Source organism: Diadema antillarum, unplaced genomic scaffold (assembly GCF_040938485.1).
Source record: "Diadema antillarum isolate AM-2024a unplaced genomic scaffold, OU_Dant_1.0 scf00000057, whole genome shotgun sequence".
In the NCBI taxonomy this organism is placed as follows: Eukaryota; Metazoa; Echinodermata; class Echinoidea; order Diadematoida; family Diadematidae; genus Diadema; species Diadema antillarum.
The window spans coordinates 1,817,936-1,875,000 of record NW_027270946.1 but is presented as its reverse complement, the minus strand read 5'-3'; the positions used below and the strand labels follow the sequence as shown (position 1 = coordinate 1,875,000).

The following is a 57,065-nucleotide window of genomic DNA, read 5'->3' as shown; positions in this document are numbered from 1 at the left end:
TTGCCCAGACATTTATTCCATTTTTGCGCAGACACACACACACACACACACACACACTCACGTGTAATTTACTCCTACTACATTTGAATTACTTCGCGTCTGTCCATACTTAACTACCAGTCCTCGAGTTATAGAGAGGTCAGAAAACATGTTTTAAATCAGAAAGTTGCTCGTCATATATAGAATCCACGAATGTGAATTATTAGAAATCTTCGGAATGGATAAGATGTTAGCAACAACTCATCAACCTCTGACAATGCAGACTGTTATCTATAATTTTTTTTTCCGATATTCTGAATCATACTCCCTACTTCACTTCTCACCCGGCGCGATGCACAACTTCCATCTAAAATGAATTCGATCAAGTGTGATGATGATGAAGGGGGGAGGGGAGGGGAGGGGTCAAGGGAGTTTTAGCAAATTCGAAGAGTTTCTAGTCAATATGGCACAGGGCTTTAGATGGCTGAAGATTTGCACAAACATTTTGTAAAACACGACATGATCTATGTAGATCCTCCAGTCTACATGCTTGGTAGCCTATTTCATGTATAGGCCTATTATTTACGATTTTCACAGTAGGACAAAAATGTCTCCCTCATGGTACATAGTACTAGGTGTTTCAAAAAACATTTCCCACTTTTGATCATTAATAGTTCAAATACTATTCATCTGATAAAACTGTCATTGATATGAGTAATACCTGGATAGTGTACAATTTGGTTGGAGATAATTTGCACGTGAAAGCATAAATCAGTTTCATTAAATCTAAGATTGATTTTGAAGTAAGGTTTCACATTTTGGTCAAATTTTAACCCTCTGTACAAAAATTGAACTTCGCACAGGAACCAATGATGTGTATATGAGTGTGTGCTGACAATGGCCCTGAACAATGGACATGCCTGAACCACCTGTTGACTAGGCGCCAGTCTCGCGCTCCCTGGCACATGAATGCTTAATCAATAATTCATGTGAATTGCCCTGGGCACTGCTAGTCTGAATTCATGCACGGCAAAGTGCTTGCAAACACCACATTTCATTCCAGCTGGCAATCATTTTCAAATTTTGCTTAAGTACACATATCACTAAATTTGGGATACAAATAAGCATAAATGATCCTAAGTTCCTCATTTTAATACACCTGTCTACTAAATAGATAGTCTGACAAATTTTTCGCTTTTTCGATAAAAAGAGATCATTTTTGGCAAAGAGTTCAGCAGCATCTATCATTGGGGCGATTTGTTTCACTGTAGATTTATTTATGGCTCCATAATCACAAGTGTATATTATATACTTTAATTGATTTTCTTTGCTTCCTGTCACCACGTTTACGATAGAACAGAAGGTATTCATTGTAATTTTGTTTTTCAGAAGTAGGGAGAGCACTGTCGCGACTCAACAACAGTATCGACAGATGTTTTCTTACACAGATACTGCCAGAGGCTGAATAAAGACTAGTTGTGATAGTGGAATTTCTCATGAATAAATAATGAAGCATTCAAACCCTGGCCATTGTTCAGGACCATTGTCAGGGTGTTAACCACACACTCCCATACACACCCATTGAACCCTGTGCAAAGTGAAATTTTGTACAGAGGGTTGAAAATAGAGCAAAGTCTGGAACCTAACTGTGAAATTAATCATGGATTTCATGAAACTTATTTATGCTTTCATATTCAAACTACCTTCAACCAAATTGTACACTATTCGGCTATCACTCATATCAATGACAGTGTTATTTGATATACAGTTTTTGGATTATTAAGAATCAAAAGTGGGAAATGTTTTTTGAAACACCTAGTACATTGTTAATTATTTTTGTTTGCCTGCTGTAAATCAAAAACAGCGATTTGAATAACAGACTTGTGTTTATGGATCTACTTCTGAACTTATTTGTTGTTGTTTTTTAAAGCAATATTGCAACAAAGTCATGATGTTTATATATAGTATTTAGGATGTAATTTTCTCTTTTCCCGACCACAGTCCGATATGCAAGTAACTTGATGTTATAATGCCAGGGCTTCATCATAATGGTAGATATTTTGTTGATATTCGACATAAATATGATACCTTTTCCGCGGTGTGATTCGTATTAGCACAGCGGCGAGACTTTCGGAGGCAGGACAAAACAAGACACTCAGTTTAAACGGAGTTTCCGGGGGTCTTTGTTTTTGCGGAGCTACAATACAGAGCAAATTCAAATTCTATTTCAAATGAATTTATTAGGAATTTTCTGCATCGAATATATATTACAAATGAAATGGTCATTTCTTTTTGTTTACAAAACAATAGAACATACAGTGTGTACATCCGAATATAAGACTGAGATATATACATGTACAGGTTAAAGAAAAGAATAAGAGAACACGTCAATTGGGAACCACTCGGGATAAAGTGAATCAAATAATCAGACTGATCTATTGTGAGTGTGAATGCAGAAGACTGTCGTCAAATAAGCATATAGCTTGAAGATACGACAGCCTTGAAAGAGAAGGGAGAAAAAGAAAATGGGCAAAACATACATCTTGTATACTTATCGAAAAGAAAAGAAAAAGCAAGAAAAAAAAAACAGTGACAGCAATAACTTTATTGAAGGTGGTAATAATGGACCATATAAATAAGCACGTGTATGTACATGGATGAGGGTAATAGCTTCTCTCAATTTCGTTAATGGAAAACGTGAGGCCATTCAATGAACATGACCGTATTAAAACCCAGGCTCGTTGAAATTAATTGTTATTCTGACGGGTCTAATACTGCGTGGACCTATAGATTACTTTATCCACGTTTAGTATAGACTGATACCCGCATGCTTATATAAAATGTGCACTCAGTGTGCTCTCCCAACGCGCCTTCACACGTTAATTGAAATGGTGTACATATCCCTAATCAAAATGTGAGATTAATGTCCTGTTGCCTATCAAGATTACTGTGTATGAAATTACCCATCTACTGACCTTGAATTGCTGTTGTAATAGACGAGCGTTCATATTGCAACAGGTGACACAACTTGTCAGTTTATGACCCAATGTTGGATTAATCCCTATCCAATGCCAGGTGCTATCATTATCGGACACATTTTGTACATTTCCTCTATCTCCCTCCCCCCCCCCCCCCCCCCCTTATCTCCCTCTCTTCATGATTATAATACAGATAAGGGATGGTCTCAACGATTTGGGAAATATTTCTTAGGCCGAGAAGTTCAACGCTAACTGATAATTGCAGGGAATTTCAGTTCATTTAACAGTACACATTTCGTATATTTCCTCAACCCCCCCCCCTTCTCCCTGTCTTTATGATTATTATAATGCAGATAAGGGATGGTCTCAACAATTTTATCTCAGTAAAAAGAATTCAGAGAATTATTTCTTAGGCCGAGAAGTTCAACGCTAATTAATAATTGCAGGGAATTTCAGTTTATTCAGTACACATTTCGTATATTTCCTCAACCCCCCCCCCCCACTTCTCCCTGTCTTTATGATTATTATAATGCAGATAAGGGATGGTCTCAACAATTTTAGTTTAGTAAAAAGAATTCAGAGAATCATTTCTTAGGTCGAGAAGGTCAACGCTTATTAATAATTGCAGGGAATTTCAGTTTCAGTTTTTGCATAAGCCTATAGTACATATTATGGAACGACATATTAATTTTCTAACGGATAGTGTCTGTTCATTTTGTCAATTGGAATCAGAGACGTATGTACGTTTATTTCTGCATTATGATAGGTTAAACATATATGAAAATTTGTTATTGAGCTTTTTGATAAAGATGAAATAAAGAATATGAATTGGCGGGAAGAATTTTTGGGAATTTCGGGTTATTCTGATAGATCAAGTTGCGCAAATAGTTTGATAATTTTTTTTATTTTCCAATATAGGTCTTAGAATAACCTACCAATCAGAGAAAATTGTTAAAATACTTTTGGAACATATAGAGGAGGAAAAAAGTCTCTCATCAAAAAAAAAAATATATAAAAAAATAAAATGCACTTGCATTTGCGAAAATGGTAAAAACATAGACCTGAAGTGATTCACATCGGGTGTTTCTCTCTATTCGTATATGCTATATCATAATTATTTTCCGTATTTATATACCTTACCTTCTGATATATTTTGCTCAATTGTTTCAGTTCTGTTTTGTTTATGTCATCTGAGCGACTCGCTAATGAGCAACTTGCGTGTAAGCGAATTGCTCTTTCGACTGCAAAGTCAACACGTGGTCAAGAAGGTTTCAATGTTGTTCACAAGCACTGACTTATTCAAGTCGGGAGTATGGACGGAATGGAGAGGGGATACACGAGATGATGTATAGAGCGTTTTGGCCAGACTTTTTGCGTGCTGTGTGCTTTTGTGGATGTGTGTGTTTCTGTCTGTATCCAGTGTATGTAAGGGTGTGTGTGTGTGTGTGTGTGTGTGTGTGTGTGTATGTGTGTTTGAGTAAGGGGATAAAAGGAATATGTAGGACTTGTAGATATTGTGTATATAGCGTTTGTGTATATATAATGTTGTTTATGTATGTTTGTGTATAAATCTACTCAAAACCATTGATTGTATTTTGTTTCATTGTGAAAGGAAGCGTGATATCGAACAAAATTCGCATAAAATAAATATCATTAAAAATGTGTGTTTTGTGTGTGTGTGTGTGTGTGTGTGTGTGTGTGTGCGTGTGTGCGAGCGACCTTGTTTCCCGCAAAAGCACATACAATGCATTTCATTTGATATTTTATGCTATTGATTCCCTCACTTCAATACTCTTTTGCTCAAGTCGAGTTTTGCACTCTCGCATACAATGCCTCCTGCTCATCCAAGCGTGAACTCATACCACACAAAAATGATGCCGAATGATTCAGGATTTAACACTCTTTCAAAACATTTCTGATAACCTTTGGTTCAAGACTGATTTTTAAAACCAATGGCAATTGTTTCTGTGTAAAAAAAAACACACACACACACAAAAAAAAAACACCCCAAAACAATGACTCACCCTCCCTGTACAAAGAACTCCAAATACAACATTAACCCTGATGCAGCTCTTTTTCAAAACGAAACTCTGGATAATTCAGTATTTGTCGTTCTTTAATTCAGTATAACGCGTGATAAAACATACACTAATTGTACAATATAAATATGTAATTGCTATGTGGTATAGTGGTGATATGGGTACCGTTGACTTAAATCGTCTTGACACTTGATGGAGCGTATATATGAAAACTTGTAACATTGTATAAGCCGCCCCAAGACACGCACCGCAGCACACAATACACTCTCTTTCCCAGTACAATAACCTCCACATCTATTATAGTTACAGTCAGCCGCACCACCAATTCACAACACACATACACACACGTCAGTCTGCTCCGAGCAGATATAATTAATTATCCACACTTTATCATAATCACATGTTCATTTATTTCCATTGGCCAGTACTTTTTTTCGTTGTACTATGTTGTATACTTCATTGTCTTCCATCCTTTTATTATCCATTTATTGTCAAGTATATTTCTCAAATATTATTTTGAAATCATGTTCAGATTATCTTGATTCTATGTATACCATGGCATAGCCTAGCATCTCATTTTATGTTTCATATCCTTACTCCGCTTCCGTTTATCTAACTTCTTTGTTATTCCATCAGTTTGTATTGACCAATAAAGTTGTAGAAGATAAAGATTTGTAGATCTGGTGTCCTGCGACATTCTTTGTCATTATTCATCGGACATATAATAATTATTGCACATACATGGGTATATAACACATATCAATAAAAAATGATTTAGGGATATCAATGGTAGTTAGCGGAAGTTCTTTACTTTAAAAGTTTTGACTGATCACTAATTTGTCATTTTTGTTTTCTTTGCTTAATGCCAAGATTACCCGTTATTTTGATTTTCATACAGTTTTGATTTTCATTTCCTTCCCTTCTTTTTTTTTTTTTTGGTTCACTTTTGAAATACGTGTCGTATAAAATACGACATGAGCATTAACAAAACGTTCAGAATAACTGTATGCTTTCAAAATCAGTTGCAATGGATGCATGTTCATTTGTATCACAGAGGTGTGGCTGTCACTTCCTCATAGCGAGCTTTCTCACGAGATGAAGCGTAACAATGGCAACGATGCCAGAGCAGTGGCATGTTCCTCTGTCTAAAATACAACAACGCGAACATTTCTAGCCGAATCAAGTTTGCGCACGCGACATCGGTGGCGCCTCGTGTCGGCAAGCAATCATTTTCCACATGTAGCATTTGGAAACCACTTTCGCGATCCGCTTCTGGTAAAAAGCATCATTGAAGATACCACTCCTGGCTTGTTCAGGTGGGTCACCCGTTTCAAGTAGTTCGTGTTTCTCTTTCCCTATTTCATTTACATGCGCTTCTCTTTTCTCGTTGGGATCATTAATAGTCACGTTAATTCAATCCATTAGAAGAATGCTCACATAAAATGCACAAGTTGCTCTATCGGGTGTAGTTTTGGTTTGTACCAATCACGCGAGTTTCATCCTTGGGGTCGATATATACCACACTGCAAGTATACAAGACCGTGGAATATGGTATGTACATTTATGATATAAGTGACGTTTTATCTTAAAATATATTATACCTTAGTGATGTTTTTAGAATTCATCAACTTGACCTACTAAAATTCACACATTTCTCTATGAAATAGCGGATTGAATGATCAACATTTGTATCATGTAAAGCTTTCAAGTAATGGGTAAGCAGAGCAATACCGGTTCTCAAACATCAAACTAATCTTTCTTACAATCAATTTAATACATACTGCAAACAAAGAGATGAGGGTTATTGTGTGGCTTTCTACAGCCTCCATCTAGCATATCAAAATTGTTTAAAAGGAAAGAAACTTATATTCAACATCCCATATATGCCTCCTATTTCTCTATATTAAACATATAAGTAATCCTTGCACAATATCGTTGTGAATTTAAATCTCATTTTGTTAGTAACTGACGTACCTTCTCGTTCATAAAAATTATCTTCTGTGACATGATATTGTGATTTTGTAATGTTGTCAGCAGGTACTACCTCACAGTGGGCCTGGGCAAAGCCAAGGAGCACCACACAGAATTTGGTGGCTGTCATTTCCCATGGGAATGCTTTTAAAGTGTGTTTTATTCATATCAGGCATGATGTTTTGCCTTTGTTTGCGAATAGAGCACTGAAAGCGACTTTTCCGTTGATTGCAAAATATCCCGCTTTGAGGATACGTTTTAAGTTTCGCATGTGTGTCTTGTTTCTTGTTCTTTTTTAGGATACTTATTGATTTAAATGTTAGACAGATCTCATATATATATGATGTATTTGAGATATAAAGTTGCTATATATGAAAACATGGTATGGTAAAAAAGAGTGTAAATACATTGTGTTCTTGTAGGCATCCTAAATAATGTTTGCATTTGAATCGTTTTCCGCCATAAACTTATGTAGCATAATGTAAAGAGCTTATAGCTTTATGCTGAAACTAAAATTGATATTTTGCGTTGCCCTTTTGGCCATTTCTACAAGAGACGATTTTTTTTTTTGATCGAAATATATTTACAATAAGTACAGTAAATGTATTTGAGCTGTTGTAACGTCCGTTACTAGTTAGGCCGTCCATCACTACTATATAGTTGGCATCATTTCATTATTATTATTATGATTATCATGATTATTATTATCATCACCACTATCAGTTGTGTTCTTTTGTTCAACCTTTGCAGATGCTGAAGAGCAGTTGCTGGAAAGCAGCTTATATTTATTAGCAAGAGAAACGCGTTTGGACTTACAACAACGACAACAGAAGCTTTTGAATTCATGACCAACAGCTATCATGAAAAGGAGTAGTCAACGATACCGCATCAGTCTGCAACATCGGCATCATCGGTGATGCTTGCTCAGAGTTCTGTGAAAAGCCTGCGTAACCTTGGCCTCATGTAGGTCTTTGGATTCATCAGAGTTAAAAGCCAATAGCGGGCTTGCATTTCGATATGGAGTCAAATTGTTAGAATGCAAAGTAATCAGAAAATAATCTGCGCAAGTTCGTTTCACGACCTATTATACTCCAGCAGTTACGGAGGGATAATACATCATATTTCGTATATTTTTTCCCGGTATGATTATATGACGTCTCCATAGCAACGCCACAGACTCCAGGAGTTGCGAAAAGAGTCAGTGGATACAATAACACCTAATGACAAAGGACTAGCAACGACTTCCATTCGACGAGAGTACAGCACACCTGTAATACATACTAGTAACCAATTCTGTCGGAAAAGGCAACACGTAATGGTTCTCTGAATTTTCGCATGAAAATGTCATCAATTCAAATACTCTATAGTAAATACTGATACAAGAGCAAGGTTAAACAAGAAGGTATTGGAAGTCATTTGCTGCTAGATGTCAGGCCGGTTCCGAACGAAAATAGCAACTGCGAATAGAAAAATGAAACAGCAAGTATCGGTCGTCATGGCTGGCGAAAGCGAGATGGGAAACTTCAGCTCTTCGTACGATTACGAGGACGAAATTCTCCATTCGCTGGCGTGGCTCTCCATTGTACCCCTCATAATGTCAATCATAGTCGCTGTCACCATCATCGGGAACCTGATGGTTGTACTGGCCTACATCCGTGACAGACGGATAAAGCAGAATGTGGCGAATGTCCTCATCGTCAACCTGGCTGTGGCAGACCTTCTCGTCGGTGCTCTCATCATGTCGATTAACATCCATTGGGTGTTGGCGGGCTACTGGGCGTTTGGCGAGATCTTCTGCAAGTTTTGGTCCAGCATGGACCACATTCTGAGCATGATGTCTATTCAGTCGATGCTTCTTATCAGCTGGGATAGATACTGCCTTATGACCATGGGAATGAGGTACAAAACCTACCAGACGAAGAGACGCCTTGGATTGTACATTTCCCTCTGTTGGGTCATTTGCCTCTCCGTTTACTTCAGTCTGATATTTGGGTGGACTGCTGTGACCGGAAGGACCGACATTGACTACAGTGAAGAATGTGAGCCCGAGTTTTCCGTTAATCTCACAGCGACATTGATCGTTCTTGTATTAGAGTTTGTCGTACCCGTTACAATCCTTATACTTCTCAACGTGGCGGTTTACGTCAACATTAAACGGAGATCAAAGGGAGTTGTGGGGCAAAGCCCCCCAAATGCAACAACCATTTCGAGGAGGATTGATAGCCAAAGACGCGACCATGTTGATGAATATCCCCATAATGTGCCCACGCAGGAGGAAAGGGCCGCGCCCCGTTTCGTCCAGGAATCAACAGTGGGAGCGAGCACCGGTGGAACCCTTGAGGGGACGGTTCAGGAGTCTTCTGGTGAAGGCCCATCCCGTGATGTCGCCACTGGTAATGCTGACCAGCAGGAGAGGCGCTCGTTTGCGAAACACCGTAAAGCGGCCATGGTGCTAGCTCTGCTCGTGAGCTGTTTTCTCTTGTGTTACCTGCCCTATCACATTGCCAGCATCAGCTTTGCACTCTGTAAGTTTGGTTGCGTCACAGAGCTTACGTGGGACGTGTCGGCAATGCTGGTATGGTGTAACTCCACCTTAAATCCTTTCATCTACGCCGCTACCAATGTTCACTTCCGGCGAAATTTTCGCCGATTTCTGCTCTTGGATCGCTGGTCATGTCACTCAGGAAAATGTAGGATAAAGGGTCGCAATGAAATCATGAGTGTTACAAGTGTGATTCCACAATCAACGCAGTAGTATGTTATGAACAATTATCTTTTTTTTTTTGGTCATTCGTAGAGCTGAAGTAATTGGACAGGTGAAAGATGCGATTCATTTTTTTTTTTTGTCAGAAACTTTCACATAGATATCAGCACATAGATTTCACAAACTAATTCAACGAATGGATTCTGAACAGTATACTAGAGCACTCGGCCGCTTGAGCCGTTCGAACACATGTGTCTACCGAACTACCGGGGAAATGTGGCTGATTGAGCACCATACAAGAAATGGGACCTGGCATCCAAGTCGGAACACTGAGAGTGCCGTCGCCACAAATGTTGTGTCCTACATGTAGAATGACCACCCAAACACGTTCTTACCACATCTGAATAAAATCCGTTAAGCAATAATCAAGTTATTGCATGAATGAGCATTTTAACAAATTTTAACCTGATCAGGGTTAGCTCTGACACTTTAAACGGTGGAACGGTGGGGGCAGCATTGCCAATAGTAATAACGTCTAGATTTGACTCTGATACCTTTACATACCAAATTAGAAAAAAAAAAATCGGTCGAGAAACGTGGCCAGTATCGCGAACACAAGCACACCCCGAAAATTTTAGCTTTTTGTGTGTAAAGACAGAAGAAGCTAGGGTGCCACCACCAAAAACAAAAGCGTCTTTGTTTTACCATAATGCACCTTCTTGCCAAATTTGAAGATGATCCAAGAAGAACTGCAGCCTGGAGAACGCTCAGAAGAAAATCTCTGCGGCGATACAATTACAAGAAATTAATGCTGTAGGCCCTACATGATTTTGAGTTGAACTGATGTTATGTGGTTTTGAGAAATATGCTTTGATATGCGTGAGAAAAGTTGTGACGTTATACGCTGCGATGACTGTGACATAATGATACACGCAGCGACATTATACGTCTTTTTTTTTAAACACTTCCGATCATAACTTTGATGCGGCATTAAAAATATTCCAGAACAATTGAATTTAAAAACTTGTAGGAAGAGCAATTATTATGTCACGCCAAAAGTTTACCCTGAATCTGTTCAAGACAGGAATAAAGATAAAAGACACAAGATGATAGTCATTAGTGATGAAATCACGCACTACATTTTGTGTATGTAGCTTTGTGGCGTGTATCGCCTGAGTGTACTTTTGTAACGTCACGTTTTCCAGCCGCTGCGAGGCCAGGAACAGGTATGGTGATCCCGGGTACTCGGCGACTTAGAGCTGTAAGGGATATCAAACTTTGGAGGGATGGCACCTCTTACTTACTAGAGTGCGCTCTCATTATAACGAACACGCTTACAAAAAAAAAAAAAAAATCATTACAAAGAAGTAAAAAGTCATGTTCCCAAATCATCTTCTATTTATCTGCATATTTGTTCGGCTGTGAAGAAATATCAATGTAGCGAAAGAAAACTGCCGGTCCCGAGGACTTCGTTATAACCGGAGTGGGCTATAACCGAAAAAGGCTGGTTCACACTATTGTACTAGATTATGAGATGTTGTAACCTTTCATCCTCCTTTAAGATACTCTTAAATTGCACATATATTATTATCTATCGTTTTGAATGAGTGAACAAAGGAGAACTTTGACTTGTGTATGTGATAACTGCAAAACTACACAAAATAATTTGTGCACAGAAGTAATGCAAATTTCACAGGAAGCAATGTATACGAGTACACTGTATACCGCAGTTCTGATTTCATGTGATTTTTTCCCAGAAGCATTTTCTTTCGTAGGCATCAAACTGCAGTCTTCAAAATGTCCAGATGCACCATCACAGTATACTTTTACATATACCATGAAATATATGTACGTATACTATTCACATGACTATATATTTGTTATGAGTACTTTTGTTTATGGTTTCACGTGAAAATTGTTGATTTCGTGCACATGTAGAGACATAAAACAAACTGAAACTGAGAACACACTTGAATACTGGAAATCTTAGTATTTCTACGTGTCAACGCTTCAACATAATATTTTCCCCGTGTGCATATTTTCGGTTCCCTCCCAAAAGACAATGCAAGCTATTTGCTTGTATTTCCATGTCAAAATGTTACGAAAAATGAATGACTAACACCGAAACATTAAATATGAGGTGTAGGCGCCTGACTCATACGTGCTGAACCATAATTTACGTTGACATGACAACGCTACAAGTGTGTTTATTCTCCATCAATCCAGGACGGACCGATTTCTAGCAAATAGGTTCGAAGTAAACTTGGTATAGTCAGATAGTCACGCCATTATCTTCTGCACGTTGATTGCAAGCAGACATAATGGATGTATGTTTATGTGTTTGTATTTCAAAGGTGACAATTTCGCGCCTTAAACGAACCAACATTACTTAATTACGGTTCCCATCCAGTTCGAGGAGGCATCCTGAATAGTTCCACAAATAACTCAATTCAGTCAGTACACATACGTTCATATGCGAGATCATTGTGAGAAGTGAGCTATGTAGAGGGATTCAGACGCTCCGTGTAGTTAGAAATATTTCGGTTCAAAGACTAAAAGTAGGCTGCAGCAGCCATGCATTAATCTCTATTTTTTATTGCCATCAATTTTACCATCCACACGTTTTATAGCATATTTGTGAGAAAACTATATGATAGGAGAGTACCGCTCTCCATACGTCTGTTGAAACATTTACAATACCCGTATACACTTAAATATAAATGCAGGTAGAGAGACAGGTGTTTTGCCTGGTGGTGACAAAACAAAAATTTCCTACATGTGAAAGTCGAGACTGTTTTGCGTGTCCTTAACGATGTCTCTTTAATCAGAGTGTTCGAAGCCAACGTTGCTTATACTGAATTGAGGAAACCTGGGCTTCGAATATAGCAGAAAATAAATTGAATGGTCATAATCAACGTCGCACTGAAACTAACAAAAGCAAGCCCCCAAATGTGGACGATATGGATACAATAGAAATTAAACTTAGGATGAAGAATGAAAAAAAAAGAAAAAAGAAATGAAGCCCACCTCTGTTTTTATTTTCTTTACTTGTTCTCTTCATCATGTGTATATAAAAAAGTACATTTATGTAGATAAATGTGTAGGCTAGATATACAATGTATAGATATATCAATATCTATCATATACGATTAGATAGTATATTTCTATACATTCATATATGTGTATATATTACGCATCTTCTGTCTCTTTCTATATACATAATATTATTGTGCACGTGTGTATGTTTATGCTTGTGTTTGTGTATAGAAAGAGCGAGAAAGGGAAAGAGAAAGAGAGAAAGGGGTTTTTAACATTCATTATGTATACTATTTTCTTATTTATATTATAAATTACATTTGGGACATCCGTGTGGTTTATATCATGAAAAACATGGTGTATTGTGCATGAGCACAAACACAAATACATATATCATTGAATGAATGTATGTGCCTTGTTGTTGCTCTTGAGAGAACCACAAATAACACACAGGCCCTACTTTTCAGAAGTCCCCTCCATTTCCAACAACTTTGTTTGCTCAGTTGTAAAAGTCATACAATTGTATTTCCATTCACAGTATTTTTCTTTCTTTAGCGCCGATAAGGAGTTGCATTGACTTTGCAGAACTATACGTATAATATTATGTTAATGTTACACTCTTATTGCATCGTTGTTGTTGCTGTTGTTATATAACATATGAATTCATAATTCATATATGCATATATATATATATATATATATATATATATATATGCATATCATGAAAAACATGGTGCATTGTGCATTAGCACAAACACAAATACATATATCATTGAATGAATGTATGTGCCTTGTTGTTCTTGAGAGAACCACAAATAACATACAGTCCCTACTTTTCAATCGTACAATATATATATATATATATATATATATATATATATATGATATATATATATGCAATGTATATAAGTTTGATACACAAATATAACATATACAATATATGTACAAGCCCTGGGAGTTAAGTTGAATTGTACAGTTTGCAGGAAGAAAGCACGCTTTCCCGTTTCGTGTTTTTTTTTTTAATCTTTGGTGAACAGAAATAGACTTTGTTGGAGTGTATAATGATTAAAAGCTTATTTTCAGCATTTTTTTTTTATTTGAATATGATTCTGTTTTATAAGTTACTTAACCTTTCTTTGGTACGAAAAAAACCACAAAAACAAAGTCGCAACCTTCCGAGCGTTCTAGGTTTTCAGAAGGAATCACGTATTCGATCATAATATGGAAGACATTCTCCAATGCAAATAATATTCGAAATCTACTAGCGTCGCCTGCTGACTGCCTTATCTGGTTTATATAAATATTTTCAATGGCAAATTACACTTCCGGAAGTTTGTAATTTCAACCCTTTTGCCTTAGCTAACACTCTTATCTTAATGACCTCTCGGTATCTCGTGAGTGCTTATGTTTGTTGGCGAACACGCCCATTGCACAAAGGATGTTGAACTGCCCATCCAACATGAATCTTCACGTTGAAACAAAATGTCAAGCCATGCTCTTTCAAGGGATAGTATACGGTTTCGATTGAGGTGGGGCTTCAGGATTCCAACTTTTTTTTTTTCTTTAGATGATTAGAAACTTCTCATGAAATATGAAAGAGCATATAATTCTAAGTGGAATTCAAAGGTTATTTTGATTAAATTGTTTGTTTCACTTTGTTTTTGGATATCTCAGTCATTTCAAAACCGATTTTTGTCAAATAAATTCTGAATTCCTCTTTACAGAATTGCATGCTCTTTAACAATAATCATGGAGTGGTTTCTAAGTATCTCGCTGAAAGTGAAAAGCTGAATCCTCACCGCAACCAGATATACCATATACAATATATACTATTCCTTGAATGTTACAGTTGACTCGAATTTAACACCGAGTGGATGAGATTTCACTGTATAGGATGCAAAAACATCATCACAAAACCAGGAGTTAATGGATACGACAAAGAAACCAAAGACTTGCCAGCAATTAATGACACGGTCATGCTTTGTTTGTTTGTTAGTCTGTTTGTTTGTTTTCATTACAAAGTCACGTCGTCTATCCTCTCTCTAATTAGAATCCATAAAGTTGACAATGCATGAAGCCCACAGGAATTTATCGAGGCAAAACCATCGGATTTTCGTTTTCATCATGGTTTTAGTTGTCCCCTCAACCAATAATTACCATTCTCAACACTTTGCAGTAGGCATTAATTTCTACTCCTTCTTTGGAAGGGGTGAGGGGGTGCGAAGGAGATGCTCGATTGGTTAGGCTTGTAATAGTATTCTATCTTTCATCTTGTCTCTCCTGTCTTCTCCTGTCTATTGCAAATCCCAGTATCTACCATGGCTGACGGTAAGACTTCATGAACATGCCAGCTTTGGGTATTTACGAAAAACAACATTTTGAAACGGACTCGAAGTATAGACGTTAACCGCATGATATCCCTAGAACACCCAACCACAATTTGTGAAATAGTGCATAGAATATCAAAGTAAATACAAAAGTAATACCTGCAAATTACATTTGCCCTCCTTTTCAACCCAGTTTTGTGAAATATTTCGTTTTCCTTTAGATTTATGCGTGCTAAAATGGGTTGTCCCCACCTTGCATATGAGGACTAGACAATGCTCCACAGTACTCTTTATGTAAGACATCCTTGGATCTCTTTGTTATGGTCGTCTTATCCAGTGCAGCCTATTTAGGGCCTTGCTTTTACTCTTACCCTCTATAGCTTTGCCAGATACCCATTTAATACACCTGGGTCTTGATGGTTAAAGATATCTTGTCCCATCACGTAGACACTTGATGGGAATCGAACTCGGGTCCTCGGATTGAACGTCAAGAGTCTTATCCACTATGCTACAGCGCCCCTACTGTGATGGTGACGTAGATGATTACGTTGACATTTTTTAGGAATAGTTCATAAAGTTGCTATGGTGATGACTGATCCCCGGATTCCAATCATTTACCAGAGTACACAATATGCTAAGGAAATGACCACTCGGACAAAATATGTTGCAAAAACAACAAGATAAGTAGAAAAAATGGGTTGAGACAAAGAAGAAGAAAAAAAGAGGTTTGGAAGCCCCTTTTAGTGCGCTTCCACACCTGGTATATTTTGTAACTTTTGTTTTTCATTGTCTTAACCCAATTTTTTTCTACTGTTTTTTTTTTCCCAGTGGAGCCCACACTCTACAAGCATTGTCTTTTCAGTGTGTCCCTCCATTCTTGCATATTGCAAATTGTTTACATCATTTTGATCATTTCAGTATTCATTACAGTGCATAATTACTATAAGGTTGCACTATTGCTGTACACTCTGTTCAGTCCACACTGCCTTGTCTTCTTGTTACAAAAGAAAGTGAAAAGTATGTTTTGTCCAAAATGATGAAAGTAAATTTAAATTGAATTGAATTGAATTAAATTGAATTGAATTGAATTGAATTGGATTGAATTGAATTGAACTGAATTGAATTGAATTGAATTGAATTGAATTGAATTGAATTGAACTGAATTGAATTGAGTAGAAATATCCCAGTCTTTCTAGACTCATAGATGTTGTAATGAAACCATTTTCACCATATAGGCCCTGTCGACAGAATCGTATACGCATTGCAGTCATATGTTTTTGCTACCTTTCATGTTATCATTACATTTCTTTTTCGTCTCCCTCCCCCCCCCCCCAGTCTCATGGTATCAATAATACTAATCATGAGACGAGTGTCGTTTTCTGGCAATCAAGCGGGTTCTCACAGCGTGAGATTGAAAGCTTAAAAACAACAGCCCGCAACCCGAAACTCGCCCGACAGGATTCGAAGGAAACAACATTGATTTCTTCTCCCTCACAGCCTAAATGGAGTCTTGTAAGGCGAGATCTGAATGCCGCTCTTCTATAGTCATGTGAGTTTGGCTGTATTTCAGCGAGGCGTGTTCCCATTGATCATACGACTTCCACCTGTTTCCGTGATTTCCTGGCGTCATATTTTCGTTTTGTATCCCCCCCCCCCCGTATTTCTTTTTATTCTGTAATATTTTGTGAACTCCTTTGGATATCTTGTTTGATGAAGCACCCAGTTGTTATAGGTAAGTCTATACATATGAGGTTTAGTAGAACTTCTTAATTTCGTGATTTGATCTCTGCCCAGAGTGCATGCCAATAGAGAAAGGTGAATCTGGCGGGGAATCGCACATGAAACGTTCTTCTTTTCCTTTGCTATCATACTGTTATCGCTATTGATTTCTACCAGCAGATGACAGTTTAATGTGCCAGGTTTTAATAGTGCGGTTCACATGAGTACTTAACAAATTTTTGGCAATTGCGCCCGGTCCAGAAACCTGATAGATCCCCTTTACTTGTGCTGATGAATCAGTTAAACACCCCTACTTTCCATATGATGTAGCTTTCCACAACTGCAACTGAGTGTCGTGTAAACAAAACTCTGTCTTTGCGCCAAGCGTCATGGAACATCCACGCTGTATGTCCCAAGGTGTTTATTGGCAGCTTCCCACACAACAAGGAAATATACGATTTGGACATCAAAGAATAGAATCCGGTAGAATGCAATTCGAAATGACAGCTCGTTTTGGATATATATATTGTAACATTGGATTTGAAGGGTTGTACTATCAGTTGTTGCTGTTGCCAAGAGTATCGGGTACGATATACGGCGCATTATAAATGCTTTTTATTATTATTTTTATCATTATTATTATTATTATTATTAGTAGTAGTAGTAGTAAGGTAGTAGTAGTAGTAGTAGTAGTAGTGGTAGCAGTAGCAGTAGTAGTATAGTAGTACAATGTAGTAGTAGGTGTTGTTGTAGTATAATCGTAATCTCACCATTAATCTTCCACAGTTTGAAGTTAAATACGATGATTGCTAATCTAATGAACTGACATATAAATTGGTGAAACGCTTTCTCTTGGGTTGTTACGGCCTGGATTCTCCTAAAGTTATGATTTCTCACCTTTCTTCTATTCGTCCTCGGAGTGCCAACACCGCTGACATCGAATAGGGCACATCAGAAAGAATCACGTACGACGTCACCTTGGTATTCCCGACGCCTTTGGCGTGCAGCGCCTCATGATGGATATAAAGAATGACATACTTGGAAATAAATCGTTACCTCGGGAATGATACTGCTTGAGTGGTTTTGATATCTAGCCTCCCGTACAGGCGCATAGTTGAATAATCTTCAAACATTTGTTTTCACCTTCCCTCATGAGCCTTTTTCCTTTTCTTCTGTATTTTTTTTTTTTTGGGGGGGGGGGGTAGAATGGGGTGATGATAATGACGAGGAGAATCGGATTTTTGGGGTGGGGTATAACGCTGTAATGTGACAGGATAAATATGTTTATTGTAGAAGAATAGATTATGTACATAGGTTTGTGTTTTATAGATTGACATTATTTCTTTATACGTCCCGTAAGGGGCTGCAGTCATTGATATATAATCAATTTTTAAAGATGAACACGATGAAGTGAAAACAGTGTGATTGTAAAAATGATAATTGTCTTATCAGTTTACTCTACTCACACGAACCCTTCACGTCTAAATAGATTTAGAGGGAACAATGTCATGAAATGAACGAGGTTAACCATAAATTCAAAGCAATAAAAATGAGTGTGATAATGAGAACAAGTTGACTATTCTATAATCATAGTAGCTTTGATGAGATAGGCAGATGTCCTAGTCGACGTACATTCAGCGGATAAGAACGAAATATCATTGTTACAACCTTGGAAGTAACTCAAGTCTTTATGAAAAAAAAGATGGTTGAAGCTTTCCTTGAAGAGTGCAAATCTAGATTTTTTGAACTTTTTGAACCCTTTGCCTTGGAAAAATACACTCAATTGCATGGAACCCCAGTCATGGATAACCGAACCAGCTTAGCTTCGCATCCATGCTTTTTCAGTGTTTCATCCAGCATCCCCAAACAAAAAATTGGGGTAATTCTCTTGTTCTGGACTTCTAACCTTCCGTCATAATGTCAATATCATGTTACGATTATGAAATAAAGTGTCGCGATAATGTTTCTTTTACCTGCTAGGCAATCCTGCTGATTTACAATGCAGGCATTCTTCCGAATGACCCCCGCTGTGATTTGGGCTTTGAATGAGATTTAAGTTGACTGCTCCATACCATTATCATAGATATTGACATATCGAACATTCAAAGCTTAATATTACTGTAAGATGCTGGCTGAAAAGATGGCGATTTACTGCTTCGGAGAAAGACTCTAACCACAAGAGTACTTCTTGTCACTTTATTCTAAATTGAAATCACGCATCACACAATATAAAAAAATGCTGTTCACTAAGTCTAACTGGTCAGGCGCGTTGTTACAACTCCCTTTCAGGTTGACGAGTTGTACTTTTCGTCTTCACTGTGACGGTCCTGTATGAGGTTTCCTGTTTCTCTTAAACCACCTCCGGGAAGCGCAGAGTCGGTGTGACGTATGCCGTCAAGTCAAAGTGCGAACCTGGTTAGCGCCTGTAGCCCCATCCGGTCCTGGTTGGGAAGAAAAGATCATCGCACGGTGTAGTAACGCACTGTTTCAGCTTGTCCGTCTTCATTGATTCCAGGATCTGCGCTTCCAGAATGTCGGACCAAACGTACAAGTTGCTGGTAGAAGATGTATCAATGGAATGACATTACGGACTTTTTTTTTCCTCTTCAAAGGTAAAGTGAATGAATGGAAAAACGCTTAAAAACCAGCTGAGATACCTAAGACACGGACACTCGGACCACGACAGTTTTTGGTGAAATATCGTCTGCTCAACTTCGCTTCGATTTACGCACGTCTCGCGGGAAATTTTGGAGAAAGTGGCTTGGTCGCTCATATTTCTTTTGGCAGAATTGAGATACTGCACCTCACGGTGTCTTGGATATATTCCTTTCTTGTCTTTGAAGAGTTTGAGTATTCTCTTTCACGATGACTTTTTTTACAGACATGAACCTTGGATGTCTCTCTCATCAAGTTATAAGGTTTTCTTTTGACACATACATGACAAAAATATTGGTATGATTATTGATTGCTATTTTCATTACCGAAATAAAATGTGCGAGTAAGAATACCTAGAGTGAATTCATCATTACAGCTTTGATTAGTGTCACTAAGATTCTGAACCGCCTGTATTTAGGCGTAAAGGATGAAATATTAAAGCCAAAAAAGAGCATAAACAAAAACAAAAAACAAAAAACAAAACCCGACAGCTTAACGTTGGACATCAAAATTACAGAGAACTATAAATTTGAAGCCTGGATGGTTATAAACATTTACGCTGCAATATTTACTTGTGAGCTTTCGTGGATCACGCAATGTGGAAGCATAGGTGAGAATACACCATATCCGGCGCATTCTATTTCTACCCATTTGTATCGCGATGCCGTGGTGTTGTGTGGGTTTTGTTTGTTTTTTTCTCATACAGCTGATGATCATTGGTTCACATCGGCTTATGTAGTCCTATATCCGTGGAATACAGAAGGAAGCAGTGCGGTCAAAAACCATGAGATATAGATATTCATGGACATTTTAAAGCGGAAATAAAACTAAATACTAATGTGGAAAGTGGCGGATAGGCGACTGGATATTTGTGCCGTCTTCTTTTGAAAACCCCACCCGAGATCGACCGCGATAAATGAGATACGCTCATCATACCAGCGAACTAAATGTGCAATGCAAATGCATGCGAAGAAGAATCGCTCTCTAGTGTTTGCTATTGAAACGGTGTCACAGTCACCACCTTGTTTCCAGAGTTTTTAAGTCAACGTAGGAATACTTCGCTTGTGTGGAATTCTGGTATTACATATAGCACCTTTGAGGAGACCGAACATATATCAAAAGAGTTTCATCGGATAAGTTGGAAAGCACGGACACGAGAAACATGGAGGTATACCACTTCTTCCTGGCGTTGAGTCTGCTCTTGATCATCGTAAGTTTACCAACTATATTTCATCTCGATATAATACGCTTTATCACATAGAGCACAAGTCACGCGGATGTAAAAAAAAAACACACACACACACACACCAGAAAAAAGTTGCTTTTCAACGTTTTAACATGTTGCATTATCATGGTGTATTTTGAAAGGATTTATTTCAAACAACGGTGAATAGCAATAAAGTGAAACCAAAAGTATTCTTCATGATCATGAGCCACTTCAATCCATTCTTTGGTACAGACATTGAAGCACGAGGGTCAGTTGTTATCACGTTTCAAGTGCAAGAAAACTGGATGACAATTAAAGTGATGCTCATGAGTAAGATTTTCGTTTTACTTTTCATTTCGCAGTGGCCCGAATTAGCGACGCCTACCACGCTGCAAAATGATGGTAAGTTTGACCAAGAATTCCACTCTGTAATAAGTGTATGGGATGTGACATCAGCTCTCTTATTTTTTTTTAAATTTCTGTGAATTTGAAATGTGCTTGCAATTTGAAATTTCAATGATGAAAAGCGAGACAGTCAACTGAGCTGGAGTCTCCACACATCTTTGTTTATTCAATTGAACATAAGATAGACACGATGATCACCTTAATATTATACAGTATTTATCGCAACTGACTGACGCCCTTCATTGACATAAATAAGCACCGATAATTCAATGTTTTGGGGAGTGGGAATGACAAAAAGAAGAACGAAAAGAAGATCATCCGTGGTACATATACATACATGGACATACACACCCGAGTTTGTACGCCCATTTATTATCTTTTTTTTAAAATCCTGGTCATTAGTAAAGCACTGAATAATCTTGGTTAATTTACGTCGATGAAGGAAAATTGCCATTGGGTTGCCATAAAAACAACTCGACGCAAGTATTCATTAATGTGATTAAAGATCACTCGTCTCGTCCTTTCCAAAAGCTGATTAAGAATCTAGACGCGGAAATGCGTCTACAATCCGTGCTTGTATATATTCTGCTCTTGTTTTCCCTGTTTTGTTTTGTCTTGTTTATTGTTTTGTTTTGTTTTGTTTCGTTCTGTGTTGTTTCCCGTTTTCAGAGCAGGGTCAAAACCCTGTGAAGTGGTCGGTAATGGAAATTGTAGAAGCACTTGAAGCAGCAGTGTAATACCAGCTTCTTATGGTGAAGTTCGTTGTTTAATTTGCCATATGACAAAATGACTGGATAAGCTCATATTCAGCTGCATTAGCTGCTCTTCCATGCGATCCAGCTGGATGTGAAATGGACCACTTTGCCAAGTCTCTATTCAGATTAAACAAAAATTGGGGAGCTTTGAAATTATAATACTTGTACCTTGAAAAGAACAAATAGATACAGGCTTAAAAATCATGCCTTGCCTTTGCCGGTGTCTATGGCACTAAGGGGTTACTAGACGACCTCACAGTTTCAATACCTCAGTGTCACGAACAAAAGGTTCTGTCTACATGTTTGCAACATGACACGACGATATCTGTTGCGGAATGCAATAGAAAAAGCGAAATTATCTTCTTATTCCATAAGTTTATAGGCCGCCATAGTGCAGTTGTTACGGGTTAGTAACCGTAGCCCAAACACGCCGTAATCATCCATATATTTCCCTCCTTTGAGACGTGGTTAATGGTGAAGTCAGTGATGCTACAATAATTATAGGCAGACGGGCGGTAGCTCTATTATGTGTATTCTTCACTAAAGAACCTAAACTCCCATTAAAGTTATTTACGATTTTGGAACGTGAGTTAATGATATCTAGGTGTTGTCCCACCGCCAAAAAAGAAAAAAGAAAGAAGAAAAAAAAAAGGAGTGCCAATGTGAAAGTGAAACAATATATATAGTAACATGATGAAAGGAAAGGTTCGAATACCATGTACTTTGTCATTTGAGAAACACCTACTCGTATAATAAAAAAAGAAATATGATCTAGCATAAAAAACAACACACACACACACACACACACGCACAAATAAAAACACGGCCAAACACAAGTTTGCGGGAGGAGATAGGACAGACAATGGGACGTTAATAATGTTTACACAAGTGTGTTCGTGTTTTAGAGAGCATGTGTATGATTATGCTTATACAACTGAGGACAGTGTAGGGGAAGAGACGAATCCATTGACATCAGAAGGAGGGGCTGTCCCATGAAGATGATCATACAGTTGTGTTTGTACTTATTGTTTGCTGGATGTTGTCTTGAATTCTTCCCGCCTTATAGTTCTAGTGTATAGGTTTATGGGATTTTTTTCGTGTTCTTATCTTAGAGAGTATGGATATGCTTGCGACTGAGAACGGTGGAAATGAAGAGAAGAAAATCAGAAGGATTAGGGGCTGTCCCATGAAGATGATCATACAGTTGCGTCTGTATTTGTTTCCTGGATGATGTCTTGAATTCTTCTTTCCGTATAGTTCTAGTTTAGGATTATGTTACAATTTATGGGGGAAAAAAGATGTTATGAACAGCTAATGTCAATCATAAATTAGATTATATAGATACGCATCGCTGTTGTTTGTCTCCGAAAAAAAACCAGGGAAATACTGGCTGGCATAGCGTGTGTTTCAATTTCTTTTAACACGTATCGTTTGATGCGTGACTACCAGTCAAAAAACGTTTCGCTTGACGACCATGAACATTATCGGAATATGAAACATGATCTGTTTTTGTCGAGATTTCAACCACATGTCCAGTGGCTAAGGGACAAACGAGATTCAATGATAATGTTTGTTACATTATATTACAACCTCAGACTTCATTGTCAAATGTCTACCGACTACTAAAGGCCATTCACTAATGTTCACACTGCACGAGGCAAATTATCGTTACCCCCACCCCACCCCTACACACCCGCCCAACGGGTTGCCACACCTCGTAATCTTGGAGATATATCGACACAATGCTATCGTTCATAATACAGAGCGTATAAAAAAAGGTAATCCAACTTTGGAGGGTTGCCATTTCTTAATTGTCAGTTATAAAGAGCACAATGTTAGTTGAAAGGAAAGAGGAACTCTTCCTCTTTCCGTTGATATCTCATTATGTTGACAATTGTGTATATAAATGTATTCTGAGCCAATACTGTTCTCCTTATGGGAAGGACCAAATATCGACAACGTGGCCATGAACCAGAAGAAACCCTAAAACCAAATGTGCAGTCATGCAGGCTGGCCTGATGATTTGACCACTTTCATTGACAGATCTCATCCATGTGAGACATGACTGTTCCTTCACAATAACACGCAAACTTGGAAAAAGTGCAATTTGTCATTGTTGTCTTTAAAGTCCATGTGCTCAGTCATGCATGACAATTGTCAACATGATTAGGTATCAACGGAAAGAGGAAGAGTTCCCCTTTCCTTACAATCAATATTGTGCTCTTCATAACTGACAATTAAGAAATGGCAGCCCTCCAAAGTTGGATTACCTTTTTTTGACACGCTCTGTATTGGTAACATCTGAACCACTTCTGTCAGTTAATGCAGGGTGTTGTTTGTAATGTTGCTGTATTTTCGGTGTTTACGTTTGTCCCGTAAAGGAACACATTGGAGGAAATTTTTGATTAGCTGTACTCATCCCAGCAAATTAATGCCTCACAAGTCTTGATTGATTTATTCTTTTCGATCTTTAACAAATGTTTGTTTGTTTGTTTGTTTGTTTGTTTGTTTGTTTGTTTTTGTTTTTTTTTGGGGGGGGAACATTTTTCTAACGGTTCTATCGCGGCAGTGAGTCATAGAATGACGACAGTATTCAAAGATGATCTTCAGAGGCAACCAACCAAACAACCAAACAAAACAAACAGTACCCATTCTTTTTTTCTCCTGGTCGGTAATACGAAACAAATTTCTCAAATTATGACTGGCTACATTATATCTCATGCGTGCGTAGCGCGTGGTAAACCGAATGATTGTTGACAAAGCGTGTTGCTTCCTGGTTCCTGCACTTTTTTCCCCATATACACGCAAGCCAAGAACACACGATTCGGTATTTTAACCTTGAACGTTGTATCCGTGTAAATGACGTGTAAACTCACGTGTCTGGCTTTGGTATACGTATAGACAATCGTATGTAGCGCGATTGTCCCTTTTTGACCACTGGATGATTCCCAAGGCCCACTACAGTCGTAACATTCCCAGTTTTGTTTTTTCAACATACTGTTGTATTTGAATGAACTCAGTACTAGAAAAAGAAGAGGAAAGATGAACGAATGGTTGAAGATATTTAAAGCAATACCTTGGAATGTCACAATCTGATAGCAGTTAGTGAAAACAAAAATAGATAGATACAAATAATAATGAATGAAGATCTTGTTTTATTTGTGTAGGTACTTTTCTGCATTTATTTCAAAACAGATATCAACAATGATAATGTGATATATAAATGACAGAATAATCAGATCATAAACAAATCACTTATACAGTGAAAGATATATATATTTGATAGAACATTTTTGTTTTGGTGAAGTAAGAATTATTGTGATCAATTCAGAAGTCGAGACTGTCATAAACCATTGCTGAAGCGATCGTATAACCATTGTATCAAATGTGACAGAACAAATTTGACCAAGGCATGATGTATTCACACGAGATGATATTTGTAAGACAATTTCGCAGCAACCAGTCTCGATATCTCAATGAAGTTTATTATCAACCTATATACCATCTCACATAGATTAGAGAAACGGATCACTGTACCATCGGTTACTTTGAAAGCGTATGGATTCTACCAATCCTTGTAGGCCATACTCCGGGAGAATCAATCACCTTACTCTCCCCACCTCCCCCCCCCCCCCCCCCCCCCCCCCGCACGCACACATCAATGTAAATAATCATGAGCGCATTATTCAGTTCAGTTTATTTTATTTAATCACGGCAATTTGCTTCAGCAAAGCTGTTCTTCTGCAAATCCGTTTTATTACATACGCCGTTGACGAAAAATCTTTGAAATAAAACTTTCTGTAAAAATATCAAATGCAATAAGTAAACCAAGCAAAATGCAGATGAATTAAATACTTATGATTTGTGTTTTCTGCTTTATCGAGAGAGCAACCACGTGGGTCAATATAATACTCCCTTTCGTGTGGATATGTATCGAATCATAGCCGCTGGTTGGGTTGGAAAAAGAAAAGAAATGCATTTGTAGGAAAAATCACGGAGGAAAGGTATGAGAATGTATGTATACCCTGATAATTCATACTCCCTTATTGTATATGGATAAGCATCGAAGCAAAGCCGTAGCTTGAGTTGAAAAAAGAACAATTTTAAGAAACGATCGCGGATGGTGTTTGATAATGTATGTACCCTAATAATACATACTCCCTTGTGTGTGGATATATATCGAATCATAATAGCCGTTAGTTGAGTTGAAAAAGAAATTCTTATTTGAAGCAAAATCGCGGTTGAACGGTTTGATAATGTATGCACCCTAATCACATTTTGTCCAGTGTGACACCCAATGGTTAACGAAGTTCAGACAGTGCTACTGTTGCTACTGTGTGGAAGGGAAGGGTACCATTACAAACACGTGATATTAATGATACAATGTCGTTTGCTTCTGTATTGTTACCGTACACATATATAGACGTTTGAATTGGCCGTTGGTGTTAATGTCATCACGTTTTCATGCAGGATGTTCATTTCTACAGTAGACATTGAGCTAAGTGGAAATCCTTGGAATAAAGAAATAGGTGAAGGAACAGGTTATTAGCGCTTTAATTGTCTCCTACTCCCCCCCCCCCCACACACACACATCTATACAAAAACAGACAGGATCATTGTCTTGCAATAACAATACTGATGAGGAAATGCAACATTATTATCACCTGCAGTGCGATAAAATCATTCTTAATTCAACTGAATAATTTACATTAGAGTTCTGGCTCTCCTGTGATGTGCGGATATAATAGACTGGAATATGCGTCACTCTATGTTATGATTCGTGTTTACCCTCACCTTTCCTTAAGTGATGGCAAACGTGACTTCTTACCTCCCAGATTAATGACATACTATAATAGCATTCATTGTCTCTCCATCCCCTTTTCCTTAATTTTCGCATTTCTCTTTGTAATGCCTACCGATATCGATATCATCGAAAAATAATATAAAGGAATCTAAAATGTGTTTTTGGTGGCTATATACCCCTCTTTTTTAACCTTCTTAGAGAGAATGGAGAAGCAGGAATAATGCGGATACGATAAATGTTACGTGTTTCTTGTTAAAATCCTGGGAATAGAATGAACTGTTTTAGGGATTTCCCCTTTCTGTACCATTTTTTTTTTTTTTTTTTGGGGGGGGGGGGGGTTGGTCGAATAACGTAAAAGTTTAGGAGGCACTACTCTGCAGCATTCATAGTGAATAAGACTCTTGAGGTCCCTAGTTCGCATCAAGTTAATGCCTATGTCCTTGTGTCCCTCTTGATTCAGGTGTATTAATGGGTACCAGGCAAAGCAAGGGTAATGACAATAAGGACTCTCTGTTATAGAGTAGTGGCAATGATGAATGGGCTATGGTGGATAAAGAAGACCATAATTATCATTGTTATTATCATTATCTTCATTATGTAGTGATGGTTCTCTCTGGATGTCCAAAGGATAAAAGTTTATCCTTGGAGCGGTTACACAATTACACGAAAGCGATGGATCGCCTTTTGCGGCATGCACGCATTTAGTACCGGCTTGGAATCGCTTTTGATGGTTGAGAGAAGTATTTCGGTGCAAACGACTGACTGATTTTGTATAATTTGCTGTTTTTAGAGTTCTTGTTTTGATTTTCTTTGTTTTTCAGCAGATTCTGAGTCGATACAAACGTCTTTCAACTTCAGTGGAACAAGCTTTGCCTTCAGCTTTCTGGCACATGAAAAAATCGGAACGCAAGCCATGCCCGTGATCGAGATCGTACCGGCTGTGACGGAGAACACAACCGTCGAAGTTGGTGTTGCCGCCATCAGTTACAAGGCAATTTTCACCTTGCAGCCAGGAGATTCGAAGAGGTTGAACTTGAATCTGAACATCTCCGATCTTATCGGGAACGAAGACGCAACGATTGTTGTGAATTCTTCCTCACCGGTGGGAGTCGCCGCCCTGGTGATGCTGTTACGACCCTCAGCAGCTTTTCAAGTCATCCCGGAAAGCCAGTGTGGGACTCATTACGTCATTATGAGCCAGAGGTCTATAAGAGGAAAGTATTCCCAGTTTACAATCACGTCACACGCAGATGCGAACAACATCACCATTGACTCGTTTGAAGATGCATTTCATTGTGGAAGGACGGCGGAATCGAGGACAAACATGGTCGTCTTGTTGAACAAACATAAAACGATATTCTGTGAGGGTCTTCAGGCCGATTTCACGGGGACCACAATACGCTCCACCTATCCCGTATCGGTGGTAGCTGGTAGCAATAGGGTTCGCCTTTCCAAAAATGGACACAAAGGGTACATCATCGAACAGATGCCACCTGTGACGTCATGGGGAAATAACTTTGCAGTAGCACCTTTCGCGACGCTGGCTCGCTCCAGCTACGAGCTGCGACTGTTGGTGCCGCAGGGTAGTGTTGCCGAGGTGACCATGCAAGGAGTAAACTGGACAAACTCCATCCTCCTGGAAGGGATTTACCACGTTCGGGATTTTGATGAGGTCATCGAGATTTCTTCCAATCGGTCCATACTGGTAATGCAGTACATGACAGGCCAGGAGCATGATTCCAGGAGTGACCCGAGCATGTTCCTGGTCCCGCCACTGAAGCACAACCAGCAGCAAGTATTGGTCGAGGTCTTCGAGTCCTCCGTGAATGAGAACGTTGTCAACATCATCGTCGAGTGCAACGAAACGGACGGTTTGCTGGTTGATGGCCGCCACATCCTGAATAGTAGTAACGTGATCGCGAGATTTAATGGTACACGCTATTGTGGGCTGGCCGTCGTTGTGGGCTCAGGAATGCACTGCTTTTCACATGAAGGAGCCGATTTTCACGCAGTGCTCTATTCTTGGAAGATTAGGAATGGGGAGAACTCGTATACCTTGTACGCTGGTCTCGGAGTTCCTGCGGATTACCCGACATGTTTGTACGAGCAAGGTATTCATTCTTAACACTTTTTATTTCTATTTTCTGTATAGATCCCTCCGTCCATTGTCATATCTCTTGATGCAATCTCATTCATCTTGTCATTTGCATCCAGAGTCCATTCATGCCGCTTTTATTACGTCATATTCATGCTAAGACGGTGGTCGTACCACGTAATATTGCACATTTACCTCTAATCTACTGCCTTATTGTTTTATTTTGTTTTTTTTTAAGATACAGAGGAGGAACTACCCTACAAGCTTTGCTTTTTAGTGCATGGACCCTTCATTTCCATTCCAATCCTTGTATTATGCATATGTATGTACCTTAGAAAATGAATTTATGTTATTAGTCGTGATCACATGTACGTTTTCTTTGAAATTTGAACAAATTTGTTCTGTTAATGCATTGTATATAATTTTCCCTATTTATTCAATGGAAAACCCTTATGGAAAGAACACAGTTTTACCACACTATGTAACACAGTGTGCAACACAGTGTGGAACACAATGTGTAACACTGTGTCGAACACATGTGTTTAATATGTGTTTAATATGTGATTTTGGGACGTGTGGTAACACTGTGTATTTACCACAGTGTGAAACACAGCGTCACCACACTGTGCAACATCGTGTTACCACATGGTCCAAAACACATATTAAAAACACTGTGAGTTAAACCACAGTGTCGCACACTATGACCACAGGGTTATAACCACATAGTCCATTACACTGTGGTAGTCACCACATAATCCACCACACTATGGTATTCTCCACATAGTCTACCACACTGTGGTAGTCACCACATAGTCCTCCACACTATGGTATTCACCACATAGTCTACTACACTGTGGCAGTCACCACATAGTCCACCACATTACAATGTGGTAGTCACCACATAGTCATCAAATATATCAAATACCACATAGTCATCAGGTGTATCAATATTTGTAATGCATGAAGGCACGGTTACTGAGTAGATAACACTGTTATTGAATATGAAATTACCTTTTCATAACAAAATTTATGACATTGGCGTAACATAACATTATTAGACAATAGTTCAAAGGAAATCCCATTACAAATACTTCGAATTTAGAAGTATTTTATGAATTTTCTCAAATTTAGGTTGCTTTTTATAAATATTCATGAGCTATGCAAAGTCTGTACCACAGGAATACCACAGGAATACCACAGAAATATCACATGAAGTATCACATTCTGTACCTCAGCACTCCCACTTGATAGGTAATACTGTAGGAGTATAGGACAGGTTAAGTACTGCTTAAATCAATTGTCATGATTCGCAGCATAACTCACCTATTAATGAGTAACGGGCAATGAAGTGGCATTTGTACATGATTTGTGGTTTCGGAAGATGATAGTGATGCCTTTGCTCTCAAGTATGTAGAGCATGATGGCACATTTGTAAAGAATAGAGACAGGGAGAGCCATGCTGATGCTGTACACATCAGAGTAGTGAAACATGTGACCAATAGATTGTATGCAATACCTCTTGGTGAAATCTTAGGAAAGCATGTGATTTATGAGAGAAACTGGGAAGTTATAACATGTCACTTTTTGTTCTCTTTCCACAACTACAGATACTCCTAGTGTTACATCATTTCTAGTGTTTGATGTTATGCATCCGTAAACAGTATTAACACAACACTAAGTGCATGATTTATTCATCTGAAGGTTGGATAAATGATAATGTATGTATAGGTCATATTCTCACATTAAATGAATCTGTTTTTCCATGCCAGTATTTGAAATTTGAAAGGTTTCAACTGAAATTAGGAAAATGAATAAGTATATAACATTTGCAACTACCGTGTACTTAAATGATGTTGTATATTGTCCAGCTTTAAGTTATTGGTTTATTACTTTATTGGATAATCAAACCAGCTAAGTGGCTTAACAAACTTGATAAAAATCTCTGGGGAGTACATGTAGTGATGAGGTATATTCTTTTAATTTGATACATACATGTACATTTTTTAATGAACTACAATACTTGAATCCTTTCACCAAACTGGTAAAATGCTCCCCCCCCCCAACAAAACCAGAAATAGCCTGGTTTTAAGAGGATTAACATGCCATGTGGTAGTACGAGATCTGAAATCCCCTACTGACAATACTAAAGCAAAGTTCAATATACACCAATATGCGGTAAACATGAGTCATTGTGTGTCAAAGTACTAGATGTTTAACAAAATAGTTTGAGCTTTTGATTGTGAATATCCGTACCATGAAAATATAACTTTCCACAAATTTACACATTAGGTAGCTAATACAGGCATACAATTTTGTTGTATGCTGTCCCCTGCAATATTTTGAAACATTACACAACAAAATTGTACGTTATTCAGCGGCTACCTTCTGTGTTAATTTGAGGAAAGTTAATTTTCATTATTTTTTAGTTATTCAAAATAAAAAATGTAGTGTTTTTTCCTTAACATCTAGTATGTGGATATTATAGTGTTAAATCAATGATATGAAATCCCACTGTGTAACAACATTATGGACACAGGAGTACACATAAATTAACCACACTGTGTGTTCAGTATGCCAAGTATGTGGAGATGATGCAGGTGAATGATCTGAAACCCGCAAAGTGACAACACCGAGCACAGGGCTTACACATAGTTCAATATATACCACACTGTGGTAAGCACAAGTCACAGTGTCCGGTATGCCAAGTCTGTGTGGATTATGTGGTAAGTGAATGATCTGAAATCCCACAGTGTGACAACACTATCAACACAGGGTTTACACATAGTTCAAAATATACCACACTGTGTCAAACATGATTCACAGTGTGTTCAGTATGTGATCTATGTGGGGATTATGTGGTAAAACACTTAAACTGAAATACCAGACTGTGGTAACATTATGAACACCGGGTTTACACATAGTTCGATATATACCACACTGTGGTATATGTGTGTCACTCTGTGTTCAGTATGCCAATAATGTGGTACACAATGTGATCTCAAATCTCACACCGTGACAACACTGTGACCACATGGTTAGCACATTGTTTACCCATAGTCAACTATGTGAACACACTGTCGTAACACTATACCACACTGTGGTATATGTGTGCCACTCTGTGTTCGGTATGCCAATTATGTGGTACACTATGTGATCTCAAATTCCACACTGTGACAACACTGTGATCACATGGTTAACACATTGTTTACACATAGTCAACTATGTGAACACACTGTGGTAACACTGTGTGTGTTTGTTCCATAAGGGAATGAAATAAGATAAAATAAAAGTTGCAAAGTGGATAAGGTTCTTGACGTCCAGTCGTATGTCCCGAGTTCGAATCCCATCAAGTGCTTACGTCGTTACTTTGACATGATTTTCTGTTTTGATCACCTTGTCCCTCTTGACGAAGGTGTATAAATAGTCACCAGGCGTAATTATAATGGCGGGGCCCTCTGGTAAAGAAGTGACAACTCCCAACAATCATAAGAGTACACTTAAATAGAGAAGACTATTATTCCTATAATTCCATTGTGATGCAACGTATGAACTTTAAAAAGGACCTTGCTCCATGTCTGTACCCTGCCGTGTCCGTCCACAGTGCAGTTTGCGTGTAAAAATATTGCTTGTATTTTCCTTTCTTACTGTATTTCTTGCATGATAAGCTGCAATTGCTTTTGTTGTGTTGGTTATTGTTGATGATATGTCTTAAAGTATCAGTACTATCATGATTAAAGAAAGTCGAAATATGTTGAAAAATAGGCCGCAAGCACGTGCAGTAGGTATAAGGGCTTTTTACACTTGTAAAATTTTGCTTAGCCCCGGACTAACGGTGGGGCTAAGGGGGGGGGGGGGGGGGGGGCTTAGCCCCACCGTTGGCACGGGACTATCCTTAGCCCACTTTCTGTTTACACTCGTTTTTGCCAAAGTGGGCTAGCCCCACCGATAGTACGGTACTATCTGGCCCTGCAAAATAGCAGGGGTTAGCACCGCAATTGCGGTGCCAAGCAAGTAAGTGTAAACAGAACGAAAAAATAATCCTGGGCTAAGCGACGGAGACGAAGTCCGACCCTCACTGACCAATCAGAAACGAGGTAATCAAGTGCTGCCGGTGCGTGCGTGTACGTGTACAGTACACAGCGTAATTATGAATATTCATGTGGTTTGGAAAGTCCGGGGCTAAGAAATACGAGTGTAAAAAGGTCAGTTTTCTCCTTAGCCCCGGACAAGAGATAGTACGGTACTAACTGGCGAGTGTAAAAAGCTGAAAAAATTGGTACGGGACTAACGATAGTCCTGGGTCAGAGAAAGTCCAGGGTTAAGAAACACAAGTGTAAAAAGCCCTATAGACGAGCTGTATAGCATGCACCCTCTGGAGTTGCGACATGGTGCATGCAGTATCTGTCATAATACAGCAAGAACGAATTCCTTTGCCAGACAGCACCGATGAGCCTAATCTTTCAATCTTCCTAATCTTCGACCGATGAGCCTAATCTTTCGTGTAGCCTTCTGATACAATCATATCTATTTGAGAGCATGAGAATACTTCAGTTGAAATGAGAATATAGGGTAACGTTGTTTACTAGCTGATAATTATAGAGGAACTGCTCCTATATACAAAATTGTCCAGGTGCTGAACATTCCATATAGCAGAACGGACAGCGCATGGGTAAAAAGATCCGTGTTTGTTCTTGAACGCACTTAAACGCAGTATAAGGGTGTGATTTCACGGAGCGCGCGAATGATTTGCGAAGAACGCGAATGGAAAAATCTAATATTCGGAAAAGTTTTTCTCCGAATGTGTTCCGACGATAATGCTGAAAACCATTCTTGCGCAATTTGTGCGAAGTTCTCACGACGTATGTGCGAATGTCGTGTGTATCATTGCTTAAGTACAGCATGTTACCTACACGAAGAACACGCGACGGAAATGCGAACAACAAATTTTTTGACTATCATGGGAGAAAATGTACCCAAGGAGAGGTCTCAGCTGTCTTAATTTAATTTTTTTTTCTTTCCTGTATCTCTCCTCTCTTTATTTTTATAATTTCTCTATTGTATGCGTGCCTAGAGTATTTTCTTAGGACCTATCTCCACTAGTAAATCATTTGACTTTTTTTTGCAGTTTCTCCAACACATAATCTCGAGTTTCAAATGTATTTATGGCATACTTAAGATTCATTTTAGGTATATTCTGCAATTTTTTCTACATCAAACATAATCATCTTTCTCTTTGCTAGTCTGTAATTTTTTTTTGATATTAAGTTGTTAATAAATGTTTGATGTTTACATGTATGCTACGATTTTGATTTGTAGAAAACGTAGGTCATATATCCCCCAAACATGCGCTAAACGTTCGTGAGAATGTTTCAAAAGGTACGCAAACAGTTTGCGGTTACGTCGTGAAATGATCAGAAAAACTTCGCAGATTTCGCGAAACATACGCGAGACATTCTCCAAAGTTTCGGGGTCTGTTTGGGGTTTCACGAACATATTGCGAACATCGCGCACGTCTTGCGAAGGTCTTGCGCATATGACGAGTCTTTAAAGACACTTTCGAGAACATATCACGAGCAAATTACGACCAAGTGTGGGGAACAGGTTCGCAAGAAATTTCAGATTTTTTTTTTAATTCTCGCCGAAGTAAAAACGACATTCGCGAACAATTGTCGATGCTTCCGAACCCTCACGTTCGTCTGGCGATCTTTTGCAGACTGAAATACGAATGCTGGATTTTGCCATTCGTGTCCTTCGCAAATTGTTCGCGTGTTCCGTGAAATCACACCTTAAGGATGCACATTTTTGCACGTTCAGTTAATTGATATGTTCTTCCCTTTCAGCAAATTAATCATGAGCTCTATGGTTCTAAAAAATAGCAGGAAAGAGATAAGTGGATATTCTGAAATGTGGGAGGACATATAGTATTGTCTATAATTCCTATGATAACTAACTCACAGCTCGGCAGACATGGATGGTGCTAAAACACTGAAGGTGAAGACACATTTGCATGAAGAGAACATTATGTTACTGCTGCTGGTGAAAGTTAGTGATAGCAGTGAATGGTAAGGCGTTACTGTGTCTATTGTTCAGTCCGTGTTACAGGAGGATGATGTCACAGATAGAATACGAATAAAGACGATCCAGAGGATTTTTTTTAGAGGTGTGGCTTAAGAGGGTCCAGAAAATGTCTTTAAAAAATGTGCGAAGATTATATGATGCATATTTTCATGAAGTGTTTTAGTGATTTGGCAGTGTACAGACCACAAAATCATCAAAAGAAGTCAACTTACATTTGGATCGCAGGAACCCTTTAATGAGAATTATATTCAAGAGATGCAACCGCATTCCAAGACTTCCTGGAAACCGCCAGGGAAATAGTTATGTAGGTTAAGTATTCATGATATTGTTCGTAATGTGATGAGCATTTATGTAGTTTGAAAGAAACGGTGTTTGTTATGGAAGGCGCAGTGATATGATCATTGTTTTTTAGATGGTACGAAAAATGTTTCACTTTAATGAACACCACGAACAAAATGTTGATTTTTCTCGCGTTCTTTCTGTCTCTTTCCTTGGTGTACGTATATCTACATGTCAAATCATATGAATGAACTTTTTTTCTGACCAATGCTGCTTCTAATAGATATAATGATCAACCTTGAACCGACAGAAGGCGACACACAAAATTCTACAATCCCGCTACGCAACGGTTCTAGTGACGTGAGTTGAACATATTGACGTAGTTATGGTATAATGCATATATATATATATATATATATATATATATATATATATATATATATGCAGTATCAACACTTGAGAAAGGGCGGCGAGACGCCCGAAAATTTGTGTGAAGAAATAAACCGTTGGTGAATACAGCATGAACTTTGTTGCAGCTTTGTTACTTATATATATATATATATATATTGCACAGTGTAGAGCGAAATACCTATTTTTGTTTACTGTATTTATTTATTCATTTATTTATCACATTGTTGATATGTAATTATGTTTTTCTCTTCGGGGCAGTACCAGCGCAAAGTGAAATCAGCGAAGTGACATTGACGAGCAAAGGAATATAGAACACAAAAACAGACAAACGAACGCACAAACAATGTGCAAACAGATCGCAAAATGTCTGGAAACTGGGCTATCAAGGCTCACCTAGACCTAGCTTTGCTGGTATATTCATAAATGATAGTGTATCGTATAGACAAATCCTTTGCGGTTCACTTGGTCACGGGACATTTCAAGCGTTTGAATATCATATATCTCATACATAACTTGCAAAATACACTACCCGGATAGTTATCGATTTCGTTACACTCTTCCTGATATCACGGTATTAAGATGACTGCGAATGGCACGTCATATCGTAGATAGTTGCAATGTATATGTAATGAATAAGATTTAAAGACACATTATATTTGTATGGCTTTATGTAAGTTCGTGATCATTTAGATCACTAACTCTTCGTCAAGGGAGATTCACTTTTTTTTTTCATCATCTTTATCGATCAGTATCAATCAATCCTTTCAAATGATGCAATGAAACTAATAGTTCAGAAATAACTCATCATCCTTTTCTTGTTTTTAACAGCAATATCGACATTAAATAAAGGGTTGTATATTGTACAAATCTTTTCTCGTTTAAGCTCAGTATGGACTTATACAATCTTATGCTTTTATGTTTCCTCTTTGTTACCGTGTTTGTAACTTTGTGGGGTTTTTTTTTTTGGTTTTTTTTTTGGTTTTTTTTTTTACTCAAACTCTATTTAGTACGTGATGCAGGACCCCTTGGCAGAGCAGTTCCGAGTGAGCTGAAAGGGCTACCCTGCTAAAACAAAAGAAAACTGAATAGATTAATAAAAAAATAAATAAACCAAAGACTCCCGAATTTTTACTGCATGATATCTTCATTTGATATCTTTTCATGTTTTTGCTTTATACTCTTTCTCATAAAGTTTCATCATTTTTTTTTTTAGATTGAACATTTTGTTTTTTATGTATTTTGAAGGCGAAACAATGTTTACATCGTGAAACGATATTTATGAATGTGACCTTGCGAAACCAAGATCCATTACCTTTAAGAAAGTTCTCTTTTTCAAATATGACAACCTTATTAGTGGTTACCCTTTGACCGCATTAGTATGTATTTTATCAGGAGGCTAGTAGCTGTCACATTTGATGGGAACAGCTATGTTTCTAAAGAAATAGTCATCATAGTCCCCCACGTTGTGTACGCTGATAATTTATATTCATCCTCTGTATTCCATTACATGTTTTATCATTGTGTGTGTGTGTGTGTGTGAGTGTGTGTGTGCGTGCGTGTTCACGCGTTGCATAAATAAATTTCAGAGTGCTGTCCAGCATGTGAACTGAATCTCGTGTCGCTTAATACCGTCCAAATGACGTGTCTTCTGCGCATGCTCAAATGGAGGTTGTGAACGCACATCCAAACAACCCTCATCTCTTCATTCGCTGAACATGACTCTTGACCTTGGATATGAAATACTATCGTGGTTTCGTTTCTCTCAGGGGGTCGATGAATTGGAGACTGCTCTAGGAGGGAGCGGGAATTCGGACGAAATCAGCGAAAACGTGACGGTAAAGAAAAACCATCTACTGAGTATTCAAAAGATTCGTAGGAGCATTTCTTTTCTTCATTGGAGAAGCTTGTAGATGTGGTAGATGCAAATAAATCCCAGGGAAACTGATTTACAAAAAATCATGGACGTTGGTAGCTGTAATTTTGACCAGCATGTATAACGTAAATTAATGTATCGGTATTTTGAAAATTGAACTTGTTCTTTAAAAAAATATATAATAATACTTTAAAATGCAGAGTTGTTTCTTGTATGTTTGTTTTCTTTTGTTTTGTTTAATTTTGATCATGTTCTTTTTCCCCACTGGGATATCTATTATTCTACATCAGACATATATTTATCTGTACACGTAATACATCATAATATTTCGAATAACATCATAATATTTCAAATATAATACTTTGAAAAACAAAACAACTAATAGAGTATCGTGACTCATGCCATCATATAATACATATAAAGAAAACAGGTATCTGAACAGACACCATTTTTTCTGAAACACTTGCAAATTATCATTATTTCTTGCAATGAATTTTCCTTTATCATAGTATTCCCTTATATTAGGTTTTCCCATTCATTTTCAAACATTTTTCATTCAATTTCACACATTTTTACTTCAATTTCGTCGCGGAATGTCGGGAGTAGGCCAATCTAACTTTCAAATTCATCTTTCGTCGTTCATTTTCAAATAAAGTCCATTCAATTTAGTAATTTGGCATACATTTTCGTCATTTACAGTTCAAATTCGTCAGTCTCACTCGCAGCACTCAAAACAGCAGGATCGATTTCGTCTTTTGTCAAGCATTTTCGTTAGATTTTCATTCATATTCGTCTCATATCTCTGCCCGGTGTGATTTTCCAGTCATTCATGTATTGTTCTTTTTTTTTCACATTTTACATTCAGGAGTAAACATACACACAAGTGCCCTCCCCCTCCCCACACACAGAACCACAGATACAGACACACACACAAGCAATCCGAGTACACACTGATACAAAAAGACGTATACCGTCTCGCAAACGAAAACACTGACAAACGATTTCTAGGCAAACTTGATTAAAGACAAAATTTAAGTGTAGAATTGTCGCCTGTTTAATGTCAAAGAATGGATAACATAATTATGTTTGCTGCTTTCCAGGGTACTAAATTTAAACTTTGCTTCATGCATTAAATGATGCGAAAACCTGAACATTACGAGTTAAAGTTCAAAATGTGATACTGACATACTGTCCTGGGTTATGACTTTTGACTGTCGTTTATTCTTCGATCATTTTCGTTGGCAGTCTTGTTTTTCGTGTGTATTGTTAAAGCAAATGGTTAGGGGATAATGCGTAACGATACAGTTTACGAGAGAAAGTAGAAATATGTCGGCTTAAAGTTGGTTCACCATCAAATTAAAGAATCGACAATATCTGACTAATCTGAATGAAAAATTCATGAAATTGTGTGAACAAAGACTAATTTGATCTTCACATTCTGCGATCCGTCAGCGGGAGGGACGAATTTGACAATGACAATTGACGATTCTGAATGCTATGTCTTCGAAAATGTTTGACGAAAAACGAATTACAACGACAATTGACGAAATTGAAGTTAGGATTTGCGTTCCACCTGCTTCTCGGGACGAAATTGAATAATAAATCTTTGAAATTGAATGACAAAAGTGCGAAAATGGATGGGAAAACCTATACTATCTTTACATAAATCAAAATGAGGTATTATTATTTTCTATTTTGCAAACATAAATTTCATATCTCACATGCATAGTAATACAATCATGTTTTGTTTCCTGTAAGGAACGCACCTCTCATGGCAAGTACTAGTAAATTAGAAGGTGATGCAGACTTCAGAAGAAATCCCTGCAAAGCGTTAGCATTAACAATGATAAGATAACAAATCTGCACATATGACTTCCACCCTAACTCACCATTCCACTGATGCATTTTGTAGCTACCCTATTCGGTTACACAATTTGATATGTATTAAATGATTTGTAAAGAAATATAAGCCATATGCTTTTCCAGAGGCCGCCATCAAACTCAAGCTTCAGCTAAAGATGACGGTCTCCTGCATTTTGTATGTATTAACTCGATTGAATAATCAATAACTTTCCAATCGTTGTTTTTTATGATTATAATTCACCTATACAATATATCTATTCATATTGTGTTGGATTTTATGTGTAGTATTGGAAAATTGTTTGTTATGTTGTATATACTTTGTGAAAAATGCAGAAATAAATCAAATCAAATCAAATCAAATCAAATCAAATCAAATCAAAATCAAATCAAGGCTAATTTTTGTTTTATTTTGCTTTTGCTTTCTCAAACTCAAATATGGCCTCCCTTCCAGGCTTTGGAGTTGTGGAAAGCAGTTCAAGCTGTTAAAGAATCAGGGAAACGATGCAAGAACTTGACGGTAATAAACGAGTTATCAATGCAATAAATTCGCCGTAATGTTACAATTCTGTTTAAAAAAGAAACAACTTTGATTTGAGAAGATGAGAGAAATAAAGGGATTTTGTTCCTGGTGTCTAACCATTGAGACACCACTTGTTTTGAATAAGAATTATTTGTGTGAGCGATATTTTGATAAACATCCTTCTGCACTAGAGAGGCCTTGGTCATATCACTGAGTATGTAGAAAACATTCCCAAGAAACTTAAAGGTAGGGAGTCCCATTTGCATGCCTTAAATGAAGAGTTGTATAAATACAGTGGTATGTTGAAGAGAGTATCATTTTAGAAACTCCCATAAAGTATTGAAAGTGGAAGGTAACATTTAGTACATTTTTATTGACCGTTAGATTTTGAATTGAATTTTTTTCGGGGCTCACCGTAAATTCCAGTACATTACTAGGCTACCTTTGCAGACCCATGCACTGCATGTGTGTCCATCATGTATATTTTGTGAAGAAAGTTCATCAAAACTTACAAACATTTCTATATACATTCTTGCCACACACTCTTTATGTTATTACACCAGCTCTTTATACTTTTAGATTTGTGTTTATAGATAAAAAATACAGAAGACTGCAACAAAAAGGCTTTAGTGTGGCTGACACACAGAACTACTGAGTAGTTGAGTTTTGTGCATTATTCAAATTGTAGATAACTGTTGACTTCCAAATTTCTCAGCAGTGGCCTAAACAAGTCCCCTGAGGTTCATATTTAATGTTTTGCTGCATTTTGGGAGGTCTGTAAAAGGTATCCCCTACCTTTAAAACTCTCTCCAAATTTCTGTAAACCTTTAGATTTTCCGTTCGTTTCGTGTATGCAATATTTGATATCAAATGTAACAGGGCTTACTTGAAAAGCAGGCAGCTGGGGCCTGAATATGACTACTAGTATATCTGTTCACTTTTTGAATAAACTGAATCAAAGATGCTAGATTTGGTGAGCCCCCTGTAGGAGCAAATTTTGAGATTGGAACGAGGAGTGTTGTGGTAATTTCTTGGTTTGCCAGAAGTTTGTTTATACAATGTACAATGACGGTGTGCCATCATACCGTCCTTCGATCTCTAAAATATTAGTCTGTGTCAGTTGCCAAACTAATGTTACAAATTCACGTTACCGTAACTTTATCCAGCTAATAATAATAAAAATCCACAACATTTATATAGCGCATTATCACATGAAATGTCTCTAAGCGCTAGCTATCTCTCTCTCCACCTATCTATCTATTTTTCTCATTCACTCTTCCACACTTTCTCTCTCTCTCTCTCTCTTTGTCTTTCCTTCTCTCTCCCTCAATCATAATGCTAGTCATCATTTATCATCCTGTACCCTGGCACATCAGTGTCAAGTTTAAACTCATGGAGTATCCAGTCACTTAATCTCCTATCACAATTTTGTTTGCATCTCTCGTAAGGCTGTTTTTTTTTTGTTTGTTCATATTTTGATCTTCGGATAGTCCTGAAAGTGCAATGAACATTTGTCATGCGATCACTTTTCAGCAATAACGTGATTAATCATCATCGGAACAGTGCCAAAACGTCGGTGATTAAGTCTGACATACCTTCGTAGAACAAACGTAATAATTTACCCCCCGCTTTGTAGTACGGTATCTCTTGTCCCCCTTCCCCCCCCCCCCCCCCCCCCTCTCTCTCTCTCTCTCTCCCTCCCTGGTTAACCCATGCAAGTGTATTGAAATTATTAAAAGTCATGGGCATAAACATAGCAGGAGGCGGTTTCGGATATCGTATCTTTTTCTCGAAAGACCACACGCGCAGTAGGTGACATGGGACTAAGGGAAAGAAATACGGAGAAATTGATCCGAGAGAGTGAATTTGTGCCTCATTGCTATGATACAAGTGAAATTTTCTAAATTTGAAAGTAACATGTAAATAAACTTTTCTTCTTGCTTCGTTGAATTCCAGTACATCACTTCTAACTTTGCCGCCGACGCTGCCCTGGCTTTGGAAAAACTTGCCCTCGATCTTGCTCGAGATATGATCAACCGCAATGAATCTTCGCTGGTCCGAGACCTTGGGGTCGCAGGTATGGACTACGATTATAAACATCATTATCGACAACAACAAAACAACAACAACAACAACAGCAGCAGCAATTGAAAAAAAAAATTGTTTTTCCCCTAAAGACTGCATGAACACGTTGGAAAACACATCACCATCATGATATTATCTGTTAATATATTGCCCATATCTGCACTATAGCTCTGTGTTAGATATCAATTTATTCATATCTATTCATCATATATAATATTTGTTTTATTATCTATTCATTTTCTTTGCCAATTGCAAAAAAAAAAGGCACAATACGACAGCATGGAACATTACACAGGTTCAATATGTGGAAGAGTATAATAGAGGACACCGTTCATGAAGCTGAGCTTAGAAGTGTAAGAGACCCAGGGTTCTCAGCTCGTGAATTCAGTCAATCTTTGATTACCCGAGTACGTAAAAGCTTCATGAATGTCTAAAATGACGATATAAGCAATTTTTTTTTCATACGCTGCACGTGTAAAATCTGTTCAGATTTCACGAGAATAATGACGGTTAAAAAGTTTGCCGTGCAATAAACCTTTGTTTTGAAGACGCTTTCAAAGCCAGCAGCGGATAAGGGTTGTCACGTGAGACAGAGTGAAACCTACAGGGAATGTGTCTTTTTGGACCCGTCTGAGATTTATATAATACATCCCTGAATTGCTGAATTTGGCTACCAGCTCTGTTGGACGAGGTATAATTATGCTCATAGACATTTCGCCGCACTGGCCGATGACCAAATCTAGCCAATCCATGGGCCGAAGAGACGATTTTAATCATTCAGAGACTGGAATTGTTCAGCAGGAACCGTGAACTGGTCGGTTATATCCCTGTTCATGAATAATGATATTAGGTGATTTCAAAAGGCCCTCGCGACAACGCGCTTGGCTTGAGGTGACCACACTGTCCCGAAAGTGAGCAAAGGTGGATATGATATGATAAAGAGAATTTCAAATTCGACTCTCATCGTATAAACCTCCTGTCATTTGTGAGGACACCTTGAGTGGTGGTGACTGCCGATGGAGTTTCTCATGCTCCGGCGGCAACTTCGTGAGCGGCGACAAAATCTTTGGCGAACCCCAAAATAGTCTCAAAGATCTGGCGAAGGTTCATTTCATAATACAGATTCATATCTTCATGTAGCCTTATAGTATGGGGTTCGAAAGTCATCGTAGACATCGCATTTGTTTCAGCTCTTGATTGGCTTTTACCCAAGTTCGGTCCAACTTCGTGCGAAAATGAAAATTCCCTATTATGTAGGGCCATCTTCTGTCAATTTCGGGACAGTGTGATGATGCCACCCTCAGCTTGACCCGCGCGAAGACCGCGGGAAAACGGCTAAGACTAGGCAAGATCACAAGGTAAGTTTTTGGTAATGAAGTTTCGTAAGCGTATGTTTTTAAATGATGCATTCTGTTGGTTTAGGCGTACTGGTAATTTTCTCCTGTGTTCCTGCTTATCTGTCTCTTTATTCTGATACGAAGTTATCAAAATCAAAGCCCTGACACTAACACCAAGCGGTACAGCAACACACGTTTCCACGTCTGATGACCCGGATTCTCCTGTTGCTGAGACTCGCGCCTCCTTTCCGCTGTCTGTTCTCAGAAAGATGAAAAGCAAGGCCTTGGTATCGATCTTATTCCGATCACTCGGCGGCATGATCGATATGTGTAATTTGGTAGCAGACGTGGAAAGGTAAGCACATTCCATGAATCAAAGAGTGATGCCTCGTAGTATCATTTTTTTTTTTAATGATATAAGAATATTATATCCTCCTTTAAACGCTGCCGAAACAAATTATTAGTAAATGCAACTGCGCAGTAATTTGATGCGATATGTGACATAGTTACACTTTAAGATGGCATATGAAAGGAAATGAGAGTGGTTTAGGGGTAATTGTGGATTGGGTTTGAATCTGATTGACATGCAAATTAGTGCATGGAGGCGTGAAAGCGATGGTTTCAGTCCTCTCCTGCTATGCATACTGAGAAGAAAGTACACTGTTATACTTTGCGTAAGTTCACTACCGATGGTGTGAAAGGATCCAAACGGGTGTCATAATTGTGTGCAACAAAAATGAGCGATGATGATATCTGCAACCTACAAAATGTTCTGTTTATTATTCCATGAACAAATAAACAAATGAACGCGCACACACACACACACACACACACACATATATATATATATATATATATATATATATATATATATATATATATATACATGTATGTATGCGTGTGTGTGTTTGTGTAAAATTGTGATGAATAAATTCGCTGCTTTAAGTCCATTCACATAGATGAGTCACAACTCACAATAAAGTAAATAACGCTGGAGACCATAGAGATCTACTACTGCCCACATCTTCTTCAACATCTTCTGACGATTGCTTAGAGCATCTTCAATGACAGCAATTCCTAGAGATTGCAGGGAAGAATGAAACATTTCCTCTTTTATCTCTACTTTTTAACAGCTCCTCCGGAAATTCCACGTCCAACGATGTAGTAGGAAGCGAGGTTCTTAGTCTGAATCTCTACCCTCGAATCTCCACCAACATCACTTTCAACGAACCTGTCCGGATGGATTTTCCGCTTCACCAAACGGAGGTGAGATGGAATCATCGAACTGTAGTTTTAAACACAAGTCCCGCTCCCAAGAGAAATATCACAGACTTATACAAGATGACGCTTTTGACAGGAAAGTTGCTTCTTCTTCTTTATAGAAGACTATATGCGTTGAATGGTTATTGATGTGTTATAGCCTATTTTCTTATCTGTTCATGTGCAAAACCGTCTGGACAAAGGAATGGACTAGCTGGTCTGATGGAAACATAGTATGTTCTGTATTTATCATTATTATCGTTTTATAATGAAGACATGTATGTACCAGCAACGTAACTTTGACACCATAAGTGGGTATTTTTCTGACAAGACTGGACTTGTACAAGACTTGTACGCGTGGTACACGCCGTATTGCAGTGATAACGACCAGGTTTGCAAGTTTGCCAAGTTAATGAATTGTGACAGTTTCTTGCAAGCGATACCATGTTTCAGTGATGGGGTACATTGGTCTCACTTGGTCGCCTTTTAATGGAAAAAGCCGCAAGCGAGGAACGCGACGCGAAGTCAAGCTTGTATGAGCATACAGTCATGTTTTTCTCTTTATCTTACCATCCTAAATTCAATTTGGTACTTCAATATTTGCGGACAATGTTTAAAGTCAGGCAGACTCGCACGTAGCGAAAGTGCGACAACATTTTTTGTCAAGACCAAATTATAGATGGAATGTTATTGGTCTTCTGGTAGCTTGATCCTGGCGTATAAAAAAAAAGAGAAGAGTGCGAAAGAAAATAGATTTTGACATGTCATGGCTTTGAAAGGGAGCTAAGGGCTTAGATTATGATGATGTTGTAAAACTGTGGCCATGAATGTGATCGAAACAAATGAAGTACATCGAGGCATACAATCTCATCTTAACTAAGCCCAAACAACAATACCCTTGTTTTGCCCTCACACGTAGGAGGAAAAAGGTCAAGGAACACAAGTTCTTCTTTGGTCTAACTTCTTTTTCTGGCAGGATAAATAAAGGAAGGAAAGAAGGAGGAAAAAATCTAAAAGGGCTATAAAGACTTAGACATTGACTATAGAGCATACCCATCTCATCAAACTTTTGTCTACATTTGTTTAAAAAATTGGTTGTACCCAATAGAACTTGTAAAAAGAAGAAACTATATACGTAAGCTTACATGAGGCGAGTTGATAATTTCTCTCATAACCTTATTCTGACTTATTAACTGGGCAATTTGCATTATGGGGACATACCCCTTGGTATCCGGCATTAAATTTGTCATATTCATCACATTGTTAGTGGGATATCCGACACCACATCCTTAAACATTCAAGAAACGCTCCAAATGACAAACAACCCCATGTACTTATTTTTCTTCATTGAAAACCAACCGTAAGTTCAGAATTATTACTTGTGTGCACGTATATTTTCAAAGTCATATCGAAACGCCATCTTCCTATAGAAAGATGAATATAATATTGGACTTATTTTGGATAAAGTAAGGTTTGGTTTGGTTTATTTCTGCATTTTCTTTCTCCAAATACAGTAAAAATGAAAACAAAGTGATGCGCAGTGTGCAAAAAAGAGGAGAGTATAACATACAAATCAATATGGGAATTGTCAATTTCATAATAACATCAGTCTGTAATAACATATGAATCAATAGCAACATTTTAAGGCATACTGTATCTATATGTGAACAAAGGAGAAATCAATACAGGGGACCGTCATCATAAGCAGAGCTTGGTGACGTGGATGAAGTGAAACAATCTAAGGGAATGGAATGCTGATAGATGCATTGTGATAATTTTCTATTCTGATTCTGATTTTGACAGGTATATGGACTCAACAGGAAAGCTCTATGTTCGTTTTGGAACTATGACATCGGGTAATGTATTTTGCATATTTTGCCTATTCTGTAAACCATTACGATTATGTATACCACGAAAAATGAGAAATATTGTGGTATCAGTTTGAGGTGCGATCATTACTGCGAAGAAATAGTTAATCTCTTGGACTAGTAGTCGTGTTGATTATACCTTGCAGAGAAAGAAAATATATACACGATTATTGAGTTACGTGCACAATGTCTGAATTCTTTTTAAACTTTTAGTTGTATTCTTGAGCACCGAGAGATGGGGGCAAGAACATTCTAGAAGAAATTGTCCTCATGACTGACAACTTTTTTATCATTATTATAAAATCTCTTTTTTTTTACAAGAAGACAACAGTCTGGCATAAAGTTATAACATCATACCTCGCAAATTAAAGCTGTACCTGGCGTCCTGCAGTGGAGTAAATTGTAGCGTTACTTCTGAATTTAGTTGGGAAGACTTCGGGTTGAGTGTTAAGATAAAAAAAAATGCCAGTACATGCTTTTGTGGCCACGTTCCCTTCCATACCGTGTCCTGGCGGCATCAGACTGATAACCTTTGAACGCGTCGTATTTCCAATTTCATGAAATATGTTCACGACGAACACCCAACCGGTTCTCGACTTTCATGTTGTATCTATCACTTTATGAGCCGAAAAGTGCTCCCCTCCTCTCAATTTGATGGATTTCTGTTTCAGTAACTGTTCCCACGTGAAAGATAATTTGACATAAAAATGTCCAATTAAATACCAACATTGAAAGGAACACGAAAGAAGCAGAGAGAAGGGCGAGATTTATGTATCCTGCATCAAGTTATGTTTACGATTAAAGTTTCAGCAATTTAAGTGTGACATAACATTTCGGGACTGTTTTTCGGGACTGTGAGGTTATGTCCGGAAAGTGTTGTTTACGACATTTATTTACTATTAGTATGAGTTCTCAGAAGTATTTTCGTACTTGAATGTAGAATACATACTTTGCACTAAATTTGACCGAGACTGCACATGCAAAACAATGGTTATCTAGTTCGGTCTTCTAGAAAAGTAAATCTCTTCTCGTTGTCAGACCGTCAACAAAGTTCCAAATTTGTGTCACATTCTAATTATTGCTCATATCACTAAGATATCATTTGTAAGTAATATTGTTATGACGTCTGAATGAGATCACCATGCATGTTTACCGAAACTAATGTTTGGGGCTACCGTTGTTTTGATATGTAAGCCAGTGTGAAACCTAATGTTCTTGAACTCAATCTTACAAATCGAGCACAAAAAAAAAAAATAAAACAAAACAAAACCTGAATCACATACTTCTACACCTTCATTCAAAGTAACTCGTCTGATTATCTTGCACATTTAAAATATGATTTGATTTTGGTTGGGCCTTTAAAATAGCTTTCCAGAAAGAGATGGGTCCGACAACCACCCCCCCCCCCGCCCCGCCCCCATTTAGGCCTAGAGATAAGTTGAAGACGGTTGTTTAAATGTATGAGAAAAGCGTTGAATATTGGTTGGCTGTCTTTAACACTGTATACACAAGCCTTGTGACAACGTTGATTTAAACTCAGTGATAAAGAATGCATTACTTGAACAACTTGAAAGGAAGCTTGCACTGAATGATCGTACCAACTCGTGCCATCGCAGCATTTAGGCATTAAAATTTTGTTTATCTGCCTTTTGTTAATACATTTCCATCTTTCCTTTTCAAATCTTACAGTGCATGGTCCCAAGAGGGCTGTGAAGTTGACTTTTTCAACGACACACACGTTCAGTGTTCCTGCAGCCATTTGACAAATTTCGCCGTTCTGATGCAAGTTGCCGACATTGAGGTCAGTTCGTGTCAAATAACCTCTGTGGTACTCTCCTCAGAGTCCCTATAGAGCAGCTACGAATGGTGTCAATGTATATTTTTGGGTTGGACAATGCCCCAGTACTTTCTTTAATTCTTTTTCATCCATTATTTGCTACGACAGTCCCAGAATAACGCACGTAATTGTGCCCCGTCTTCTCGGGTTGCAGTGCATCAACGGTCACGTCTCATTTTGCATGTCTCCTCTCGGGGGAAAACAAACTGACTTGCTTAGAACCTCGATATGTCGGATCTTAATAATCTTTTAATAGAAAGACGAGAAAGAAATGTTAAGACAGGGTGCGAAAGGAGAATTATCAATAAAACACATTTAACAAAAGTAGGGAAATTAAATAAGGGAAGACGGAAAGTTTAGACAGCGAGAGAATTAGGATGGACAGACGTTTCGAGAATACCCTCCGGAAACACAGGCTGTATAGTTTCTGTCAGATGTATGTATAAAAAAGGTGAAAATATAAGCTCCTTATCACTATAGAAACGCACAAGTACACACCCAACACGCGGTCTCTCTGAGAGACGTCACATCTGGCCTCTATACATTGCATCTGTCTATACTGTATTTCCTCACATTTGTGATTTGAAGTAGCTTGTTTTCAACAACTTCACAATGTCGCGCAGACAGGAACACTATTGTGACAAAACATTTTCTTATTGATGTGTTTCTTTCTTTCCTGTGGGGATTTTGTTCACAACATATAAGGTAGCCTTTTAAAGACTGTTGGCAGTGTTTAGAGTACTATATACTGTTATTGTAGTATGATGAAGAGAAAGTGTCAATCTACCACTCTAATAAAGAGCATTACTCATTGTCCCCATTGCCCTTCCCAGCTGTTACAAATGAAAATGAGTTGAAAATGATTAGTTTGCCGGGCAAGCTTCATCTTTGAAGTACTCCTGACATTCATTACACAGTCAGACCTTTGGCAGGGTGGAATAAACAAAACTATACGGTCACTACATACCTTGCTGTTGCGCTTACACTATTACTGACGTTTCAAACGAACCTTTTTTGTCTTGCTCGAAGGCTCCACAGTTTCTACAACGGGGAAAATTGGATTGGGTATACAATGAGAGTATAGACAATGATCTCAATCCATATAGAAGCAACAAATTGTCTCTTAAGTTTTAAGTTTCAAGTTACTGCATGAAATTTGTTGTTGGGTGTGTTGGGGGAATTACTGTTGACATATATCATGTAATCCATGTACGTGTATATCGCTTCGATGTCATAAATCCACAGCTTTCGGCTAGACATGCTGCCATCTCCGATGTCATTTCAACCACTGGGTGTGCCCTTTCTATAGCGGGCGCTCTTCTCACGATCTGCATTTATCTCCTCCTCCGGTAAGATTTTATGTTCTGTTCTTCCTGTATTCAAACGTGATATACTATACATATTTTACATATATATAATTTATATAACAAACATTCTTGAAATATAATACATATATATATATATATATATATATATATATATATATATATATATATATGTAATATCTATCAGTGAAATCATATCTTCACATGAGATCCGTGTAGTTTCCATGCTCCCAGATATTCAAAGGTTCCCAGATATTCAAAGGTTTAAAATATGGTCAGTCTTTCTGTAAATATAATCACTCTTGTTTTCTTTGGCATATACAATCCTGTAAAAGAAAAGGTGAGAAAGCAGAATTGTGAACCTGTGATCGTAACATACATTCGTGCCAGAACGATAAAATGTTCACTCTTCTGGACATTCCTTTTGTAGGCTCAAATCCGATCGAGTCCTGATACACGCGAATTTATGTGTGGCGGTGGGAGCAGCGCAAGTTGTCTTTCTCTGTCTAGACGCATCCTTCAAGTCACAGGTGAGAAAACTTGGACGACTCGGTGTGAGTTACATTACTCCATCCCGCTCTTCAGTCATACTATATTTTCTCCATTGATGAGATATTTCTTTTGATTAATCACTATTGAAAGATTTACGTGCTCCTTTAGAGCGAAGTACAATGCAATTGATATTTTTTTTTAATACATTTCTGATTTAAGATTGCCAACCGTGATCAGTAACCCACAGCATGACTCTTGTTTGTGAGCTTTCTCCAGTTATAGAGACCAATCAAACTTTTGAGTGAATTTAAGGGGATTATGAATATGTGTCGGCTTATATTCTTCTGACTTGGTAACCATGTTTGTTTACGTTTTCAAATCAACCGTGGTTGCCAAGATCGATTTATTTTTCCCTTCGAACCATCACTGCACAATGGCCTATTCTCCGTGCGTTTGTTTCATGTCATTGAAATTTGACGTTCTCGTTTGCGCGTAACGTGACCTCGTGAATTAACCACTAGTCACTCTTATTTCTGTCCGGTTGAAAATTGCAAGGTTGCATGCACGGTCGTGGCCACCCTCCTGTACTACTTCTACATGGCAGCTTTCTGCTGGATGCTGATAGAGGGCGTCAATTTGTATTTGAAGGCCGTGATTGTCTTCAGCAAGCCAGGGAGCAAAATGCGAGTTTACCTAACCATTGGATGGGGTGAGTTGCTATAGCTGTTTGCTATTGATTACTAAACACAAAAACAAGAAGGACTCAGTGTCCTTCAACCTTTGTTCTTGTCTTGTTGATGTTTATTATTTACAAATTATGACAATGAACTCTTTTTCTGAAGCCATTTTCCTCTCTGTATAATATAATCTCTATAGACATGATAATCATAAACATATATGTATAGTATTATATATATGTTTATGATTATTTATACAAACATTATCCCAAACATAAATGATATCATAATATATATACTTTAGAAATTATATATGATAATTGAACAAATACTAACATGCTGGCACATTTAACTATAAGTATACTCTCGCACGAGAACTCCTCGACAATAATTAAGATGAAAAGCATATGCATCGATATTTGTTTCGTGGTTTGGTTTTAGCTGTTTACTCGACAATAATCAAGATGAAAAGCATATGCATCGATATTTGTTTCTTGTTTTGGTTTTAGCTGTTTACTGTAGTCCTGTGCACAGGAGTGTTTAGGGCCACAATTACTTTACGGCAGTTATGCATATTGATTTAAGTGCATTTCCACGCTGTTTAAGTTAGTTTTGCCAGAGAGACAGGGTAGAACGAGTTCCATCAAAATCAAAATTTAGAAAGCGTTGGGAATTGAAAGCTCCACATGTTGTGAACGAAAAAGCGATTTTGGTAGCGACCACTTATGCTTATGAGGTGAGGTAACTATAGAATTGTCCCACAAGCTCTCAATTAATCTACAAAGTATAAGCTATTCTTCACAAAATTTCCTCGTGTGACACGAAATAATATATAATAAAAAATGTATTGCCTGTGCATCTTTACTCTTTATAGTGTTGCGGTAGCATAGTGGCGATAACACAGAGAGGGAAACGACTGAAGTTCAAGATTATAGACCCAAAGGAATAATTTATTTCTCTGACCAAGAGAATATTCTGCATATTTAGAAGTTTTATAGTTGTGACTAATATTACTGTTGAACAGGTGTCAAACATTAAGATAAGGTTGCTCTGTCATGACTGATTCCAAGGAATCTAATTCTTATAATTCTTTGCTTCATTTCAAAACCATTCATTCAAGTCAAGTTGAATATTATGGACACTTACATTTTGCCATTAAGTGCTACCAAAAGTCGGTGTTTTGCCTTTTGACTCTGCCTATAGCACAGTATAAGCAGAAAACGAAGATAAACAAAATGATTTGTAACCGAAAATGGAAGTTATAAAGTAGTCACAATTGAACAGTATTGCTTATGTGTTTTAATCAATACGAAACTTGCATTGTTACTTTGATCAAAGTATTACAAGCATACTTTGTCCCCTGTTTAATACGTTCCTTCGTCTGTTTTTGTTCGTTGTTTAGGATGTCCACTTATACCTCTTGTGGTCATTCTCGGATACTACCGTGGTCAGCTTGGGGATGACGTCACACAAGTACCCAACCCTACGTAAGTATCCAAGTGTCAGTGTTCCATTATACTCAAAATTTCCTTCTTATACTTAATAGATAAATTCGAGAGCTTGTTGTTTATGCTCTCTCGCTCTATTTCTCTCTCTCTCTCGATTATGTCGACATTAGCGGTGGCCCGGCCGGCACCCTGGACCATCATAGATGTCGGCCCACCACTTTTTCAGAAAAGATATAATTTTGGTGACATAATTGGCCTACAAAATTTCATTGTCGGACCACCAGAAGAAAATATTTGTGTCGAACATTGTATATGTGACCGTGCATCACAAAACGAACAAAAAGTCGCACTTCTTGATTTTACATGAGGACTCAAAAAAGGTGAAACCGGTCAACCGAGTCAATCTTAAGTTTTTCATATTTTCTGAAAGAGCTATCCTTCTTCTACATTATTCTTTAGTTTGGGCTTGGTAAAGATTAAGCGCTTAAATAGACCCTGTACTTCAGAGCCTCTTTTCTGAGTTCACACTTTTCCAGAGTGTGTGCTTTCTTTCTAGTATTTAGATAGGTTAGGGGAGTCTATTTGAATTGAGTTATACAGCATTTAAAGCTTAGAGTCTCCTCTTTAAAAATCTGCTCTTAACTATAAATCCATGTCTGACAACTTTTTTGTTGGCTTTGTGATGCAGGGTCACACACACAAACACACACACACACACACACACACACACACACATATATATATATATATATATATATATATATATATATATATATATATATATATTATATATGTGTGTGTGTGTTTGTGTTTGTGTTTGTGTGTGTGTGTGTGTGTGTATTATGTATAATGATATACATACATGTACATAAATATGGTAGAGTACACATAAGAAACTTGAAATGCATCTGACGCTCTCGCCAGCATGACACACGACTAATGTACTAGTAATTTCCTATAATTAAAAGTACCCTGGAGAGTAGTTACAATACTTCGTATGTCTACAGATTCTTTCCGCTGTCTTCCCCAAATGTCATTTTCAGATGCTTCCTCCGACCCGACGACCACTCCATTTGGTTCTTCATCGTCCCCGTGCTCAGCATCATCATGCTCAACCTCTTCCTCGTCGCCAGGGTCGTGTGGGAAATCGTCAAACTCGCTGGAGGTCCTCACGTCATCAACAATCGCATTACGCGAGCGAAGTAAGTCATCGACAATCGCTGTTTCTGATTGAATCAAAACATTTACCCCAATGCACGTCGCGTCAGAATAACACATAATGGAGTTCACTTCTCAGAGAACTCTGGATAGGGACTACCGATTGGCGTTCGTCAGAGCAGAGAAATACAACCAACTGATTGTAATTAGTATTATTAACCACTGAATGAACGACTGAACGAGATCATTCATGATTGCAAGAGATTATCAAGCAGAGGGTGAAGGTTAATGTGTCAATTTTCTCCAATTTGTCTTCCTCTACCAATGAAATTTCTAAGACCCCATCTACTGATCTGTAATTTTAACAAACATGTCAGAAAAAAGCAACTACGAGACTCGAACCTGTTATCTACTGCTTTCCGGGCAGCAATACTACTACCGCAAGGCTATCCCTGGTTGCCAGCAGTGAAACGATGAACGTCGAACAAATACCCAAGCTCCAAAATTCCGACATTGTAATCATATTCAGTGGCTTGATCCAAGGCGGACAAGCATTAATGAAAGCAGTATACCATTAAGCAGAGGGATGAAGGTTGAGGTGTGAGTCTTCTTCAATTTGTTACCCTCTATATATGAATGAAATTTGTAGCAGTTGCAATCCTACATATTTTCTTTGTAGAGGGAGATCATTCATGATACATGTATATCAAATAATTGGGAATAAGTTGATCCAACAACTCAAACGAGTTCGTTTCAGCTTGATTTCAGTGTATTCTCTCCGACTTCTCCATGTTTGTTCGTTTGTTCTTGTTGTTGTTGTTGTTTGTTTGTTTGTTTGTTTGTGTGTGTGTGTTTTTTTTCTTTTTTTTTTGGGGGGGGGGGAGGGGTGACATGTTTTTGCTTAGGGGTACAACCGCTACCCGCCAGGGGAATTGAACCTGGAACCTGATAATGATTGATAGTCCATGACTTTATCCACTGAGCCACAACCACTCCTCAAAAGTACATTCTATTAATCACAGACCAACTTGCTGAGCAATTGGACAACGAGAGGATCACAAACATGACAAATCGAGATTCGAGATCTTTTCATCATCACACAATGGTCCTTGCACGAGATGCCTAAATATTCATCTTGCTTGATTCCTCCATCAGACACGGCGTCAAAGCTTGCGTCATCCTCCTGCCAGTGATGGGCCTCACCTGGCTGTTTGGAGTGCTGTGGATGAACGGAGGCACAGTGGTCTTTATGTACCTATTCACCGTTTTCAACTCTCTCCAAGGCGTCTTCATCTTTCTCTTCCACTGTCTCTTGAATTCCGAGGTTCGTTAGAGAGAACTTTCACTTTGGTAGCGTTACTATGGAAATCATTAAAACTGACCGACGTTCGGATAACAATAAGAATATTCTATGGAGTCACCAAATGCTTTTAGTCAGTTATTAGAAGAGCATCACAATGTAGTATAATGGAATGTTTTGGTACGTTCGCCTGTGAGCGGAAAATTATAGTGTGTTGTTATTCTTGCAGCCTTGAAGTGTTCTAGAATGGGAAAACATTTTAATGGAACAAAATGGAGACAGTGTCAGATGAGTGAAAAAGCAGTAACATTTTAGCAGATTCAATAAAAGTGAATTCAGTGTCTTTTCCCCTAGTGCCTGAAGACAAATTCCCCAAATTTCCTTTGTTAGACTTTGAGGATTTTTTTGTTTTGTTTTGTTTCAAGTTTAAGATAATAAGCCAGTTCGGGGTTCCAGTTTGAGCATGAGCAGAAAAAGGTCATTTGTACCGAGAGACAGGTTGGTTTTTAATTTCACTGAGATAAGCATCTGTAATGCTATGATTATTCATGGAATCCTTATAAATGGTGCCTGCCAGTACATCCACCTGACAGCAAGCCTGGTATTTGGCAATGTTAACCAAAAAGTTTGTTAATGTATTCAAAACAGCACAATGAAGTAGATGCTTCCCTAAGTGTTGATTGACAAACCATTCTGGTCACTTCAGCTACACAGGTTCATTCTTTGTTAGAATATGAGTTCCATAAATTGCTATGTTGGGCAAGCTGCTGCATTATGTTGCTTTGAATTGAGTGAGGTGCCTAACCAACTGAGAAAAATGAAAGGTCATTTGTACCCATGTGCACATGAGCTATCTCCGAACTGGCTTATTCTTAGTTTAAGATGATAAATACACTGTATTGTCGCCGGCAATGTACGGAATGTATACTCCCGACATTAGGGTTTTCTGGACTTCTGTCTCGGGTTATATAACCATGAAGCTATATCACCATGGTATAACCTCCTTAAAAGCATTTCAAAACATTGAGGTGATGCGTTATGTTTCTTCCCATTCCCGCCACTCATAATTTGTATGATGTTTCATCAGGATAAGTATGATAGTCTTTCACTCTATCTTGCTCTTCAGTCTTCCTGCCGACTCTCAAGCATTTTGCGTAAAACGCATTTCTCACCCTCTAACCCTATAATCTCTGGAAATATCGCGGTTGGGGGGGGGGGGCGTTATAAAACATAAGAATACACTACATCCTAAGAGGATAACTTTTCTGTACTTTGATGTAGATGTTTGGGCAGTTTTTCATGAGAACAATCTACTACCATTTCAACACAGGAATGAGTCTTTCAAGTGTTTGCACAAAATAATCATTTACATAAAAGGATAATATGGATCGATATGATATTCGCGGGAGGAGCGTCAAAATAAAAGGAAAAACGGTCCAAAACGGGAAGCAGATTAAACCAGAATCTGATGGACTTACAAGACTGCGTGTTCTTTTTGAGGAAGAAAGTTCATTTTTCATTTGCAGACGATGACTCTGAGTGTTAAAATTCATTCTGGTCCCTTCCACTTCAGGTCCAGCACGCCTTCATCAGGAAGAAGGAGAAATGGCTGTACTCACTCTCCTTTTCCCGCCGAATCACATTCAACCTCCGCACCTTCCAAAGCGACGACTCCAGGAAGAGACAACAGAATGGCGATACCAACAAATTGTCAGCCGCAAACCCGCCGAACAACGTTCGCTCTCCTAACAACGGCTCCATCCCGGCGGAAAAATTTGCCAAGTTATAGTCAACACTGATGGATTCCCTGATGTTCAAACGGAGTCCATTTTTTTTTTGACAGTTGGAGAAAAAAAGAAGAAACTCATACAAATATATAAATTATCAATGTCTTTTTATATCATCAGATTGAACAGAAATTTAATTGTTGCATGTACCGTCGACTTCATCTTTAAGAGTCTAATCCAAAGGTCCCGAAAAATCCTTCGACTTGCGTGGATTTCGATTTACACGATAGAATTAACACAATGTTCATATCTATCCGAGTTTGCCGATTTTTCGAATTGTGCGATTTTGACTTTAACCGAGGTTGACGATGACATGTTTTGATCAGAAGTAATGCAGTATCAGCTCGGATTCGTACTTTTAATACACATCACTACTCCCTTAATGGGATTTGAAGGGAAACTTCATTGAGGATTTTAGGAAATCTATTCAATCTATCTTTTACTCGATAGAGCGAGACTTGGCATTGGTAAACCAACGCAGTGTAAATACCAAGTTACTCTAACATTGTCTAAGGTGGTGAAAGCCAGAAACTTCCCCAGGATCTATCGCTATTGACTTCATTTTTTTTTAAAGAAATATAAAAAAACAAAAAAAAAAAACCAAGACATAACGAATAAAAAAAACTCTGAAACACAAGTTGTCTCTGTTGTCTAAAATATTCTCCGTTATTTATAATTCTACTTAATGTGTTCTAATTACCCTTTTGTCTACGTTAAAATTGCTTGCCGACATAGCTATCGTATGGTACAAATTATTTCTGACTTTCTTCATTGATATGTGGGTTTTTTTTTC

The 57,065-nt window shown here is 38.0% G+C and overlaps 2 protein-coding genes across 2 annotated transcripts; both read left to right on the top strand.

Moving 5' to 3' along the window:
* The first annotated feature begins 8,462 nt into the window (after nucleotides 1-8,462).
* Nucleotides 8,463-9,722, top strand: LOC139715919 (histamine H3 receptor-like). The gene has a single exon (XM_071627471.1). It carries the CDS (start codon nucleotides 8,463-8,465, stop codon nucleotides 9,720-9,722), a length of 1,260 nt encoding a protein of 419 aa, XP_071483572.1.
* Nucleotides 9,723-20,492: 10,770 nt separating this feature from the next.
* Nucleotides 20,493-56,274, top strand: LOC139715917 (uncharacterized). The gene is made up of 17 exons (XM_071627470.1): nucleotides 20,493-20,618; nucleotides 20,978-21,017; nucleotides 27,404-28,690; nucleotides 35,315-35,391; nucleotides 37,209-37,277; nucleotides 41,655-41,775; nucleotides 43,265-43,475; nucleotides 44,254-44,386; nucleotides 46,184-46,236; nucleotides 47,938-48,049; nucleotides 49,331-49,434; nucleotides 49,841-49,940; nucleotides 50,458-50,611; nucleotides 51,982-52,066; nucleotides 53,071-53,229; nucleotides 54,341-54,509; nucleotides 56,059-56,274. Exons 1-17 carry the CDS (start codon nucleotides 20,571-20,573, stop codon nucleotides 56,272-56,274), a joined length of 3,138 nt encoding a protein of 1,045 aa, XP_071483571.1. The 5' UTR covers nucleotides 20,493-20,570.
* The last annotated feature ends 791 nt before the right edge of the window (nucleotides 56,275-57,065 follow it).

Excerpts from the sequence above, each read along its gene's own strand:
- LOC139715919 (XM_071627471.1), top strand. The coding sequence starts at position 8,463 with ATGGCTGGCGAAAGCGAGATGGGAAACTTCAGCTCTTCGTACGATTAC.
- LOC139715917 (XM_071627470.1), top strand. The coding sequence starts at position 20,571 with ATGGAGGTATACCACTTCTTCCTGGCGTTGAGTCTGCTCTTGATCATC. Across the intron at positions 44,387-46,183 it reads TTCCGCTTCACCAAACGGAG|GTATATGGACTCAACAGGAA; the intron begins GTGAGATGGAAT and ends TGATTTTGACAG. Across the intron at positions 46,237-47,937 it reads TTTTGGAACTATGACATCGG|TGCATGGTCCCAAGAGGGCT; the intron begins GTAATGTATTTT and ends CAAATCTTACAG.